The 72,089-nt window shown below is 35.2% G+C and overlaps 2 protein-coding genes across 3 annotated transcripts; one reads left to right on the top strand and one right to left on the bottom strand.

Annotated features, from left to right (window-relative positions):
• Nucleotides 1-355: 355 nt before the first annotated feature.
• Nucleotides 356-3,276, bottom strand: LOC136230397 (protein SOSEKI 2). The gene is made up of 4 exons (XM_066019464.1): nucleotides 2,924-3,276; nucleotides 2,765-2,834; nucleotides 1,847-2,686; nucleotides 356-677 (listed from the first exon to the last, which is right to left on the bottom strand). Exons 1-4 carry the CDS (start codon nucleotides 3,132-3,134, stop codon nucleotides 566-568), a joined length of 1,233 nt encoding a protein of 410 aa, XP_065875536.1. The 5' UTR covers nucleotides 3,135-3,276; the 3' UTR covers nucleotides 356-565.
• A 36,005-nt stretch (nucleotides 3,277-39,281) lies between these two features.
• LOC136230220 (uncharacterized) lies at nucleotides 39,282-47,423 on the top strand. 2 transcript variants are annotated; one of them, XM_066019219.1, is made up of 12 exons: nucleotides 39,282-39,529; nucleotides 40,062-40,117; nucleotides 40,202-40,295; nucleotides 40,413-40,462; nucleotides 40,554-40,603; nucleotides 41,300-41,417; nucleotides 44,021-44,081; nucleotides 44,202-44,254; nucleotides 45,692-45,784; nucleotides 46,259-46,322; nucleotides 46,656-46,763; nucleotides 46,955-47,423. In XM_066019219.1, exons 2-12 carry the CDS (start codon nucleotides 40,091-40,093, stop codon nucleotides 47,173-47,175), a joined length of 939 nt encoding a protein of 312 aa, XP_065875291.1. In that variant the 5' UTR covers nucleotides 39,282-39,529; nucleotides 40,062-40,090; the 3' UTR covers nucleotides 47,176-47,423. The 2 variants fall into 2 exon arrangements, with proteins under 2 accessions (XP_065875291.1, XP_065875292.1); XM_066019220.1 differs by lacking the exon at nucleotides 39,282-39,529 and adding an exon at nucleotides 39,629-39,873.
• Nucleotides 47,424-72,089: the final 24,666 nt, after the last annotated feature.

The raw sequence follows: 72,089 nt of genomic DNA, 5'->3' as shown, positions 1-72,089 counted from the left end.
CTCAATAAAATCATTTAACTTTGAATTTTGTCTCAATTAGATCACTCTGATAATTTCAGTGATTAAAAAACATCAGAATGATGATGTAAGTGACACGTCAATATGAGACAACTCATATTTCTAACTGAAATGACACGTGACATCCACATATGCTCCATCTGGCTATCTCATATCGATTATTTTTATGAAAAATTTAGTTTTTTTCATAAAAATAACCGACATGTGGTTGTCACATTTCGTTTCGATCGGAAATTTGGATTAACTTATGTTGACGTATCACCATGTAATAATTTTTCCATCAAAGTCGAACTAAACACAATTTAAGATCATTAAAGCACAGCAAGATAAAAGCATTAACTTTGTCACGTGCATATTGATTTCTTTTTTTTTTTTACTTTTAAAAGAAAGATGCATAGTAAATCCTGGTACAAGCATTCCAAATTACAAACAGAAGATTTACCAGTTCCATATCCATCAGTTTTAATAATGAGAAGTGATAACAGTAAAAAAAAGCTACTAATAATAACCACTAATAATTACTACTTACTGTCTACCACTCATAAATTCAATTACAAACAGAAGAAGATAACACTTTGCGAGGTATGCATTTCCCTCTTACACTCACTCCCTTCTCTTTCTTTTCTTCCTTCCCTCCTTCCATTGCCTCCTTTTGGTTCCTGCCCAATCATAACTCTATCTCATTACCTCTTTTTTAATAATTTACTTCTTTTACATTCTTCAAAATATCTTTTTTTTTTTTTTTTCCTTTCTCATTTCATAAGTCAATACTTAAAAGGGAAATTTATTACACAAATATTTATAAATCATATTTATTGAACTTTTTATCAATAAAAAATAAATCATATTTATTCTGTGATTTTTTTATTACGCTGAACTGAGTCAACTCACGTTACATCAATTAACTACTACCTCTATTTTCTTATATAAGTCGTTCTAGAAAAAAAATGTTCCAAAATATAAGTCATTTAGTTGTTCCAAAATGACTTATATAAAGGAATGGATGGATGTGTGAAGTTTTATTTCTTACCTTTTCAAAACTTTACAAAATTTGTGTTATTAAAATGTCGAGTTTCCTAATTAAAGCTTTCTATATACATTAGGTTTCAAACTCGATGCCTAAATTAAGCAATTTAAAATCTTTAACTACTCAAACTAATTTTAATTGGATATTATACATTACTTCTATTATTATTAAAATTTTAAACTGAAATTTGAAGTTAAAAATTTATAAGTCAATTTTTTTATGGAAACAATAATTGTGATTGTAAAATGATAATATGTAAAATCAATTTTTGAAAACTGCACAAACCTCGCACTAAACTTTTAAACTACGAGGATTATACTTGCAAATTAAAAAAAATATAAAATTTATTTTTATATTTTTCCCTTCAATTTATTTAAAATAATTTATTAAGCTTTTAAACTTAATTAAAGTGATCCATGTTTTTAGCTTGCACAAACCTACCTTATAAACATGTACAAATCTATCTTATCCAGGAATATTCACGTGTCATTATAATGTCTCATATCACATTAAACAAATTTAAGAGATTATGGATACATCCTTAAAGTTAAAAAAAAAAAAAAAAATCTGTTTTTTTAATTTCATTATGGTGCACAATTATGTTAAAAATAACTTTATAGTTTAAATTGGAAGAAATATATTTGTCTCCAATTCAATTTTTGACATGTGAAAGTTGTTAAAAATTTGAGTGAGACGGAGACAGCAGAAAGAACAAACTTAAAAAATGGAAAATGTGATTTTGCAAAAACAATAAAAAAAAAAAAAAAAAAAAAAAAAAAAAAAAAAACAGAATGTACTAACCTTTCTTCATTGTAGGAATTTGATCTCTTCAAGCCAACAGAGTCGTCAGCAACTCGGTTCTCACGCATGGATTCCACAATGCTGCCACTGAAATACTCCTTATCTTCAGCTTGTAAATTTCCAAACCTAGGATTCTCAGACATATATCGAATTATGACATCCTCTTCAGCAACCTTAATTGCCGTTTTGTACAAAACCCCTTTGTGTAGATTGCTCTCGCTCTTTTTCGGAGCTTCATTCTTTAAACTAGGTCCATTATTCTTAGGTCTAGCCCCAGCTAGGTTCCCACACGAAATTAGCTGGAGTAGGACCGAGTTACGTGTAGTTCCTGACTCGGTAACCACTGGGTCCCCATCTTCATATCTTTTCGAGGTAACGTTTATGTTTGCATTCTTCTGCTCGTTCTTAATTGAGGGTGACAGGAACGAGTCACGTGGAATTGACTCAGCTGTCGGATGTTTGTTGAGTGGCTGAGTCTGGTCTTCGAGCTCGTCTGTAGATACTCCTCTTGAACAACGAGAGTGGGGAGTTGTGGAGGATGTGTAGCAGCTTGTTTTCTCTTCATCTTCGTATTCTTCTTGTGATTCTTCTTCGACGTCTTGTTCGATGTATTCTTCGAATTCGAACTTGGAAGATTGAGTTTCGTGGAGGTGTTTACGTCGACTCGGAATGAGTTGCTTTCCTTTTGCATGGAGACTCGGTTCTTGAATTATTTGTCTGTTACTAGTAGCATCTTGAATTATTATTTCAGAGCCTTTGAGAACGTACTCAGCTCCATCTGATGGATAAATTACATCATTATCTCCCAAATCATTCCATACATATCCATTTCTATAGCTCCTGCAAAATTAACACAAACAAATTAACCAAATGCAGAAGATAATTCCTTCATTAATTAATTCTAGATATGAATCATACCTCTTGCAGGACCATGAATATAGAGAAGGCATGCCTTTTCCTCTAAGAACTGTGAGCCTATCCATAACATCTTAAGCAAAGAAAAACAAATTATAAGAAAAACAAAACATAAATTTAATTATAGAAAATGAGAATTTAGAAACATTGTGATGATCTCACCTCTCAAACGAAGACGATGATTGGGCAAATGGGTAACTTCCATATAATGAGGATGTTCAAGATGGCCATTTCTAGAGAGATAATAAACAACTTGAACCTTTTTTATGGGTTTGGGGGTTGGTTGGGGAATTTGCATTTGCAGTTGCATACAAACTTTGGCTCTGTCGGGACTGCTTTCTTCTCTACTTCTTCTAGATCGAGCAGTATCCATATCTTCAGAAATTCCCTGGGCAGTTGGGAGTGAAGTGGGTCAGCTTTATAGACGAGGAAGCTTTAAGGGGTAAAAGTGAAAAGGAAAGGAGAGGCATCAAAGACATATCCAAAATTTCAACTTTGGATTCTTTTGAACATGTGATCAGTAGTCATTACTAGTAGAGAGAGAAGAAGAAGAAGAGAATGTCAAGTTTGTAGGGTCGTGGTCGAAACCGTTCATGACATTTATTTTGACTTCGTGTTTCCTCTCTCATCAAATGGATAAATTTCACACGTGATCACTCAAGTTTAAGTTTTGTTTTACAAAAGTTACTCAATTTAATTTAATTTGCTTAATTATATAGTTAACCTTTTATTTTAATAAAGTTAGTTGTTCAAATATAAGTATTTCATGAAGGTTGGGGTTATAGAAGCAAATGTAGGATTTCGTCCTAGCCCAGTCTTTTAAAGGCTAGACAAGTTATTATTGATGTAAGCTATTAAAGAGAAAAGAACTTTTAATTTTATTGAATTCAATATGAATTCATGATGTTCCATGTAATCGCCATCTATATTCGTTAAATCCAACTCCCTCATAAAGTAGTTCATATTTAATTGATTTTGACTTCTTTCGTTAGAAATTGGATTTGATTAATTTGTATTTTTCATCAGACGTAGCATCAACTAATTTAAAGATTCCGCTAAGCAGAAGGATTATTTCTAATTCTCTGTTTTGGTCACATTCTAAAACTAAGGAATATTTGGTGAAATCTGAGTAAAAAGCTGTTCTTGTTTCCTTGCATGTTAATTCTAATTAGTATCTTATTCCTTGGGTGCTCATCATTTCTGGTATTCTCTTTTGGAAGGTTAAAGCACTAGCAAAATGCATTCACACAGTTTGGAATGCTACTAAGAATGTTGTGCCTTGTAATGATAATCTTTTGGGGAAGGTTGTAATGATAATCTTTTGAGGAAGGAATATCCTGCTTCTATGGCTTTCACTCTGAAACTTTAATTCACCTTTTAAAAGAATGCTCGGGTACGAGATCTTACTGGAGACAGACAAATTTGTTGTACTTCCTGTATATAAAATTGTATGTTTTGATTGTTTGGAATGGTTTACTATTGTGTTGAAAGTTTAATCAAAGATTGAGCTTGCTTTTTTTTTTACTGATTAATTTCATTTGGTTTGAAACGAATCAGATTATTCATGAAAAAAAAGCGAATCGAATAGCTTAAATCAGTGGCTACGGTTTGGGATTATGTAGTTGGTTTTGTTGAAGGTTCAAGGGGCGGGTTTCTTTGGGTGTGACGGCTGGATTATCTGGGTTCTACAGTCGAGAGGAATATGTTGTTCGAATAGTAGCATCTGCTATTGCGGGTAGGCGGGTTGGATTTTCTGGTTCGGTGGAGAATTCATGTACTGGCAGAAATGGCAGGTTCAGGGATGATAATAGTGGCAGTTCTTGGGATTTGTCAGGTAAAGGTAAATCCATTCTTCAATGTTTAGTGCAGACTATATGGTGTACGATTGGTGCTGCTAGTTCGTGTCTTACCCGGGGAGCAGCTTATTCGTTGGGGATAACTGGTATTTCGAGTTCCGATTTGGTTAGGTTGGCTACAAATAGATGTATTTGGCTGCCTCCTACTTCCTATTCTTATAAACTCAACTGTGACGCGACTTTCTCGATTCAGTCATTTGAAGCTTTTTTCGGTATAGTGGTTCAAGATTGCAATGGTTTAGTCTCTATGAATTGGTTCTAATTTGTCGGTATTGCATTCGAAATTATTAACAATTCTTTTTTCGTTACACGTGGTCTGTGATTTTGGATATTAAGAGATTTTGGTATTGCATTCGAAATTATTAACAATTCTTTTTTCACAAGTTTGTCTTTTTCGCTTTTTTAATGTTTTCGTGTTTTTCACATTTTCATGTTTTTAACATTTTCTTTAACGTTTTTGTATTTTTTGTATTTTTTTACATTTTTTCACCTTTTGTGTTTTTCACGTTTTCATGTTTTTAACAATTCTTCACGTTTTTTTTTGTGTGTTTTCCCGTTTTCATGGTTTCCATATTTTTAAAGTTTTTGTGTTTTTATATTTTTTCACGTGTATTTCGTGTTTTCACGTTTTTTTCGCGCGTTTCGTGTTTTTCACATTTTTCGTGATTTCATGAGTTTTTTTCGTTTTTATAGTTTTTTTTTATCTTTATCAAGTTTTTACTATTTTAACAAGAAATTAAACTTGAAAGTAAAGATATCTTTTGAGTTATAAACTAGTTATTCGAATATATTTCATTGTTCTAATAAAAAAAATAGAAATAAATATTTTTAAGGAATAGCTATTGTATTCTCTCATATTCTATTTCTAAGGAATAACTATTCTATTCTATTATGTGAACCAAGCGGCACTTAAGAGTTCAGAAAAAATCAACTTTTTGAATAAGTTTAGAAGGAGATGATGTAGTAAGTCTTTTTAAATAATTATTCGCATTTAAGGAAAAAAAATGATGTTTTTATCATATTTATAGTTGAATTCACAAATTTATTTGAGAGTCATTTGGTTCATGTAAATAGTTTATATTTTTGGACCAATTGAAAGTAATGATAATCAGCATGGGCAGGAGATGCGTCTGCTCAAGGCCCAAGGATGAGAAATGCCCTAATTATAGTAATGCATTAGTACCTATTAAATTATACTTGATTAAATTCAAACAAATTTTTATAGTTGATTAAAAACGTTGACTTTAGATTCTTTCCAAATTAGTTTTACCAAATAAAAAACGTTGGCATCGGTTATTAAATAGTCTTTCTAAATTTCCTAATTTATCTCGGATTCTTTTCAAATTTCCTAATAAAAACTCTGGGCATCAATTCCTTAATTTATCTCAAAGTATTTCTATAATTATCTTTCCCACCTATCAATCCCAACAAAAATTTATAATTTATTTCTCCCTTTTTTAATCACACTCCAATCCCAAAGAATATTAAACAGTAATATTATCCTACATCCACAGTTCATCTTCTCAATTCATCAGCTATATAATCAATTTTGTTTTCTAATCACCTCACTGTGAAACTTCCAATTACTAATAGCCTTTTTTGTTGTTTTTGAGAAACTCTATCAGATTCTGATTGACTCGGTCTTCAAAAGAAGTTTCAGAAAAACGTATCAAAATCTTCCAATTTCAAGAACTTAGGTGCTAAACCTCGTTAAATAATGTGATTTTCAAATTTGGTTTTCACTTTTCCGTTATCATGCTTTGTATCGTAAAGAGCATAAAATCTATTAGAACTATTTCATAATTTATTAAATTTAAGAAATTTACTTCTAAAAATCCCCATAGACATCATTTTGTATGAGAAATTGGGTACTTAAAGAAATATAAAATGTTTTTATTAGATATTTTATTAAATGTAACAAGAAAAGTGTAATTTTTAAATAATATTTTTTTATACAATTTACTTTAATACTTATTTTTTTTATTTCCGCTTATTTATTAGGATCCCATTTGGTAATTCGCTTCCGGACCTCTAAAATTTCAGGATCGGCCCTGATGATAATATGGTGTTGTAAAATAAGTTAATAGGCAAATTGAAGTGTAAAATTAAAAGTGATTTCCCGAAAAAAGGAAAAAGTGAGAATGAGAAAAACTAAGCTAAAGGAAAAAGGGAAAAGGCATTAAATAAAAGTAGAGGGTAGGGTATTATAGATATGTAGGACGTTTACTTGTCATCCATTATATTATTATTATGACAGAAGAGAACAGTAGTCTGCGAATATGAAAGATCAACTACCATGGCAGTGGGGCACAGTGTAGAGTGGTAGTAGAACGAACAATAGGGGTTTTATTTTATGCCTTCTTTTTTGTTTCTGCAAATTGCCTTTTCATTCTTGGAAGTTTAACCATGTAATCAATTTATGTTTCACCTTTAATCATCATCTACTCATCCATCCCCACTTTAAACCAAACAACTCTCAATTTCTCAAAATAAAAGTAAAAAACAAACACTTTTTATTTTACTTACCAACCATTCATCTAAATATCTGCGGATAGTGTCAATTTTAAACTCTTACCTGTTTATTTTTTAATTATCTGTACCGTCTCATTATTCTAACGAATATACTTTTTGCATCCCATATCCGTCATATTTAATTCATGGGTATCCTTACCTATTTAGAATCAATATATAAAACAAAAAATATTACAAATTTAACAAAATATAAATTTAATAAATTATCCATCTAAAAATTAAACAGACTGAACCTTAATCAACAAGAATAAAGTGTTGAATATAAAGAATTGAGAATATGAAGAATTGAGTTTTAAGAATATTGATTTGTATTATCTGATATATCGATATACAGTAGTGATGAGTATATATGTAGAGTTCGTAACAGTACCTAGAATATGTAATTTGAAGTTTGAAGTCCCTAATAATCTGATTAGTTATTTGACTTGGTAAAGGGAGTTTGAATGGGTAATTTAATAATATTAATTATGTTGATAGATAATTAGATATTATTAACACCCCAACTCAAGCTAATGCCGAGAAGAGAGATTGAGACATTGACAAAGTCGTTGAAAGTGAGGTGTCAGAAGCGGCTTGGTTAGTATATGAGCTACTTGATCATCAGTCAAAATGAAGCGGGTTTCAATGGTGCTTGATTGGACTTGTCCACGAACGAAATAATAGTCAAGTTCAACGTGTTTTGTTCAAGCATGGGACACCAGATTAATAGTGAGATAGATAGCGCCTACATTGTCACACCAAAGAGTAACATGACACTGTAGTGGGTACCCGAGTTCGTGTAGTAGGGATCGCAACCAAAGTAGTTCGGCAGTTGCATTTGCAACTACTTTATATTTGCTCTTTGCAGAGGATCAAGCAATGGTTGGTTGCTTCTTAGTGTGCCAGGAAAATAGAATGCGACCGAGATAAATACAGAAATAACCAGTGGACCTGCGATCATCTAGACATCCACCCCAATTATTGTGAGTATAACAATGAATTTGATCAATCAGGGACTGAGAGAATAGATGCCCAGTGTAGGAATTCCCTTGAATGTAACGAAGCAGTCGTTTGACAACCTTCCAGTGTTCTATAGTTGGTCCATGAAAAAAAATTAGCAAAGCTTATTGACTGAAAAGGATAGATCATGATGAGTAATTGTTAGATACTGAAGGGCACCGACCACACTTTTATATTCGGATGCAGAGGGAAGTGGTGTGCCTTAATCACGAAAGAGAGGTGGAGTTGTTGCCATTAGAGTGAGACATGGTTTGTTGCCGATGATCCGCACCCGCTCAAGAATGTCAATAACATATCTGGCCTAACAGATGTGAATGCGTTTTTGAAAACAACATCTTTCAATGTCGAGAAAGTATGATGCATGCCCGAGATTGCGTATAGGAAGTTCAGATTCAATTTGTAAGATAGTGGATTGAATTCCATAGGGTCAGAGCTAGTTATGAGAATATCATCCACATAGTAGAGTATGAATAACATATAAAGCCCGAGAGTTTTGACAAACAAGGAGTTATCTGCAAAAGATATGACAAAGCCAATCGTAACCAGAAATCTTTTTAGGCGTGAAAACCATTACTGAGGCGTTTGTTTTAACCCACATAAGGATTTCTTTAGTCGACAAACAAATGATGATTTGTTAGGATCAGTGAAACCCTGTGGTTGTTCCATAAAGATGGTTTCTGTGAGGTTTCCATGTAAAAAGGCATTGTAAACATCAAGTTGATTGATAAACCAGCCTTTTGAAGCAGCAAGTGCAAGAATGGTTATGATAGTTGTTGCTTTCACTACTGGACTGAAAATTCTCGTTGTAGTCAAGACCCGATTGCTGAGTGAAGCCACGAGCAACCACACATGCTTTATAATGCTCAATTGTTTTGTCAGACCGTTGTTTTGTGCGAAAGAGCCATCGACAGGTGACAATGTTGCAGTTTGCAGGTCAAGGAACAAGTTCCCATGTGTCATTATCAAGTAGAGCCTTGATTTCTTCGCTCATCGTATTTCGTCAGGTTAAGATCTTATTTGCCTTCGTGAAATAGGTGGGATAAATTAATCCATCCTCGTGAGTGTCTGTGAGGGCAGCAAATCAGCCAAGAGATTGGTGAGTGATTGACGAAGGCACATTTTGTGTGTGCTTGGGGCTGCTATAATAGGTGGTTGTGCTGATATGGATAGTGTGTTGGTTGTTTGTAATATTGCTGATTCATTATTGATGTCATTTATTGATCAGTTCTCCAAGGCAACACACATTGAGTGAGCAGGAGAGAGTAGAGTCGATACTGGCAAAGTTGATGAAGCACACGGGAGAGTAGGAGCCTCAAAAGAAGTTGAGGAAGAACATGGGGCAGCCGGTTCTACTGGGATGATCAGAGAGAAACTCGGTGCAGCAGGTGCTGCAATATAGTTTGCAGAAGAACTTGAGGCATCAGGTTCTGTGGGCTCGGTTGATGCAGCAGGTGCTACTGTATCCGAACATACAGGTGTAGTTGTTAGGGCGAGAATTGCAGTAGTAGCTCCTATTCCATTAGTGTCGACATGGGCTGCAGAATTGGATATGGCTGTGGGATTTTCTGAGCAAAAAAAGTTTAGTAGTAGCAGGCTCATTCAATTCATTATGTGTTACTGATGTAATGAATTCGGAATGAGGGACAGTAGGAGCTGATGTAGCAGAAGTTGAAATAGGTCCAATAGTAGTACAACATACAATATTAGGTAAATTGAGATGGTTAGACATAGTTTGTGAGGAAGACGTTACCCGAGCAAGTGGTGATGGAGCCATTGTAGAACCAAAAGGCGAGAATCCATATTGTGTCGGCGAGTAAGTTGCAAGTGGGAGAGTAATGGTTGATGGCGTAGGGTCAGGAACTTGGGATGATTTTTTATTGATTTCTTGACCATGAAATAATAACTCACGAAATTCAACGTGTTTACATGTGTAAATCCGTTCAGATTGAAAGTCCAAACAAAGATCACAAGAATGATTATTTGAAGGGCCGAGATAAATGCACATTTTTTAGAGATAATCAAATTTGTGTTTACTATAAGGTGGTAAGAATGGGTAAATGGCAAAACCAAAAGTGCATAATTTTGAATAATTGGGATGAACCAAAAAAAGATGAAAAGATGGAGACTCATTTCGTAAGGTTGGTGTTGGAAGAATATTAATTAATCTTATGATGTGTAGTATTGCATAATTCCAAAACTTAAAAGGTAAAAAGACATTGGCAAGTAAGGTGAGTGTTGTGTCAACTATGTGTAAGAGTGTTTATTATATTTTACATTTGTCTCATTTCTCATGGTATCAGAGCAAATTATTTTACACTCTCAACTCTACTAAAAATTTATTATCTCTATTGGACTTATTCTGTAATTTTACATTTCTATCTTTAAATTGAATAGAATACGATGGCAGCTACTTTTCCCTAAATCATGCTCTGTGTATCGTATTTTGGGAAGAGCCACTATATCTTGTGCGTGGTTTCGAGAATGAAATCCTCTTTTCCTGCTCAACTTTATTACTTTTCGCTCCATCCCAAGGTTCGCTGATTTTCGAAGGCTCCATATATTCTTCTTCCTTGAGAATTCAACCTTTCATCTTCTATTCGGACTTCTCTCTTCAAAATGCACATATGGTTTTCTCTCATCTACTCTCTGGTTTTTTACGATTTTGTCTCTGAATTTTTTCATATGTTGCATTCTTCATCTATTTTTTTTCTACTGTTGCATCTTCATTTGCGGAATGTTTCATGGTTCTTCATCTACTGCGTTTTTTTCATCTGTTGTGTGTTTTATCTTCTACGATTTTCATCCGTGTTTTTCATCTGTGTGTTTCTTTCTCCTATCATTTCTTCATCGGTGTTGGATATTCTATCTGAAGTTTTGATTCGGCTGTCCTGGTTCTTCACTAGGATTTTTACTCGGTGTTCTTCATCTATTGGTCGATCATCTCTTATTACTGGTCTGACTGAAATGGCTAAACCATGATTCATTGATTTTGAAGTTGATTCTCTTTCATCTGACTCTTTTCCACCTCCATCCATGCTTGCTGAATCACCGGTGAATCCACCAGAGTTATTTCTACCAGAGTTAGTCTCTACTGCTCCTATTAATACGAAATCAAAACGACATGTCACATTTGGTCAACCACAAGTGCTTGATTCCAAATCCAAAATGCCTCATCTAACTCCACCATTCGGCACATCATCGGCGTCTCCATCATATTCCCAGGCACAACGTTCTAATTCACATGACCATTTTCCGTCTCCTACACCAATCCATAACATGAATACTGAGCGTTTTCGCACCATTAATACTCATAAACATCGTTCTTCGTATGTTCAAGATGATTATACCTTATCTCTTCAGCTTACTACAACTGATAACCATGGTACTGTTCTTGTTGCCATGCCTTTAAATGGAAATAACTATGTTACCTGAAGAAGAGTTATGTTGTTAGCTCTATCCACTAAGGAAAAACTGAAATTTGTGTTATGTGATGAATTTACCCCTGCCAAAACTTCACCTGATTATGATCAGTGGCAGAGGGCTGATTGTATGGTTATGTCTTGAATTCTGAATTCCATTACTAAGGAACTAGCGGATGCTTTTGTCTTTTCTTTTTCTGCTAGAGCATTGTGGAAAAAACTAGAACAGAGGTTTGGAGGCTCCAATGGTCCTCTTATTAACCAGTTAAAACGTGAGATTAATGACTTCCACCAGGGCACTTTGTCAATCGCCCTCTATTTCACTAAGCTCAAAAGACTCTAGGATGAGTTAGCTTACTTATGCTATGTATTTGTATGTTCTTATGAAGCCTCACGTATGTGTACTTGCTTTGCTACACAAAAGGCACATAAATCTCACAATATTGACAAGCTTTTGCAATTCCTTATGGGCTTACATTCTGAATATTCTCATATCAAGCATCAAATGTTGTTTATGGATCCTTTACCAAATTTGCATAAAGCATACTCCATGTTACATGGAAAAACAAAAGAGGTAACTTCTGAACATGCCTCATTGAAGATTGCAGCTCTTGCCTCTAATCCATCTATTCCAACTACTTCTCCTGATACTCATGATCAGAAATAGGATTCTAGTAACAAAGCAGATCGGTTTTGTACCCATTGTAATAAATTTGGGCATGAAAATGAATCTTGTTTTAAATTACATGGGTATCCTGAGTGGTTTCAGGAATTAAAAAAGAAGAAGAAGAAGAATCCTAAACCTCGTGCTCATTGTGCTTCGGTTGATATACCTCTTAAAGGGTCTAATTTTTAGAACAAAGAAAATGGTGCTTCCAACTTTCCCATGCCTCATGGCTTTGCCCAAATGGTGCAATCTGAAGTTCAACGAGTGATGAAGAACAATAGTTCCATACAATTCGGAGATGACCGGCAATCCACTTCTCACATGCTTTTGGAAAATTTTTATGGCTTTGCAGGTACATCTTCTAACTCACATCTTAACTCTCCTAGTGTTTACTCTACATACTCTTCTAACACTACTTCATCATCCGTTTGGATAATTGATACTGGTGCTACATCTCATATGAGTAATAAGCTTAGTCTTTTTACTCATATTAACTCTATTAATGCAAATAATTGGGTTCATTTACCAGATGGATCTAAAAATAAAATTACACATATTGGTTCTATTACCATTCGTCCTGAATTCATACACATACCTACTTTTACTCACAAATTGTTGTCTGTTGGACGCCTAACATATGATTCTAATATTGTTCTTCATTTTCCCCCAATTTTTGCTTATTTCAGGCCCATCATTCTGATATTGTTATTTCCGTTGGCTTTTTTCAAGGAGGCCTATATTACGTTACATCCCAATCTTTTGATCCTACCATAACAACTAGCTATTTTTGTAATAAAGAGTACATTGTTCCATCTTTTTCCTCGACATTACCACTTACTATAATGCTGTTATTAACAATGATTCTATATTTCTATGGCATCATCGCTTAGGTCATGCTTCGGCATCAAAATTAGCACACATTTCTGTTATTTCTTCTGTTTCCAGCACTATACGATGTAATGTTTGTCCCATGGCTAAACAACATTGTCTTTCATTTTCTCGCAATGATATATCTACTACTTTGCCTTTTCAATTGCTACATATGGACCTTTGGGGACCTTATAAACTTGCTACTCTTACGGGAGCTAAATATTTTTTTATCCATTGTGGATAACTATACACGTGCTACTTGGACCATACTTATATGTGATAAAACCCAAGATTTTTCTGCCATTGAATCATTCGTTTTAGTAATTGAAAATCAATTTAACACAAAAATTAAACAAATTCGAACTGATCATGGCACTGAATTTCTTAATCACACTTGCTAAGTTTTTTTTTTCCAAAATAGGGGCATTTTTCATCAAAAATCATTCATCTATACACTCCAACAAAATAGAATTGTTGAATATAGACATAAACATTTGCTAGAAATCACGCATGCATTACTATTTCATGCGTCGCTTCCTAGTTATTTTTGGGGCGAAGCACTCCTAACCGCAACATATATCATTAATATGCTTCCAACTGCTTTATTAGATTGGAAATCACCTTATGAAAAATTACATAGCAAATCTCCCAATTACTTATTTCTTACAGTTTTTGGTTGCCACTGTTTTTTTTTCAATCTTTAACCTTCCCGTGATAAATTGGATCCTCGGGCGTTTCCCGTTATTTTTGTTGGTTATGCTTCTGACCATAAAGCATATAAAATTTACAATCTTAACACACATAATATCATACTTTATCGTGATGTGGTGTTTAATGAAAACCATTTTCCATATGCTTCTTATGCTTCCAATTCTAAATCTACGGATTTTCCAATCGCTTCCATCTTTCCCATACCAAATATACTCCATACCACCACACCTACTGTTCATTCTTCCCCAACAGTCCATATGCCAACTAACTCATCACCTCTTCTTTCTCTTGATGCCTCTACTTCTACCCCACTTAACCATAATCAATCTAATCCATCTCCTCATTCGCCTAATTCCAGCACATCTCATACCACCTAAACTCTTAGGAATTCCCTCTTACCTATTCAAACAGACACTTCCATTACCCCTATTTTACAATTTATCACTTTAACTGATCAAATTTCAGTCCCTACAAATCCTCTTTCTACTACACCCATTATTTCTATTCTTCCTACTTCTATTCCAAATATGCTTCTACCTCCTCAATGTAATTCTCATTTTGGAAGACCCATCAAGACTCCATCTTGGCTTCAAGACTTCTCTATACATTCTCCTACTTCTTCTTGTCATGTCTCTTCTTCTCATATTCCTATTTTACCCTCATTCAGCCCTTCACATTCCGCTTTTATTTCTACTATTAATACATGCATTGAACCTACCAATTACAAATAGGCCGCTTTTTCCCCTCAATGGCTCTAAGCCATGGATGTAGAATTAAAAGCTTTAGAAGAAAATAATACTCGGGATATTACTTCTTTACCCTATGGAAAGAAGGCCATTTCTACTCAATGGATTTTTCGTATTAAACATAAACTTGACGGTTCAGTTGACCGATACAAAGCCCGTTTAGTGGCTCATGGCTATAATCAAATTCAAAGTATCGATTATTTTGAGAGTTTTTCTCCGGTTGCTAAGGTCGTAGCCGCCAAAGCTTGGCCCATCCTCCAAATTGACATAAATAATGCTTATCTTCACTGTTTCATGGATGAGGACATTTATCTTCACCCTCTGGAGGGTTATCAAAAGGCTAAACCTGTCCAGGTTTGTAAACTTCGTAAGTCTCTCTACGGTCTTAAACAAGCGAGTCGATAATGGAATAAAGAATTCACATCTCAAATTCATGCATTCGGTTTTACTCAAGCATCTTGTGATTGCTTATTTACTTATACCAAAACTGACATTTTTATCATCCTTATTGTTTACGTTGATGATATACTCATCACCGGTAATTCCGAGAATGGTATATTCTCTTTTCATTATTAAGGATCTAGGTCCTACTAAATACTTCTTGGGCATTGAACTTGCTCGAAATAAAACAGAAATTTTTCTTTCCCAACAAAAATACATTTCTGATCTACTTTCTGATACGGGGTTAGCTTCCGCCATTCATCACCTTGTCCCCATGCAATCTTGCATTATTTGGACATGTCCCTTGGAACTCCCATTCCCGCTCCGGATCAGTATAGAATGCTTATTGGACGCCTACTTTATTTAAATTTCACCTGCCCCGATATTGGTTTTGCTGTTCAATAACTTAGCCAATTTATGCAACAACCTTATTCTCATCATCTTGAGACCTTATTTTATCTTCTATGATATCTCAAAGGCACTCTTCATTATAGTTTATTTTATGGTGCTACTAATGATTTACACCTCACTACTTATTGTGACGCGGATTGGGGCAGTTGCAAAGAAACACATCGATCCATTGGTGGTTATTGTATTTTTTTCCTCAGAAATGCTCTTATACCTTGGAAAGCAAAAAAGCAAGTAAACCACTGAAACCGAATATCAAAGTATGGCGACCATCAGCTGTGAGCTAAAATGGATCTTCTATTTATTTTTCATGCTTTTCAAATCACACTTCCATTACCCCATCCCTTTACATTGTGACAGTCAAGCTGCTATTCACATTGCTTCTAATCCAGTTTTTCATGAACACACTAAACACTTGGACATCGACTGTCATACTGTTCATGATCATATCATTTCCGGATTTTTATCCACACCTCATATTTCTACCAAACTTCAACTAGCAAATCTTCTTACCAAACCCTTATCCGGGGCGGTACTTCATTGTTTTCTTCCTAAATTGGGTCTTGTTTCATCACAACCTCCAGTTTGAGGAGGGGGGTATTAATGTATATAAACAAAGGGTAGAATAGTAATTAGATATTGTAATTATTAGTATAAATACATTGTAATATCACTATGATAAATAAGAGTGTTTATTATATTTTACATTTGTCTCATTCCTCAATGTGTCAGATTTTTCTTCCTGCAATTCCATTTTGGACATGTGTGTGGACATGCAATTTTATGAATGATGCCCTTTGATTTAAAGAATGGTTGGAGTTTTTGAAACTCTACACCAAAATCTAGCACCAACATTTCCTACATTCAAAATCTTGGTGGGAAAATAGGTTTATTGATTTATGAAGAATTTGATCAATGGGTTGGATTAACATCAACATTTTCTGCAATCAAACTTTAGAATTTTGGGTATCACAAACACGGTCTCAGGTATGGTGTGATGTGATTTATGAGTTGGATTATTCAGAGAGAAAGTTTGCCTTTAGAGATGAAGAATAGAAAGGTTGTAATTTAATAGAGTTTCATTTTCTTTGATTTTCAGTGGGTTGTTAATAAAGAAAAAAAATTGGATCTGGGTAAGAATTCTATAAATGGATAACATAAATTGGGATCAGATCTACGATGCTTGTTCTGTAACACCCGTATCAAAAACCGTTTTATTTAATTAACATTTAGCTATAATAACAATTAAAACATCATTAAAACAAGCAGTTGTTTTAAACACACCGATTTATTAATTGATCAAAGCTTTACACCTTAAAACTTACAATAAGTCTAGACTTTTAACTATAGACTGTAACGTAGTTTAACATACTAATCATTCTGACAGTTGCCTCTAGTCAATTATCACCTTTAGTCTGAAAAGAAAACTGGTGGAGAGTGGGGTGAGCTTGGGGGCTCAGTAAGATAGCTAACTATATACACAGTACAACCACACATGCATACAATTCCATCAACATACATTTAATAATTAACAGGTGACCAAATATCAAAACACGACTTTTATTATTTATTTATTAACATTTGTTTAAGGGCCCTGCTTGTCAAGAAGAGATATACCCAACGGTTCATCAGTCAATTCAAAATATCATAATCTCAATCACAATCTCATCATAATCAACAACACAGGATACCGCTCTCCGCCAAGTATCCCCGCACCACCCCGGTGCGTAGCAAAAATAGCACAAAGTATCCCCTGCATCCCGAGATACTCCGACACTGGCCTCAAGGACAAGTGCCTAGCAAATCATATCTCAACTCAACCATATATACCATCAACACGTACGCGAATAAACCATTGAGTATATTTCATCAAGACAAGCTATTAATTATCCTCAATTTCTTTCTTTATCAAACACATCCAACATTCGTTTTCCTCAATAATAATTATTTCATGATATTTAATATCACCCTAATAATGCAGGCCACTAGGCACATTCATTAAGAAAGTAACAACAGTCATATAGTTTCAACCATCATCAATATTATCATCGATAACAAAAAGGCACAGACGTCATCGATTGGTTCACATTCACAAACTTAACACCTCAATCAACGAACCACATCAACTACCAATTTAACAATCAAGTACAAAAAACATCCAAACAAATATAACTAGACATATAATTAACCACTTACCTCTATTCCGAGAAGAACACTAAATTACGAAGCGACGATGACCCATCTTCAAACCGTACATGTGCAATATCTAAGTTCTTTTTTTCCTTCACAATATCAAATTGGGGTTTGCGGCCTCCCTGCCCCAAAAAAAAAAATAAGCTTTCATATATATTATATATATAGGGATTAGAGTTGTACCCTAAATGAAACATTTTGTTTTGTTTTTTTTAATTATTCTAATAATGATAAATATATATTTTGTTAAGCACTATAAACTTGTTCAAATAAAATAGTACAAAAACGTACTTAAATTCCTCTTAATATTAATTATTTACCATTACTAGTTTTTAACCCGTGCGATGCACGGATTCATCTTAATATATAAATATTAATAAAAATATAAATTAATAATTATAATTTAAATTCTGTAGAACTCTTAGATATAGTACGAATAAAATAATCTTTTTATAAATAAATATAATAATATAACTAAAGTTAATATATTATATTTTTTATCAGTAAAAAATGAGGAAGTGACACCTTAGCTCCATCGTTACTGTTTTATATTATATATAGATTTAACATATAAGAATATTATTTTCAAATATAATTATATAATATTAATATTTGGTTTTATTAAAATAATAAACCTTAATTAATTAATTTAAAATCTCAATTTCAAAAATTTAAATGCATGAATATAATATTGATCTTTTTTTTTCCGGGCGTTACATGTTACTTATTTAAAGAGATGTGAGGAGGTGTGGGAGGATTGAGTGAAGAGAGAGATGATGAGGCATGATGTGTAAATTTGTGATTGGAAAGGAGAAAAAATAAAAATGATTTTTTCAAACAATTAATAAAATGACAAAAATGCCCCTGCGATTTTTTGAGTAAATTTTTCACATCAACATTTTGTAACCATGTTGACAGTTTTCGCTAACATCTGAATCTTAGGATACCGTTTGTCAATTTTTAAACCACGTGGATTTTATTTGAAAATGATTAAACTATATGGTTTGTTTTTGTACTTTTTCTTTAATAAAATTATTATTTTAATTATTATTTAGTTATTTAAATTATTTTTAATTTGGCCTGTATTTTTTTATTGGGTAAATTTCTAATATAACATATGATTTCACCTATTTAGAAATGAGTGCTTAAGTTTTTTTTTTTTTTTTTTTTGCTATGAGAGGACTAAGGTCCTCTTTGTTAGCAAAACTAAGAGCTTTTAGATTGACAATGACATTGTCAGTTTTGACCGTTGATGGCCTTAAATTAGAAAATTCCAATAATTAAATTTATTTAATACTACATTTACCGTGAAATTACGTTTTCGATTTTTCAAAAATTATAATTTTTTGGAGTTTTCTCTCTCTAAACGTGCATTTTCTATCTCTTAATAAAAATACGTAAGTGACCTCAAAAGTTCATCAACAGTTAAAACTGAGAAGTTCAACCTAAAAATCCCTAATTTTGCTAACGACGAGGATCTCAACCCTCTTTTTGCAACAAAAAAAACTATTGCACCAATTTGTAAATCGGCGAAACCACATGAGTTATTTTTGAAATTTACCTTTTTTTATAATTTATTTATTGACTAATTTAAAATATGTCCATATTAGATATTTTATACTAACAACAACAATCATCACAATTTTATTAAATACTAATAATTAATCACCTAATAATTAAACAACTAACAACAACAACAAACATCTAATTACAACCGTTACAACAGATGAACCAAACAATTACATATTACTATTTATTTTTACAATATAACTATTAAATATTTAATAACTATATTCAAAATATAAATAGTAATAGTATAAGAAGAGAGTTAAAGAATCGGATTTTCCTTTTTTCTCTCTGTTAGGGTTTCATGGTGAAGAGGGTGAGAGATAGATCTAGGAAAAGGGGGGCGACGGTTTGTGGTGAGGGGGATGCGGCGGCTAGGGCGGAACAGGATGGGGGTTTCGGCGTGGAAGGGGTGTGCGGCTCGGAGGGGGAAGGCGATAGGGGAGGAGGGAGATCGGAGGCCGTGGGGCGTGGTGGTACGCTGGCGGGTAGGGGGGCGCTGGGCAACCGATCGATGTGGCAAGGGGAGGAGGGGCGTGCGATGGGGGCGGGGCTATCGAGGTATGAGGGAGGCAAGGGGCCGCCGCAGGCGGGAGGCGCGACAGAGGCTTATGAGGGTGTGGGGATGGGTTTGGGCGCCGGTGAGATCCAGGAGGGTGGGGATTTTGCGGGTAGGGCTGATTTGGCACGGGCTGAGGCTGCCGCGGTGGGGAAGTCGGTCGTGGGTCGGATCCAGGCGGGTGAAGGGGATTCGGGTAGGTTAGGAGATGTTAGTGGTGGTCAGGCTCAGGGGAACGCGGTTTCCTCCAAATCTTGGGTTGGTGTGAATGGATCTCTCAAACCTATTGGAGAGTTGGCAAATAAATTCAATTCTAATCTTGGAATAGGGAAAACTTCATGGAAAGATACGGTGATGGGTGTGGTCGAGGAGGAGCCTTGTATGGATGAAGTTTTGATGGAGGGGGACTCAGAAGAAGTTTATTCTGAGTCAGACGAAGAGGATGGTGATCAAGATGATCTGCTTTGTCTTGTGATCCGGCTTTCCTCAGCTGATAAGCGGGCGCTTAGGGATAAGTGGAGGATTTCATTAATAGTAACGGTGCTTGGGAAAAGAATTAGTTTTAACTATTTCGCTCAGAGGATCCAAGCCCAGTGGGCAAAGAAAGGAAAAGTTAGTATTACTGATTTAGAAAATGACTACTATGTCATTAAATTTACTCGGGTTGAGGATTATAACGCTGTGATCAATGGGGGGTCCGTACATTATTTCTAATCATGTTATGGCCTTAAGGCCTTGGGTTCCTAATTTTAATCCTCATAACTGCTCGGTAAACAGGATTTTGACATGGGTACAGGCCTACCTATCGAATATTATAGTGAACGTTTTCTTAATAAGATAGGTGGTTTTGTTGGGAAGGTTCACCATGTGGATAAAACTACAATTGGGGCTATTAGAGGTAAGTTTGCAAGAGTATGTATTGATATTGATCTTGCCAAACCTCTTTTGTCAAAATTCTGTGTTCATAATAAGGTATACTTTATTAAGTATGAAGGTTTACATAATATTTGTTTTGAATGTGGTATGTATGGTCATACTCATGAGGGTGGAGAAGGTGTTAGAGGAGGTAATTGAGGGTGTTAATGGAAGAGCTGAAGGGATCCAAGGAGATGGGGGGAATTTTGGCCCCTGGATGGTGGCTAAGAGGTCGGCTAGATGAAGGACACGTCCATTTGTTGTACAAAATCGTCCCCCTGACATTAATATCGAGTCTACTCTGACCCATCCTATTGCTAATCCTGTTGTCAAGGAGAAGCCTAGCCCAAAAATTAGGGTGGATTCTGGGGTTGCTTTGGGCATCACTTCAGGGTCCAGATTTGGGGCTCTGACTATTGAGGAGGTCCAAGAATCTGACCAGGCTGACGAACACATTGAGCAAAGCATGCCAGGCTTAGAATCTGCTGAACCATCAAATAATATGGTTGAGACTGTTAATCCCCTTGTTGTTTCTAAAGGTGAAGCCCAGTTTAGTTCCCAAGCTCAGGCTTCTCAAGGGAAGGAGAAGTTAAATGAGGTTAGTATTCCTAATTACTGTGGTGAACCTAGTATTGGGAAGGCTATGGGTGTTAATAAAACTAGTTTGAAAAAGCCTAAGGGTAAGCAAAAAAGTGTCCATAATTCTATGGTTCTGTCGGATAAGAGGGGACCTGCTGGTACCTCGGCGAGGCTCTCAGGAGCCCTTAATAAATACCTGGTTTAGGGTTGTGGGTGCGGTCAGTTTATCCTCCCTTCTATGGATTTGTTGGTTTGGAATGTTAGAGGAGCGGCTAGCAAGGCTACCCGTATCCATGTTAAAGATTTAATTAAACAATTTAATCCTTCTTGTTTTGTTTTAATGAAAACTAAGATTAGTGGAGTTAAAGCAGATGAGGTGGTTAAAAAGTTTAGGAACTGGAATTGTGTTAGATCGGAGGCTACTGGCCGGGCTGGTGGGATTTGGCTTTTCTAGAAGCCAGATCGAGTTCATTTCGATAGTGTTAGTATGGATAAACAGTTTATTCATAGTAAAGTGAGCTTTTCTGGTAATAAACCTTTCTTTATTACCCTGGTGTATGCTGATCCTGTCCTGGCTAATCGGAAATGGCTTTGGGAGGTTCTTTACTCTATGAGTGTTAGTATGACTGAAGCTTGGTTTGTGGCTGGTGACTTTAATGATATTGCCCTTATGAGTGATCAGAGAGGGGGTGCGTATCACTATGTTAATCGTTGCCTCAATCATAAGAATAGTATGGATTTATGTGGGCTTTCTGATCTGGGTGCCGCTGGTCATAAGTTCACTTGGAAGCTGATAGGGGTATTTTACCCCTATCTTTTAGCGTGATTTACGGGTTGATTTTGGATAAAATAAATAAGTTTAATTACAAAAACAAAGTGTTTTGATAAAATAAAGAAATAAAAATAAAACTCGTACTTTCAGTTGATTTTCCGTGCTTTTGATTAGTTTAGGAAATAAAAACGTCAAGCTAACTCGGCTCGCAAGATTTGTATTTCAGGTACAAGCTAGAGGCAAAAATCTACTCAAATACGCGGGGCGTATCATCCTTTACGCGGGGCGTGAAACATGTTGTCAGCAATAATTGCCTTATCCGCAGGCGCCATGTGGAATTGACTCAGCATACGCGGGGCGTATGCCACCCTACGCAGGGCGTATGACACATGTCAGAAATGATTGGCCTAATCCTGAAAGTCAGACTGCATTGTCTCCCTGAGTCAACTCTTCGTACGCGGGGCGTATAACCATACACACGAGGCGTACCAGGCAATTCCTCAATAATAATAACTCAGAGACTCTTGTACGCGGGGCGTACTTCAGCTACGCACGGCGTAAAAGTTCCAATTCAAGCAATAAAACTCCAGAGGCTCAAACACGCGGGGCGTACCTTAGCTACGCGGGGCGTGCTTGAGACAACAAGACACAGAATTGGTCCACATGCAGGAGATTTCTGACGGAATGGGCATTTACGCGGGGCGTAGACCACCTTACGCGGGGCGTATCATGGGATTTCTGCACCAAATAATGTTGCTCCATACTTGTACTTTGTGAAATTACAACATTGCCCTTGCTTGATGTCTATAAATAGGAAGCTCTTGAACTTCATTGATACCAAACCAAGAAATAATTACACACTAGAGAGCAAACTATACTTGTTTTGATTTTTGTTGTAGTATAGATTCAATTTTTGTAGCTAAACTCTCCACCTCGAGAGCTTGTTCGGTTGTTTCGGCATTCCATCGAAGTTCCGCTCCACCATTCGTCACCAAGCTCGAGAGTTCCACCTCCACGACCTAGGAGACGGCTTTGAGTCCGGTTAGCTAGTTTCAAGGGCGGATTCTCCCCTTTTACGTGCTAATTAGCTTGTACTCTTCCTATGTACTAGGCTTGGTTGTATTCCATTTATATACATTTCATATTTATAATTTCATGATTTATAATCTCTATTTCTCTTTACGTGTTAGTGTTTGCTACTTGTTTTGATATTGATAATTGATTATTGTGTAGGAGAACGCGATTTCCGACGCCATTCGGGCTATCCTTAGGGAGTTATATAGGTGTTGCCCTACCGAAAGTGACAAACCGGAAACCGTAGGAATTGACAAGCCACGGAACTTACGGGCCCTAGTTTCTAATTCCCCCGCATTAGACACGCCTTGACTAGGAATCACGTAGTCTAAGTGCTTCACGGGTCGGTCCTACTACACTTAGTCATCTTTGTAAGAGTAAATTATTATCCGTATACATTTAGAGTCGTTATTTATCGTGGTTATAACTTATCATAATTCATCCCACGTCATAGGGTTTTAGCTACATAAATCTGTGTCGCCAATAGTTAGGAATAGTGTGTAGTTGTGTCTTACTTTACCCAAAAGTAATCGTCTCTTAAATAACATACGAAACCGAGTCGTCTAATACTTGTAATTATAAATCCCGTGGATTCGATACACGGTCTTAACCGGATTATTACTTGATACGACGGGGTACACTTGTCCCTAAGTAGTCGTAGCGTCTAGTAGAGTTAAGAGTAATTTATAAAGATCACATCCATAGATTTAGAATCCCTCACTCACAATATATACATTTCGTCGTGAAAACTCTACCACTAGGCGCCGCGCTATCAGAAGCGCAACAGTACCTTTGTTCGTTTGGATAAAGTTTATGCTAATGTTTCAGCTCAAACTAGATTTCCTGAAGTATCTGTGTTAAATCTTCCCTTCCGGCATTCGGATCACTGTCCTATCTTAGTCAGGCTGGTGAGAGGCAATTGGCCTAGGGGGGAGAGACCGTTTAGGTATCAGGTGGCTTGGAAATCTCATCCTGAGTTTAAAGACTTCGTTCAAGACAATTAGAAGCCTCACTCTAATTTCCTACAAGCTGCTGAGGGCTTCAGAAAGAATGTTCTGGGGTGGAATAAAAACGTCTTTGGTCATATTATTAGAAGAAAGGATAAATTATTGAGTAGAATTGAGGGCATTCATCGTAGTTTGGAGGTTAGTTTCGATCACAGTTTGGATGGTCTCCTCAGAACCCTTCAGAAGGAGTTGGAAGCTGTGCTTAGACAGGAAGAGCTTCTTTGGTTTCAGAAATCTAGGAAAGCCTGGATCAAATATGGGGATCGGAATACCAGGTATTTTCATCTCTCTACTGTTATTAGAAGACAGAACAATAGGATTGATGCTATTAAAGACTCTAATGGAGATTGGGTCTATGAGGATGAAGATATTCATCACTTGGCCCTTAACTTCTATAAAGACCCTTTTAAAGAGGACCCTGTTAATCTGGATAAGGCTCAGACTGTTGCTACCTTTCCCATGGTGGGAGAGGATAGAATTCTGGAAGCCTTCCACCCTATTTCCCAGAAAGAAATTGATCAAGCCATTTTTAGTATTGGGGCTACTAAAGCTCCTGGGGTTGATGGTCTGCCTGCTGGTTTTTATCATAAACACTGGGAGGTTGTGAAGGAAGGCATTTACAGCTTTATTAAAGGTGTTTTTAATGGCTCTCAGGATATTGGGCTTGTGAACAGAACTCTTCTAGTTCTGATTCCTAAAGTTGAGAAGCCTTCTTCTTTCTTACAAATGAGGCCTATTGGTCTTTCTAATGTTCTCTATAAAGCTACTACTAAAATTGTGGCCAATAGACTCCGTTGTATTCTTCTTGATATCATTAGCCAGAATCAGGGAAGCTTTGTTCCTGGTAGACAAATGATGGATAATGTGGTCATTGCCTAAGAGATGGTCCACTCTATGATGATCAAAAAGGGGAAGAGAGGTATTGTGGCCCTTAAGTTGGATCTGGAGAAAGCCTATGATCGCATAAACTGGAGTTTCCTTCTTGAGAGTCCGGAGAGAGCAAGGATCCCGGACAATTGGAGGAGTTTAATTAAGGTTTGTATCTCTTTTCCTGTTTTTCAAGTTTTGATCAATGGGGATATGTCAGAGGAATTTTCTCCTTACCGGGGTATCCGTCAAGGGGACCCAATGAGCCCTTTCTTATTTGTTATTGCAATGGAAAGATTGACTCACCTAATCCATGATGCTGTTGACAATGGGAAATTCCACCCGGTGGCCATCAATAAATTTTGTCACCAGGTTACTCACTTGTTCTTTGCAGATGATGTTTTGATCTTTATGGAAGGTAATGAGGAGCAGTTAAGTGTGATTATGGATATTCTTGATTGTTTCTGTACTGCTTCTGGTCAGAAGCTTAATATCCAGAAGTCCAGGATGATGTGTTCTAAGAATATGAACCAGAGAGTTTGCAAAAGGTTGAGTGATTTGTCTGGAATTCCTCTGACTAATTCTCTGGGGAAGTATATGGGAATTCCCCTCCATAGTGAAAGAGTTTCGAAAGCGTCTTTTAAGGATACTTTGGATAAAACCAATAAGAAGTGTGCCATTTGGAAAGCTAAGACTCTCTCTCTCGCAGGCCGCCTTACTTTGGTTCAGTCTGTCAATTGTGCGACTCCTAATCACATTATGCAGGCTTGTCATCTTCCTGAGCCTGTTCTCAAGGATCTTGATAAAATTAATCGTCGGTTCCTGTGGGGAGAAGCTGAGGAGGGGAGGAAGATTCACCTAGTTCCTTGGAATGAGGTTTATCAACCTAAGGATATGGGAGGTCTGGGCATTAGAAAAGCCAGAGATAATAATAAAGTTTTATTAATGAAACTTATGTGGCGAATGTGGCAACTTCCTTCAGCTCTTTGGGTTCAATTATTATGCGGTAAATATAGAAAGGATAAGGTTTTTGGGGGTCCTAAGGATAGAGTGGTTAATTGTTCCTTTCTTTGGAAAGGCCTTAGTGCGGTTTTTGCTGAATTTTGCTCAGGGATTGGGTGGAATGTGGGGAATGGTAGATCCATCAGCTTCCGGAATGATATTTGGATTGGTAAAAAGCCTTTATTGGAGGTTTGTGAGTCTTTACCGCGTTTAGAAATTCAGAACTAGAGGATTGCAGATATGGTGGATTCTGAGGGTGATTGGATTTGGTCTAAGTTTGATTCTTACCTCAGTCTGGAATCGCTCCTGAGAATTAGAGGAGTTCAGATTAGTAGTAAGGAGGAAGACATGGATAGTTACTGTTGGTCTTTGACGAACAACGGGGATTTTTCTTGTAAATCGGCTTTTCAGGCGTTCTATCAGGAGTTGGATACTTCGCACCCAGAGGTGTGGAAGACGATTTGGGCCTTAAAAGTGCCTTACCGTATTAGAAGCTTCTTGTGGCTAGGGGTTAAAAATAGGTTGCTTATTAATTCTGATAGGAAAAGGAGGCATTCGGTAGAGTCTGGAGCTTGTGGCAGATGCAGAGGTCATGAAGAAACTTTGTGCCATGCTCTCAGAGATTGTGCGAAAAGTAAAGAGGTTTGGAGGAAAGTTCTCCCTATAAAGGTGCTGTCTATGTTTTTAGCCCACTCTGAGCTTGATTGGTTTGTGGATGGGATTAATGGGAAACTTTTGGCGGATTTGAAGCATGAAGTTCTCTTATTCGTGGTGGTTTGCCATCAGATTTGGAAATGGATAAATGAGGAGATTTTTGGAGGAGAAACGGTTGTTTTGCCTAATGTTGTTGATTTCTTTTCCAAAAAGATTTGCACCTTGGTTGATAGCTTCGTTGAGGATCCATTGGCTAGGGCTATTCAGAGGAAAGAGGCCCATCTCTTAGGCTGGTGTAGGCCTAGTGAAGGTGTGGTTAAGCTAAACACTAATGGCTCTTGTCTAAAGGATGGGAGAATTGCCGCGGGAGGGGTTCTGAGAGATGATGGTGGTGGTTGGGTTTCTGGTTTCTCTCAGAATCTAGGCATGGGATCGTCCTTTTCTGCAGAGCTTTGGGGGATTTTTTCTGGCCTTAGGCTAGCGAAAAATCTAGGAGTGAAGAAGCTTCTGGTGGAGTCTGATAACCTTGAAGCGGTCAAAATGATATCGGAGAATAATGCTATTTGCTTGAATAGCCAAAATTTAATCAAAGGTATTAGAAGGATTGGCTCTTCCTTTGATTTTATTAGTTTCGGCCATATTTATAGGGAGCAAAATCGAGTAGCGGACCGTCTTGCGGCTGAAGGTCATTCAAGGATGTTGGGTCTCTCAACCTTTTCTTCTCCTCCGTTGTTCATTTCGTCCCTGATCTTGGATGATTTGGTGGGGGTCAGCTTTCCCAGGCTGATCCCGGGTTAAGCGGCTTTGTTTTTTTTCTCTTTCCTTTCCTACCAAATAAATAAATAAGAAGAGAGTTAAAAAAAAGGCTTAAATGCTCCTCCAGTCCATTTAACTTGTCTAAATTGGTCATTTTATCCATTATACTCATCAAATGTCTTATTTACCCCTTAACTCCATAAAAATGGTATTTCTCACCCCCCTAACTTGTCCAAATTGGACATTTTACCCATTCCCAACTCATCGAATGCCCTATTTACCCCATTAACTCAATAAAAGTGGTATTTTTCACCCATCCTATTATTCCATTAACTCCATAAAAGTGGTATGTCTTACCCCTTTATAGTGCAAAATTAATAGGACTTATCAAATGAGTTTGAAAATATATTATTTTAATAGCAACTTTTTTATTTTATTTTAATTTGATAATTATATTGATCCTTCATATTGTATTACAATAATTGGATAATCAAAATTTAACTAGCCAAAAAATTGAAAAGAGAATGAATGAATAAAAGATACAAATAACAAGAACATAAATATAAACAAGTTAAAGACATTATATGTAGGGATAAGGTATCAAAATAGGCATATGGTTTTTGGAGAAGTATTAATTTAGGTTTCATGTACAAAATAGCACCAATATAGGTTTAACGTTTAAAAAAAAGTATCAATTTAGGCCTCGATAACGGATTGTAAGTGGAGCTAAAGGGGTAAATAGGATATTCTATGAATTGGGGGCGGGTAAATGGACAAGTTGAGGGTGTGAGGAATACTATTTTTATGGAGTTAATGTGATAAATAGGATATTTGATGAAATGATAAATTTGGACAAGTTAAGGGGGCTGAGAGAGCATTAGGAAAAAAAAAAAAAAAAAAAAAACCTTAGAAGATAGAATTTAATGTTATTAAGATATTGTGTTATTGGAACAGAAGAAACAGTAAGAAGAGAGAGACAGGTTAAAGTTATTATATGTATGTTTTGTCAACCTATGCATGCATGCAACAAATAGTGCTGCTTTTTGCAGCAGGCAGAAGTTAAATGTTTGATATGAATCATAAAAACTCTGAATTACCCGTCTACTAATTAATAACCCCTGCACTGCACCTCGTTGCTTGAGCTAATCGATCCTCGTCAACTCCTCTCTGTGTCTCTCTTAATTGATTTGGTACTTCCCCTTCCATTTATTCATGAATTCAAAATAACTACTAGTAAACTATTTCTCATTAATAAATACTATATGAAGTAGAAGAAACAAGTTATACTTATCCTAACTAATCATGTTGGGTTGTGTACATTTCCAAGTCCAAAGTTTTTTTTTAAACTAATCATGTTGGATTGGATTGGATTGTAATGTATATTATGTTATATTAACTTTGAATAGTTTGCAATATTTATGGTAGAACCATTGTGACAATTGGTTAATTTTGCAGCTTGAGGATGAGAAAAACAAAGATATTCCAAAATGTATAAATAAGAAGCACTGCAATTTACAGTCTAGTAATGCTACTGCTCTATAGCTTCTTGCTTTCCCAGGAGATAAAAAGAATTAATGATAGCTTGTATCTGGACAGACTGAATCACTCTATGCTTTTAACCTAAATTGTACAACAGAAAATGAATAGAGAAGTCCCTGAGCTGAACTAGCTGGACATGATTTAATGTACCTAAGTATTCTGTTATTAGATATTTGTAATGGAAGGTCCGGTTCTAACATTTTATGAGCTCTAGTCGAAATAAAAGATAAGGGGTCTTTAATAAAAAAAATATACTTACAAGTTTAAAATAGAAATTTTGGTCCATTTTGAGTCTAAATATCATATTATTTGATCATCTTTTAAATCCGAATGGGTAACTATATTTATAATAAAAAATTACTACATATATATAACAAAAAACCTTTTGAGCCTTTTGACTCTGGATGACCGCATTCCTGACCTATGTCCATGGCCGGCTCTGTGTAAATGTATATTAGTAGGACACTTCTAAAAAATTGATTAATTGATTAACTGAGAAGCTAGTGTCATGCCTTTGAGTAGTTAAATGTACAAACTTACCAAATAATTTCTTTTTATGTTGTGTATGGATCGCCTCAGTCACTCGATCAACGAAGAGCTAGACATGGTCCAACTCTACATAGATAGACTTGGTCAAACTCTCTCAAACATTTTTTCACCGATGACATCATCTTCCTGTCTGAGGCTTTCTATTTCGCCAGCCCGAGTTATCAGTGATCTTCTGGATCATTTTTGCACTAGTTCGGGGCAAAGAGCGAGTCTCCCAAAGTCGAAGATCTTCTTCTCTTCAAATACAACTGAGCATTTGCAGGACATTAGTTGCTTTATTTTGGGGATTGTGAGGACATCAAATCCGGGGAAGTATCTAGGTGTCCATGTTCTCCGCATACAGTTTACTAAGGAAACCCATCAACCCATTGTTGACCACATCAATGCTCGGTTGAGTGGCTATAAGGCAAAGATGTTGTCAACTACTGGTAGAGCGACCCTTGTCAGACCGGTTTCCAATTCGTTCCCTATTTACTCCATGTAGTCTGTCATCCTTCCCATAAGCATCTACCAAACTTTGGATATGTATAATCGCAGGTTTCTTTAGCGGGGCTCAAATATTAATCGACGAATTCATCTTGTTAATTGGGAAGTGGTTTGCTAGCCTCGGTAGATAAGTGGTTTGGGTCTGCCGAAAACGCACAAAAGTAATCTGGCACTACTTTCCAAGCTCGGGTGGCAGTCTTTAACTAAGCCGAATGCGCTATGGGTACAGATCCTGCAGGGTAAGTATGCTTGGGGAGGGAAGGGCCTCGATATGTTCCGTAGTCGGCCTTGCTAGAGCCATACATGGCCCAGTCTAGTAAAAGGTACGTCTCTACTTCGAAAGGGCTTTCGAAATGGTCATACAACTGATTTCTAGCATGATTGTGGATTGAGAAAATTCCCTTGGTGACTATAACTGCCAACAGCGCTCGCCCTAGGATGACCTGTCACTGTTAGTGGCTGACTACTAGAAGACCTCTAGTGGGTGGAACTGGTCCTTTCTCTCAAAATGTCTCCCAACGAGCTATCTGTTTAAGCTTGTGTCTTTTGTGATCTTTTCGACAAATGCAACCAGCGACTCTTGGACTTGTCTTCCTTCCAATAAAGGCAAATTTGGTGTGGCTTTTGCCTACAATTTAACTCGTCGAGAATGAGATGCATATTTGGAAGAGTGTGTGGGAGATCCAAGTGCCCGAACGGATCTAATGTTTTTGCTAGACTGCTTTTCACAACCGAATTTTTCCAAATGTGAATAGGGTTAACAAATGATTCACATCAGATGGGAGTTGCCAGGTCTACAGACTGCCCGAAACTTGTCTTCATCTGCTTCAAGATTGCATGGCGGTCCGGAGAATATGGGAACAGTTAGCTCTGCCTCTTCATTGTTAGGTACTTTTCTCTACCACGTAATATAATTGGATCGTGTTGAATCTGGGATGCCAGGTGCAAAATAAAAACAATGTGAAATGGTCGACGTGGTTCGCTAAGACAATTTGGTGGCTTTGGTGGTGGAGAAATGAGATTGTGTTTGTGAAAGAGCCATCAAATGGAAATAAAAAGTTTCATTATGAGTTCATTGCAACTAAAGTGGAGGAGTACATCTCAATTTTTGTAGCTTTTGAGAATAAATAAGTGGTGTCAAGAAGGGAGGTGTTAGTGGCCTGGAAGCTGCCGGAGCTGGGTTGGTCAAAGTGTAATTGTGATGGAGCTAGCAAGGGTAACTCAGGGTTTGTAGCGACTGGGGGCTATGATTAGAAATGAGAAGGACAGGTGGATTCAGGGCTTTACCGTGAATTTGGGAATCCGTACTGTAGTCTTGGCTGAAATTTTGGAATTATTTTTTTGGCTTGAAACTGGCCTAAAAGTGTAATTGGATCAAGAGGTAAGATTTGATTTCTTCCATCTTTAATATGATATCCCCGTGAAAAATGCATTTCTACATGAATAAAAAAAGTACCCATGCTAATTTTTATGAGTGTAAATTCTAAAAGAACTTGTGGTTATATTGTTTTGTAGATGGAGAACTGTGATGTTTTTTTTTTGTCAAAACGATGACTGTACTTGTCAACATTTGTAAATCGAGAAATTTTGGGTTAACATTGTCAAATTTGACAATTAACAACCTTAAAATGAAAATTTTCAAATTGATTTTTTTTATTTTGAGGTTGTTAGTCGTCAAATTTGACAATGTCAATCTAAAAGTCAACAATTTGCAAATATCGACAAGTGCAGTCATTTTTTTAATAAAAAATAGTAGAGTCCTCTATCTATAAAACAATAAAGTTTCTTTTGAATTAACCATTTTTATTATTATTAATGACTATAGAAAAGTTACTGTCCATGAGATATTATTTATTATCCGTAACAAATATGGTAATTATTATTAAATGACTCTCATAATAAATTTTCAGAATTCGAAATTAAATTCTTCTAATATTTTTTTTTAGAGAAAAGTATAAAAATAAACTTTGTAGTTTTGCGGATTTATAAATACAGTTGCCTTTGTTTAAAAGTTTGCGAACATGGATATGTATTTTGTGAATGGGAAAAGTACAAAAATAAACCTTGTGGTTACACCTGTTTTCGATTGCAGGCTTGTGGTTTAAAAATTTATAAAATGGTACATTGAGGTTCATTCCGTTAGCAAACACATATCAAATTAACTAACGGTGTTAAAAGTCAAAGGAAAAAGAGTTAATTTGGTCCTTATATTTATTTATTTTATAAATCAACTCCCATTATTATCTAATTATCACAAACAAACCCCAAAGTTAAAATTAAAAACCAAATACACATTCTTTTCCATCTCTCTCTAATTTCTTATTTTTTTTCATCTCTCTCTAAAAATACAAAATCAAAGACATTTAAATTAATTTACTCCCCTCATCCATTATCACACCTCCTAAAATATTCCAACTTTCAAATAATTTAGGGTTAATTTCAAATATAACCCCTGTGGTTTCAAGTTTTAGCAAATAAATACCTGTGGTTTGATTTTGAGCAAATAAATACATGTGGTATGCTCCGTTTTTCAAAAACGCGGAAACGGATGATGACGCCATCTATATGTTGACGTGGCCGAGGGTAATTTAGTCAATAAGAGTTAATTTCAAATAAATTATTGTGGTTTGCGTGTTTTTTACAAATAGGTACTTGTGGTTTGGATATTTTTGCAAATAGGTATCCGTGGTTTGGATGTTTTTGCAAATAGGTACCCGTGGTATAACAAACCATAAACAAAAGCTTAATTTAGACAAATACCCGTGATATAACAAACCATAAACAAATGCTTAATTTAGGCAAATAGGTACCCGTGGTATAACAAACCACAATATTTGCCTAAATTAAGCATTTGTTTATGGTTTGTTAGACCACGGATACCTATTTGTAAAAACATCCAAACCACAGGTATCTATTTGTAAAAATATACAAACCATAGGTACCTATTTGATAAAAACAGGCAAACCACAACAATTTATTTGAAATTAATTTTCATTGACTAAATTACACTTGGCCACGTCAGCATATAGACGGTGTCTTTACCGTTTCCGCGTTTTTTAAAAACGGAGCATACCACATGTATTTATACATTTGCTCGAAATCAAACCACATGTATTTATTTACCAAAACTTAAAACACAAGGATTATATTTGAAATTAACCCAATAATTTACTCCACTCCTTACAAACAATTTCATTTTACACGGTAAGAATCTCGGTTCTATTTTCCTTCCCAACTTTCGTCTCTTCTCTTTTACCTTTTCGTTTTCTTTTTGCTTGCAGGTCTCTGATTTTTATTTTTTCGTGTAGGTCTGGTCGGAGCAACTGACGACCAGGACAGTGGCTTCTCCCTCCTCCGTGCGAATCACGATTCGTCATCTTGATTGAGTAAGCAGGATTGGGCAGAAACGATCTCTGGCAGTCAGATTGGTTTGTGTGTTTACAGATCCCTTTGTGCCTAACCCCTCTGATTTTGAGAATGAAATCTCTATCCCTCTTGTTCTACTCCCTGTTTTACTTGCCTGCGATTGATTTTTGTTTGAAGAGGGTCATTTGAGACCCTCAAATATGTTCTTGAGTGCAACCAGAGCCATTACAGGCTCTAGAGTGTGCTTTGGAATACAGTCTGTTTCGTCTCGGGGGAGAAAATTAAGTCTCTATTCTTGATTCGCGATGCTTTTGTGTGATGAAAAGAAGAAAAAACAGAAAAGAGACAGTTTATATATGTATATGTAGGAACAAATTTGAAATATGCTTAACCTTTTTTGATTGATCTCTAGGTTTTTTTTTTACAATACTGTTGTTGATTACTTCATTTGTACTGTTAAATCATATTGCATCTGAAGATGAAATTGTTTGAAAGGAGGGGAGTAAATTAATTGAAAGTTGGAATATTTTAGGAAGTGTGATAATGGCTTAGGGGAATAAATTAATTTAAATGTTTTGATTTTGTATTTTTAGAGAGAGAAGAAAAAAAAGAAATAAGAGAAAGACGGGGAAGAAGGTGTATTTGATTTTTAATTTTAATTTTGGAGTTTGTTTGTGATTATTAGATAATAAGGGGATTAATTTATAAAATAAATAAATATAAGGATCAAATTAACTCTTTTTTCTTTTGACTTTTAACACCATTAGTCAATTTGGTATGTGTTTGCTAATGGAATGAACCTCAAAGTACCATTTTGTAAATTTTTAAACCACAAGCGTGCAATCGAAAACAGGTGTAACCACAAGGTTTATTTTTGTACTTTTTCCTTTGTGAATTTTGCAATTAAAGGTTATATGAGTCAATTTTTTAGCTAAACAATACTTGTGGTTTAGTTAATTTGCAAAGTTAGTCTTTTTGATCACTTTTTTGGGATAAATAGTGACAACAACAAGTTTTGAAAGAATGACTAAGTTTGTCTACAAAAAGCACAGAACCTATTTCTTAAACCACGTTATATATACAAAAAGCACAGAACCTATTTCTCGTCATTACTCTAAAAGAAATTTAGATCTATGATTTTCCATCAAAGATTTGGAACATCTTTTCCTTTCGCCCTTTGATTTGGCCCTTTTAAAGTCGTAAAATTCATCATTCACTTACATCCTTCTCAAGAAGACGAGACTTCTCATAGACGCATCGACCAACCATAATCCCATGATATTCAGGGACAGGATGAAGTCGGTGGAACAACTTGAACTTACTGCTTTTGGTCTTTGATGATGCAAGTCAAAGCCATCGAAGGAGCTTCCAAGTGTATAGTCTCCTTGCTTTTGGGCTGTGATCTCATTTGTAATTGTAACTTCTTAGTTACACATTTCAGAATTTAGCCTTTGATTGAGAGTTGGGAGGTTAATGGAGGTGAGAGTTAGTGGAGGTGATGAAAAGGAAGGAAAAGTGATGGAAATGAAGGTTAAAATTTAACTTTGTTTGAGAGTTGATGGAATGTAAATGAGAGTTAAAAAGCTATTTTACATTAAAAAGTTTACATTACCCCCATTAACCCCATTTTAAAGGTTAAAGAAAGATACGGAGGTAATGAGAGTAAATTGTTAACTCCTATTAACCTTCATTTACTCTTAACAAGAAGCTTCCCAAATAAGGTTAATTTAAAATTTTATATTTCGTCACTTCCATTAACTTCCATTAACCCCCATCTCAAACAAGGACTTAGTTTTCGCTTTCTTCCATCAAGTATAATAATAAATCTCATTCATAATTTTTCTTATGATATGTGATTTCTAGTGGAAAGTCATAATAATTGAATCTTCAAGTAATTTCATATGCAAATCTTCAGCTGACTAACACAACCTTTTTTTTTTTTTTTTGAAACCAACTAACACAACTTTTTATTGAGTCTAAAAGTATTTGTGTTTGAAAAAAAGAAGATTTTGGCTTATGGCGCTTGATTTGTAGATTGTTAGGCTAGTGTGTGAATTTTAATTGAGAAATATTCTTTTAGATTTCTTTGAGTCTCTTGAAGGGATATAGATAATGTTATTGTTCTATATTGAAAAATTGTCACTTGTAAGTGCGATTTATAAAAAAAGATCCTCGCACTTTTGGGTGTGTCCCAAAGGAACCCCACTTTTGTGAATGGGTTAGGACCCCCATGATACTTGAGACCGATCTTAGCCAGGTTGATGTGGACACTATATTTTTTAGGGGTATTTTATTAAGCTGAATTAGTCTCAAGACTTGGTCTCAATTGACTATCACATTCCTGATTTTGCTTCCTTATTCTCCTCTATTTGATCAGTATTATAAAAGCCTTAGCCCCACTTTAACTCGCCACTTGCTTTCCCTTATCTAAAAGCCTCGCTGGTTCTAGACTCATTGATGAACCTCCATCCCCTATTCTCTGATGGCTCTCTCGGTTTCATAAACTCAAGTGAATCCACCTTCAGTGCTAAATTCCTAGCATCTTGCACCCAAATTACCATTTGAGTCCTAGTATTGTATGTTATGTCTCAACCCCTCTAGGTACCTCCAAGTCTTTTGACTCCCGATTTCCAACAATTGAGCCTTTATCGTAAGCCTCAAGAACTCTGATATGTATTCATGCACACTCCGACTTCATTGTGCACAATGTTGGTATGAACTAGAAATGTATTGCATAATCCGATGGTAAGAATCTCTCCCTCAAAATTGATTTCATCCGTAAATAAGACCGAATCGGTTCCCGACCTCCTTTTCTCAGTTCTTCCCTAATATGATCCACTATACGGATGCTCCTCCCTTCAATCTATATGCAACCAACTTCACTTTTCATTGGTCTGTAATTCTTGCATACACTTAAAGAACCGCTGAACCTCTGACAATCAATCAAGGAAACCCTCTATATCCAACTCGCCCCCAAAGGCGGGAAAATCCACTTTCAATTTGAATGCATCATGTCTATCAAAATTACCCCTATGTGCATTCCTAACATACTCATTACCACGAATTGGATTTCTCCTAACAAACCCTACATTTTTATCATCATTGTGCCCATAATGTTCATCATCAAATTCAAAATCATCACTATCATTAGCATGCTCATCAACTAGCAAATAAGTAGGCCGTCTTACCTCTTGTGGCCTCGAGCCCTTCGGAAATGAGTTTGGTGGATTCAGATTCCTCCTAGGTGGAGGTGAATGTGGTGGTGGATTGGGAACTTCCTTCTGCCTCTTTGATGCCTTCCCAAGGTGTGTTGAAGTAAGGTTTGAACATCAATTCTCATTTACTCAATGGTGTCTCTCATTTGTGCTTCCGAGTTTCTCCTTTGCTTGTTTGAAATCCTTAGTTGCTCTCTAACTTCAAGCCTCAACTCATCAATATTCTTACCATAAGCCTCCATAGTTTCTTGTGAGATTCTTGGTTGAACAATACCAAAAAAAGTCTTGGGTTAGGAAACGATTGACTCTGTTACCAACTACGGATCGAACATGGAATGATAGTTTTGATTAGGGTTGGCAATGGGGTGGGGGAAAACCAAAAACCATGGGGATCTAAACTGACGGGATCAGGGAAAGTCGAAATTTTCGGATGGAAGCTAGGGGCAGGGGTAATTTTAGCCCCGAATATTAAATTTGGACGATGGTGGGTGTAACTATCCCCGAACCGCGGGGATCCCCACCTCACCCCCGAAAAACCACCTATAAAAATAACCGAAAAATAGTATAATATATTATATATATATGTATAGGAAAATATATATACTTTAATTAGAAATAATTTTTAATTAAAAATAAAAATTCTTAATAAAGTTTTTTTTAAAAAAAAAGTTAATTAACATTTAGATTTGCTTTAAAAAAAATATACAATACAATATAGACTATATTTACATAATTTACTTAGGGTTTCTGTTTTAAATAAAAAATTAAAAACATAAAATTAAAACACAATAAATTACAAATCACTTTTTAAAATTTTAAAATTTTATTTGGGTTTGGGGATTCCCCGTCATCCATGGACAATTGTACGAGCGGGTGCTAAAAAATTTCCGAACACTTTTTTGAAATTCTCCGAAACCGCCTCCAAAAATATTGGGGGCGGCATGAGGGATGCAAAACCTCCCCCGCCCCGTCCCGTTGCTGCCCCTAATTTTGATCTTAAAGTAATAAAAAAGTAACTATTTTCTAGCTAAAACTAGAAGGAAATAATCGCAAATGTTTGAAAGATTAGCTTATAATGGAGATAAAATGTATTTGATTCATGAATAGAGGCATCTTTTACAAAAAAAAAAAAAAAAGTGGGGCTTTTATACCTCTACAACCCTAGGATATAAATGACATGATACCCTTAAATGCACCGGTAACATAACTTAAGGCATTAGGAGTAGGATGATTACAAATAATTAGAGGTGGCAAAAGTACACTAATTCGGTTACACGACATGAAATCGACACGCAATTTTAATGTTTGGGTTTAACTTAGTAGGTAATGTGTTATTTTTGGGTTGACATGTATATTTTTGGATTGGGTTAAAGTTGATATGCTAACTCGAAAACGACACGATTATTTAAAGTTATTGGTATATTCTCTCGTGTTTTTATATTTCACTTTATTAATAAAGATAATAAAATTATAATTATTACTTACAAATAAGATTTGAATCTCCTAAATTATTATAAATACGTTACATGACCTCCTAACGTAATATTAGCAGACTTTTCGATAATTAGTGTTAACATACTAATCTAAAAATGATATGTAACCCGAGAATACGACACAAAATCGACACTAACCCGAACAGGTTAACACAATTGTGACACATAAGTTTTTGGGTTGCGTTTAAACTTACTCTTTTTAACACGAACCCAAAAATAGCACGACACGAACACAATAATTGCCAGGTCTACAAATAATCCAATGGCAAGCTAGTAATGGGTTAAATGACAAAACAATAATTATGTAGTGGCAATAAAGCAATTAGGACATATGCTGAAATGAAACAACTTGGTGGTTAAGTTTGTGCCACATGCCGTGTAGATTGAAATTCTGATAATCCACGCTATGTCGCAAGATCCACATGCCGCGTGAATTAAAGAGAATAAACATAATCTTAAGTTTCTCGCCACATGTCGTGTAAAATTGTGCCATGTGAATGCCTTGGTTGAACTTCCTCGCTGATGCTCATGGTTAGTGGCGAATACAGGATTACTCGGTTGGGAGGCCGATTTTACACGTGTGTTCGCAATTTTTTTTTTTTGCTAAATCGAACTTGCTCATTTTTTTTTGTATATATTCATGTTATAATTTGAGTGGTCAACAACTAATTTTTAAGTATTAATGTACAATTTTCCAAAATTAAGCTAAATTTCGTTTAAGACTCCTAACATATAAAAAAAATTGGATTTAGGGAGGGCCGAAAAAGTAAAAAAATTTAAAATTTTGATTTGAGAGGATCTACCAGGCAAAAAAATTTAATAATTTGGATTTAAGGAGGGCCTAACGGGCAAAAAAAAAATAAAAAATTTGGTTTTAGAGAGGACAACAGGCAAAAAAAATAAATTAAAAATTTGGATTTAGAGATACCTAATAAGCCTAAAAAAAATTAGAAAGTTAGATTTAGGCAGTATCTAATAGACCCGAAATATTAAAATTTTGAATTTTGGACAAACCTAACACTTAATGGGCTATCTTGAGGGGGCTAATTCAACATCCCGATAATTTTTTTTAAGGTATAGGCTGAAACTACACAGAGTCAAAGTGGTTCAGACGGTCGGAGGGGACCCGAAACCCTCTGTCTAGGCCCTTGCTCATTGCTCACACAACTTGTAGCTGTTCTCAGACACTGTCCTCGTTCCCTTTAACACACTCACGAATGAAATATCACATATGTATATACTTACTCCTTACTAGTACTTGAACTTTACCTACCCGAGCTATAATACAACCAGATAGCCTAGGACCAAACTAAGCCATTATGAAAACCCAACCGAATTAAAAAGCAAAATAATTGAACTAAACTAAAATTTTAGTTCGACTGTTACTAGATATTTTGCTTGGCCATATTTCGGAGTTCTTTGGGTTTTACAATCACTGAAAGCCCTTATAAATTCGGTTCTGGTTCGTTATAACTTGTAACAACAAGAGTTTCGCTGTCTCCACCAAGCCTTATTCCTTAACAAGAGGTGCATGCATCAAACTCATTCTCTATGTTTTTCTTTCCTATTTCCTTCCCATCAATTTCAGAGTTTAAATTGTTATTTGTTTGATAATGAATATGATTACTTTAAACTAAACAAGCACGCCTTTTTCGGGTTTTACTCCTACCAACTAGGTTTTGCTTTTAAGATGCTCGAAGAAATGCTTAACTGAATTTGTTTAGGGCCTTTCTTAAGCTGTCAAAAGAGAAAAGAAACCTAAATGTTATACTGCTGTAGTTACTATTAGTTCTTCAAAACTTGACTTTGCTAATGTATTAGAAAAAGAAAAAGATTGTGTTTTCAGAGGGTCGATTTTTGCCCATCCCAAGGTCAGCTTAGATATGTTATATAGATTTATTCGGTTACCAGGATAATTTATTGTGATTGTGGTTTACTGTTGGCTATGCTATATATAAACAACATATATGTAATAGCAAAGGGTAGATATGTTACTTACTCTCATTATGAAATAAGTTTTTCTATAACTAACCAGTTGCCCTGCTTTATCTTTGCATAGTTTCTCCAGAAGTATCAAATAGATAAACCATGGGAAAAGCTTCAAGGGATAAGAGAGTAAGATATGATAATAGCGAAATGTTTGTGTTCTTTAGTTCATTTATATTGTATGTTATAAAAGTTAGGTGTTGGTTTTTGTAGGATATATACTACAGAAAAGCAAAAGAAGAAGGTTGGCGCGCTCGAAGTGCCTTTAAGCTACTCCAGATAGATGAAGAATTCAACATATTTGAAGGTGCATTCTTTGCCTGAAACTCAATTCGTTTTTGTTTAACATGGTGATGATTTGAAAATGTTAGTTCATATAGTGCTTTTCTTCACCTTTGTTGTTTGATCATGACTTGATTTTTAGGGGCAAAGCATGTTGTGGATTTATGTGCTGCTCCTGGTAGCTGGAGTCAGGTATACTTGATTTCGATGGTGTTCTTGTATTGAATTTTATAGCACCTGGCTATTTGAAAAGGGAAACGCTTATAGACCTGTGCATTTACAGGTTCTGAGCCGTAAATTATATCTACCAGCTAAACTTTCACAAGATTCAAGGTTGGTTATTTTGTCTGTAATTCTGAAATGTATGCTTGAATCGAAATTTATCCTACACCATATATTTTCTCTTCAAATTCAGTGTCCTGATACTGCCTTAAGTTACAATTGCTGAATCTGGTCACTAGAACTAAATTAAAACCAGGGCTTGTTTTAAACTTCAATTTTGTCAGCTGTCTTGAAAATGTGGTTTTCATGACAGAAGCTTAGCAATAGATAATCTCTGTTGAAAAATGTATATAGGTTTTGTACTTGTCTCTATTCTCTTTTACATTTTTAACTGAGTCAAGCTTACTAGTTTCAGTTTATTGACATCTCATTAACACGCCACACATAAATGGATGTGTAAACAAACCAGTATTTTCATTAACTAACTTGTTCGTTGATAATTTGTGTATGTTTGATATACAATTAAAGGAATGAAATATAAGAAGAATGATCTGTTTGATTAATGAAGAAACATGAACACAATTAAACTAGCCTCAATAATATTTTGTCTACGGGCTTTTTTTAGGCTCAGTCATGTTTTCTTAACAGCTTGTGTAAAGCTTCATTGGATAAGATACGTAATCAACCGTGGCTGCTATCAAGATTTGGCCTTCCAATAATAAATTATAATTTGTGGTTAGATCTTTTTGACAGAAGTTGATATGACTAAAAGAAATCACACGAAAAAAGATATTTGCTTATATGCAGGGCTGAGCAAGTTGATGGTCTTCCTCTTATTGTGGCCATTGATTTACAACCCATGGCTCCTATTGAAGGTATTATCCAAGTACAAGGTGACATCACAAATGCTCGGACAGCTGAAGTAGTGAGTTAATTAAGTATAGTTACTTCATGCTTGTGATTTCTAATTAACTGCACATGGAATGTTTATATTCTTATGTCTGTGAGATTAAATTGGTTTGTTCGGTTGTAATTAGAATTAGGCTGTAATCAATGTAATTGTTCATTCTCTAGCACAAACTGTTGCTTTCAGTCTCATCAAGGGGGGTCATTGTTTTGAAATGATGCTTTGAACTTCTTTAGAGAGGCATTTAGCTCTGTCATAACATTCCTATCTCTGGTTACTACTTAAGGAAGCGGAGGAATGGGGTCTTCCAGCTCAACTTTATTACATGAGTAGCATGTGTTGAATTGATTACATAAAAGGATTAGCTAAAGGAAGTTTGTTATGATAGCAGTATGCTCAAGAATTTAGCAAAAAGTGTAGGTTAATGAGTTTTAAAGTAGTTGAATAAGTTGAATGTCTAGCTGAATGTTGTTTATTTGCTGAGCCTGATGTAAGTCACAGTTATAACCAGGCAGTTACTGATTTGTTATATGAACAGAGCTGTCTACAAGATGCTAGCTGATGTGAACACTGGTTAAGCAGAATAATAAAGAGAATTTACTTCTCTTTCTTAATTTTTTGCTATTCTCTCCTTCTCGTTATTTTATTTACCTCCCAAATCTCTCATCTTTTTCTCCTGTACGAATCTTTCTTTTGCTCTTTAGTTTTTTTTGTTTTTTTTTTTGGTATTCTGCACGTACCTCTCATGTATCATTTGACTGATGATTAGACATGACTTCATGAAAGTTATCATAACAAGTGGTATCAAAGTTGTTTTGAATTGAAGGAATTTTGTGGAAAGCGTCATTGATTTTTAACTTGGAAACCAGGGTTGGATTCTGACTCAGACTTTATGACTTGATGCCACCAAATTCACGGGGTCTGCGACCATGGGACAACCACCAACCCTGTTGGCAATGGGGAGGAATTTGATGTCAATTTATTGGACTGCAATGAGCTTATCAAGAAGAGATGAGGAAGGAGATGAACAGTTCCTTGGAAGTGGTGAGGCAACCTCAATTGTGGATTTGGATTCTGGAAACTGTTCTAACAATGACTTGAAGTCATACAATGGAATTGATTCTCCCCAAAAGAATATGGCCATGAAAGTACATCGAGTGTGTAACAGAGTCCTGGCACTAGCTATGATAATGAGTGCTGCTAAGCTGAATTATTGCGATCTTTGTTATCTTAGCACTAACAAAGTCATGCAAATTGGCAGAGAAAATATGCTGTTTGGTGGAAAAACAAGTCAATGATCCTAACATGGTTGAACAAACAACACGAGGTTGAAGATTAGGAGCTTTTGCAATTAGGATAATTGAATGTGCATGATTATATATATAGGATAGAAGTGAGCTGGAAATGGTAGATGAATTTCTGAATTGGGGAATATTTGAATTGATATTGTTCGATTGCGACATAAAACAGGATGAATTTGGAAGGAGGTGAAGGCAGAGCAAGAAAACCGATGTTTCCTACAGATACAAAATTTTGCTAATATTATTTGTTTGTGAGAATGAAAAAGATATAACATATTCCTTGACAGTCAGGACTTTTATTGATGCAAGTTTCAATTCAAGAAATAACTGTTTCGGACTTGGGGTTTCTCATGGACGTATGGGCATCCAACCAATTGAGACTTGGCTGTGTTCACAAGCTTCAACTGCTTGAATGGCTAATTGGTTAGAGAAAGTAAGATCATGGGTTTGATGCCTTGAGGACAAGGCTTTGGGTGCAAGGGAATTATGATTGCAGTGCAAGCACTTGCTTAAGAATAAAGGGCGGCCCGGTCGCATTACGCGTCCCCGCTGAGCGAGGGTCCGGGGAGGGGTCCCACCACAAGGGTGTATTGGGGGCAAGCCTTCCCTTGCCAATTTAATTGGCAAGAGGCCGCTCCTAAGACTCGAACCCGTGACCTCTGGTCACACGGCAACAACGTTTTACCGTTGCGCCAAGGCTCGCCCTCTCACTTGCTTAAGAATGAAGAGAGATAATTGCACTTGTCTGAGGTTAATGAGAACTGATGATAGTTGAATAAGTGTTATTTCAAGTAAATTTTGAATGTTTGTTGAGCTGACATGACTAATTGGTAGACAATTGTAACTAAGTAAGCAGTTATTAGTTAGATGGCGGTGTTGTATGAAAAATGCTGGCTGATGTGTACTTTGATTAAGCAGAAGAGTAAAAGTGAACTTCCCTTGTGATCCTATGTTCTTTTCTGTTGCCTCTTCTCTTGTCCTCTATGTTCTCTTCCTCTCTTTCCTATTTCCCTTTTATGCCTCTGAATCCCGATTGTCTGTTCATTTTTCCTTTAATCTCTCACCAGGTGTTCATGATGTTGGGCCTTAAAAAGAAGCAGTTGGATATGTGGGCATCTAAATGTAGAGAATAGTAGCATTAATTTGTGTTCATGATACGGTCAGACTGGTCGGATTTGTTGCTGACTGTCAGTCTATTGCTTTATCACTTTGGTTTTTGAATGAGAATACTTAAATACTTTAATATGTGAATAGATCACATGCATGATTCTTGTTGCATAGTAAATGGTGCTTAGCAGCTTATCATTGTCTCTTTTACAGGTCATTAGACATTTTGATGGCTGCAAGGCTGACCTGGTTGTATGTGACGGGGCACCTGATGGTAAAATAACATTTATGATTGCTTCTTCATATTTGATTGTTGATCTTATTCCTTAGCATAATGGGCAGTAAGCTGATATCTGATGCTTTCTAAGCTTCACTTATTTCATACTGTTTGCAGTTACTGGTCTTCATGATATGGATGAATTTGTTCAGTCCCAGCTTATACTAGCGGTAAGAGTTCAAATTCCCCATTTAAGAGAGTACTCCTGCATGCATGAAGGAATGTAAATACAAGTGTGTGCATTAAATTTTTTGTACCAAATTACTTGTACTATCTTACTAGTACTGCTTGATGTTATGCCAAAATATTAGTAATTGACAACGATGAGATATGTGGTATAGACCTTTCTAGGTCTTCCATATTCTTTTATTTAAACTCATCACTTGCATTAGAATGTTATTCTTTAACAATCTTATGAACCATGGACTTTTCTCATGAGTTGTGAATCTTGTTAATGGGACATAGATGAAATTTGCCCATCCTTTGTTTAGTTAGATTCATGAAATGTGTTAGAGACAATCTACTCAAGTGGATTTCAAAAGGCATGATCCTTGGCTGATTTATGGTATGCTTTTATCAGCTGATTATATAAAGCGAAAGCATGTAATATTATTATTATATCTCACGCACGGCTAATGACCTTTGGTTACTCATACCACAAGGTAATCCTACTAGGCTAAACAAGATTAGAAAATGGTGGCTGTCTCAGTTGTACCGAGATTTATCTTGAAAGCACTGATAATAATTTTTACCAAAACCAGTAAGCTTAATTTAAGCATGGGATTCTATTTTAGCTTATCCAAATTATAAAGGAAAGAATTGTTAGAACCCTACAGATAATGTTCTTAGTACACCTGCTTAATTTTTAAATATCATACATTAAAAGAGAGGAGACAATTACTAAATCTGTTGGGCTGTAGTAGTATTCCGTAAGAATACTTTTCTCCATGACATAGCCTGACAATCTTAGTATAAAATTCTGGATTAACATCATGCAAGTTTATGGCTTAAGTTGGAAGATGGTTAATAATGCCTATAGTAAAAGCTATTATTGGGCCTTAACTATCAGCTTTAAGCTTTAGGTTGAATTGAAATAGTTCCTTGACAACACCAAAACCTGGTTTTCCTTTGTGCTAATTTCAACAGGAAAAAATTTTGGTCAACGAACCATTACAAGTAAAACAAGAGCAAAGTTGATGATTTGGTTCCAGTTGAACCATAATTGGTTACTGTTGCCTACAGTTGTTAAGAAAGGTTTGAGTGGTAATTATTTTCATAGCCAGCCTGATTTAAACTAAGTTGCAATCAATTGAGTTGTAGGTATTCAATTGAAGTTCTTCGTAATTACTTTTAATTAAAAGTTTCAGAGAACAGGAATTGTTTCATGACTTGTTTTTTCAGTTTCCTATATCTTCCCAACAATTTGTTGCTTTTTCCCTGTTCAGTTTTGCACAAATTGTTCCATTTGGATAGCCATTTCTTCCTGCTTTTAATTTAGCAAACTATGTCTCTCTGTCCTTTTGCTACTTTTCAGTCGAGATATCTTTGAAGCTTGTTATGTTTTCTAATAGTCTGATAGTAGTTATGTTTTGTCATGTTTATTGCAGGGTTTGACTATTGTCACACATATACTTAGAGAAGGTGGGAAATTTATTGCAAAGATATTTCGTGGAAAAGATACTAGTCTCCTCTACTGCCAGGTGCGTTAGAATACTTGCTAGAGTCTCATGTTAGTATTTTGTTGCGAGTTTTAGCCCGAGGCACTCCAGTGCAAAGTTTGCTTAGTTGTAATTCTATGTTGCATGTTTAGAAATTTTAGACTTGAGGCTAATCTTTGTGCTCCTGGTGTAATGCTGGTTAAATCAATGTTCAAAGTTATCCTGGACAGGACTGGTAGACATGTAAGCACGGAATTCAAGCATTCTGATTGCAGCCAAGGTTCAGGATTTTATATGAATGACTAGCAAGCTCTTACATAAGATATATAAGATGCTAGTTGTCAAAAATATAGCTGCATGAAGTTCCGTTATCTCTGGTTTTGTGCACATTTTTAGAAATATTAGCATCTCTGCATACAACATTGATTTGATTCATCAGTGAATTTAAAGACCATGATCAGATGAAACGTTCTTATCTCAGATGGACTAAGTATGTTGTCTGCTTATCTGTTACAGCTGAAACTATTTTTCCCTGTTGTCACTTTTGCAAAACCAAAAAGTAGCCGCAACTCCAGCATAGGTAATAATGATCATTTCTTTATCTTCTTTCTCTGTGTTTCTGTCCACCTGCTTACTTCTCTTGTATCCTGAACCTAAACTGGTCTTAGCTGACCAGATTGATGTACCTGAGGGTTATTTTGTGGAAAATCATGTGACGCAGTACTATGAAATAGAATTCAATTTATGAGCATTAGCATATGAACATCATCCAACTGAAACAACCCACAAAATCGACTACTAGACTAGGAAGCATGACCACTAATGATATTTGAGGAGGAAGCAATCTATGGTCTTACATGTTATGCACAATAGTAAAATGCAAGAAACTTATATTCTATCATTTTTAATACAGAGGCATTCGCTGTTTGTGAGAATTATTCTCCTCCCGAGGGATTTAATCCAAAAGACCTGCATCGCCTCCTGGAAAAGGTGGGAAGCCCGTCAGGCATTGATGACCTAGGTAATGTGACATTCTAGTATCTGTCTAGTTTAACTTGATGCATTTAGTTCATGTGAACTTAAAAAGTACAACAGGGTCTTAGTTTAATTCTGTTTTGTATCAATACTTGCGGTTTGATCAAGTGAAAAGAAGTAGACAGAGTTCATAATGATTCTACTTTGCTAAAAGATTTCTGGGGGGCATTACTACAGATTGCAGCAGTGGGTGGTTAGAAGGAGCGAATAAGGTGTATATCCCATTTCTGGCTTGTGGGGACCTTAGTGGGTACGACTCAGACCGATCATATCCCCTACCGAAAGTTGCAGAGGGAAGTTATCAAAGCTTGGATCCTGTACAACCTCCTATTGCTCCTCCATATAAGAGAGCTCTTGAGATGAAGAAAGCATCTAATCATGGTATCTTGGATTCTTGAGCTTTGGATTTTAGTCAATCTTTGAAATTGTTGTGAGAATTTTGTTTTATTTGTATTAATTAATTTGTCTAGTCCGGGTCATAATTATAATAGAAAGATATGAAATGTCAGGCATGCCTTTGGCCTCAGGGTGTTGTTCATTGATACTGGAGATTTTTTTTTTTTTTAACCCTTTCCTGTTTTCCTTCTACTACTACTACTTCTACTGGGATGTTATTTCAAGTAGTTGATACATATGTTCTGTACCAGAGGAGACTTAAATTACTTTCATCTGGATTTCTCCTTCAAATTTAGGCCTTTCAGCCTTTTTTTCTGTCTTTCACGTAAATACCAACAAAATAGAAATTCTTCCAAAAACCAAACACATTCTTTCCAAAATTACAATGAGCTAAACCCATTCCTAAAATATTAGATTTCATACATTTCAAAAACGCCAGATTTCTATATAATAGTCAATACATACAAAAATAAGATAAAATCATATTCTATAAATATCAACAATTTTTCTATGGAAACAAATGTCAACAAACTAAAAGCACGGATAGCCACCTCCAACAACAACAACAAAGCCTTAGTCCTGAAATGATTCGGGGTCGGCTAACATGAACCATCATATAAAACCGTGAAATCAAGTCGTGTCAGAGACACAAATTCTTTTCATCCACTCTATCATATCCATGACTATATTTTCCTCAATTCCCAATAAACTCATCCAGAGTAATTTTATTTCTAATGTTATAAATGGTGAAATTATATCATTAATATTTGCAAGTTGGATCAAATTTAAGTCTAATTATAATCAATGTTATCAGAACCGGACCGGACATCAAACCGGATTGATGACTGGGTCATAGGTCACTTGGTCGGACCGGATGGCTCGGATTGATTGAACCGAATGACGTAATAAATAAATAAATAATATTTATATACATTAAATATATATATATATAATTAATTTAAAATTATTTTATACATTATATATATCCAAAATAAATTATAAACAATTTTGGTTTTTTTTTTTTTTTTTTTTTTGTTAATTTGAGTCTTAAATATATAACGAATAAATTAAATTCAGAATAAATTGAAATATATCAACGTATTCTATGCCATAAGATTTTTTTTTTTAAAATATATTATAAACTCAAAACGGACAAATGATGAATGAGAAATTGATGCTCAAAGTGAACCATTTGAAATTGTTTGGAAGAAGATAAAATGAAATTAAACATTTACATCCCACATAGGAAAGAAATGAGAAACTTTACTAGTTTATAAGTAAATGAGCTTTACAAGCCTTTAACCAATTATTAGGAAAAAGGATCTCTCACGCGCAAGGGGGTGCAATCGATTAACCATCGGGTTAGGGGCGCACTCGCACAACGTGAGCGACGCGAATGCCGCACCAAAATTAGGTCCCATGACTTGACAACACACCTTTTATTTTTAATTTCATTGTGTTATGTTGAAATTAAATTAATTCTAGCCATATTTTATTTTTAATTTCATTGTGTTAAAAATTAATTAAATGAGATCCCGCCCTAATTATTGTAAGCCAGCCCGCCTTTTCAAAATTCTAATTCCAAAAATATATACCCGCCCGTCTAAAAAATTAATTTCAGCACTCAGTTTTTTTTCCTAGAGACTCGGGGTCACACCGGGTCCCGGACGGTCCGCCGGGTTCCGGTCCAACCCCGGGTCTCTCTGGTTATTTCAACATTGAAATAACCGGACAGGCTCGGACCAGTTTCCTCGCCGGTTCCCGGTCGGACCGGTCGGTCCGATCCGAACCTGATAACATTGATTATAATTATACTTTATCCAATTATGAATCTTATCATGCCCACTCCATTTGTATGTATGTTATCATTCATTAGCAACATATCCAAGATGTGTACTCAGATGAACTTTTTTTAAAAATGTTATGCGTTTTTGATCTGGTGCAAAACACAAGATAATTTTTTTTTTAAAGTTTTCACGTGTGCAGGCGTGTCTTTGGTCAGTTACTGATGCATGATAACATAATATACAAGTTGAGTGCAAATCACGAGATTCATGATTGCATAAAATGCTCTCTTAATAATGACTGAAGATTAATCCGATTTTCAAACGCTAAGGGTGGCTCAACTTACAAATGTAGGGATAAAATTTCACAATTTTAAATTTTAGGAGTAAAATTTCTCTTAATTGCTAACTTTAGGTATTTTTTAACTTTATGGGAAAAAATCATCAAAAGTGAAGTACTTGATTTTAAAATTGAATAGAATAAAATTTTGAACAAAATCTAGCATCGATACAAAGAATAAACTTTGATGTGATATCGAGATAATCAGAATAAATGTCACCAAACTCCTGGTCCTGCATTGGGACTGGTCCGTTGTGTACACTCCAAAAATCAAGTTAGTGACAACTGTAAAAGAATGTAAAGAAGGAGAGAGAGAGTGTGTGTGTCTAACCTCTTTCCTTGGAAGCCTATGGCGTTCTTATATAGAATTTGGGACAACCAGAAATGACCTTGATGTTCTCCTAGATGGGACTCGAACTCCTCTGAGCGGGTCAAGGTCTAATGATGACTATGACATGCTTCCGATGGTAAGTTATTGCCCACGAAGCAAAAGTTGATTTGTTTAATTGCTATTCCTTTTTATTAGGCGTGATAGTTCGTAAGTCCATTTTCCACATCATGAAGTCCCTCCTAAAATAAATGGTTGGAAAGCGCGATATTTGATGTGAGTCCGTCGGAAAGGTTCTCGTATCTTTTGGCCTCGTCTTCGACTGTACTCAATGAAAAGAATTCTCCAAGGATTCTTTATATCCACCTCGAGGTGAACTCTTAAAATCCTTTTAACTGGTGAGATCCTCGACTAGTCTTTCCTCCCTCTCGTCTTGGATCTCCGTCAATCGTGTTCGTCTCTAAAATGGATGCAATCATGATTAATCTCTCAATTCTACGCTCACGACACCAAAATGGCATCTCAATTAAATTGACGATTGAGATGAATTTCAAGCTTCTTGTAAGACCGATTCCTGTAAAATAGAGGAGGTGTCGGCTTCTTGGTATAAGCACTATGGTGTCTAAGTCTCAGATGAAGAGAAAGAAAAGAAGAATGGAGACTAGGATTTTTTAGCATACTTTGAAAATTTTCTAAAACCTTGTGTTTATAGGTTATCTATACTATATATATAATAGCGGAAGCAGAGAGAAATGAGGAGAAGTGTTTTAGAAGCATTTTTTATGAGTTGTCAACGTAGTATAAAATCAAAATAAAAAAGATTTAATTAATTAAAAATAACAAAATTATATTTATAATATATTAAACAATTATTGCCCTATTAATTAAAATAATAAAAGACAGTAAGAGTTACAGGAAGATGAAAAAACACAAAACAAAGGAAATCCAAAAGTCACAAATAAACTTCTATATAAAGCATGATAGATAGTATTCTTCAATTATATCCATTGGCTATGATAGACAGTATTATATTTCTGAAGGTAATTATTCGATTTTTTCATATGTTGTAGTTATTTTGTTCTCAATTGTGTTGTTGTTTTATTTTTATTAAACAATAGTTGTTATAGTTTCATCTTTCAGATCCATTTCTACTGTTACCTAGGTTCTATACATCTTGCTGCCTTATCCATGTTTTCTTTTTTATTTGTCTTTTTTTTCCAAACCGATATCTCCAATTGAAGAAATACGATAGAAATAGAAGATGCATGGACAACTAAAATCGGAAAACACAAAGGTGTCAAAAATTACAAGAAATTATTATGTTTCTCAAGGTAATTATTCGATTTTTTTTTTCATATGTTGTAGTTATTTTTGTTCTCAATTGTGTTGTTTTATTTTTATTAAACAATAGATGTTATAGTTTCATCTTTCAGAGATGAAATTCCATTTCTGTCGTTACCCAGGTTCCATACCTCTCGCTACCTTATCCATATTTTCTTTTTTTATTTGTCTTTTTTTTTTCAAAATGACTAAAATAAATATTTTGTATATTTGCATTCTTTTTTAGTATATGTTGCTAGGTGTTATCGTTTCGATTGTTAACTCTAACTAAAATTTAGATTTTCGGCTTTATATGAACTCAATTGTTAACTTTAATTGAAATTAGATTAATTTTTCTAATTCGGAACCTATTGAAATCCACTCATTTTTTTAGTTTGAGTTTATCCAATTGATATGGATTATATTTTTTATTTTTATGTATTTTGGTACAAATAGATATAAAGTTTCACACAATAGTTGTTCATTGAAGTTAGAGACATATTGAAGAAAATATTAAAGAGAAATTGAAATGTTATACTTCATTTATTTCAATTATAAATTATGTTATATTATTATTATTGTTATCAACAACGTATTTTTTCTCAGTTCTCTAGACAAAGAGATTGTAAGCGTCTAATACACTTGATAAGATGTTTATTCTTGAAGAATTTGGATTATGCTAGATACTTATGCCAGAACCTTATCAAAGCAATAAGAAGTCTTGGCTCCTCCTTTGAGTCCTTAGAGTTCAGCCACATCTACAGAGAACAAAATCGAATTGCGGATCGCTTGGCGGCGGCTGGGCACGAGGGGATGTTAGGTGTTTCCACCCTTTCTGATCCTCCTATCTATCTTTCTTCTTTCCTTTTAGAGGACAGAGTTGGGGTTAGCTTTCCTAGGCTGATCCCAGGTTAGCTTTTGTCTCGGTGTTGGTTTGTTTTCTTTCCTGTTTCTACCAAAAAAAAAGATACGAATTCAAAATGAAGGTAAATAAAAATAAATTTTGATGCTTAAAATCCTAAAAATGTACATTAATTATGAGATATTGAGATAATTGCTTGCAACATTGGCTTATATAGTTTTTAACTATTATATTGTAGTTTGTACAAAATTGTTAGTATTTCAAGAGTTTTTAACAGATGAAAATGAAACATGATCATAGGACAAGTTGTTGGAAAATATTAATTAAAAAATATTATTATTTGAATCTCTTCAAATTCTCAAATGTTGAGCATAATCTAATTAATAGAATTAATTTCACATATTAATTGTAAAACGTTTTTTTGTACTGAGTGGTTACAATTGTGATTTAATTCTATTTAACTAAAATTAATTTATAGACTTGATACTTAATTAAGAAAAAATAAAAAAATTTAATTAATGTGAAAAAAGTATTTTCACTCTCATCTTTATATGTTTATATCTTGACATTTCTCTCTTATTTTCGAAAAAAAAACGAGAGGAAGATAGTTCTCTCCTAATTATCTTTTTTGTCCCTTCATTTTTGTTTTCTATTCTTTTGTTTGTTTTTCTTGCTTATGAAATTTAAGAATATATAATTATTAGAAAATATTAATGAAGTCAAATAAGTGATATCTGCAAGCGTGACTGATATTCTATACAATGAAAAAATGAATAACAAATTGATTGAATGTCTTGATGAGATATTACGAGATGAAAATAGGAGAAATTATCACTTTAAACCAATTCAATTGGATATATTGGGTTATTGTAGCATAATGAATAATTAAATTCGAATACTTGGTTATCATGAAATTCCATCAAGCAAAATGATTATTATCAGGACGAATTTGTGACTAATTCTTATAAATTTTATTTTTTTTATATGTAACATATTAAATTGATAAAGTTTCTTCATGTGCAACATTAGAAAAGTATTGATTGTAATAGTTTATAGCATAATATAGTGATGTTGCTTCCATTTTAACATAGATTGTAATTTTTTTGTATTGTAGATATAATATTTAATTTTAATTGTAGTTTAATTTAATTTTTGTTTAATATAGATTGTAATTCTTTTGTATCCTAGATATAATATTTAATTTTAATTGTAGTTTAATTCAATTTTTAGTTTTTCGTTATATTCTAATATATTTTTTAATTAATATCTTATTTTATTATCATAGTTTCACAGAATTCCAATTATATAAAAATATAAAAATATATTAAAATTATTAAAAAGTACAAATCATTGAATTTTGTAAAAATAAATAAATCATTCACCTTTATTTAAAATTCTATAAAAAAATTAATCAATTATTTTGAAAATTAAATTAATTTAATTTAAATTATCAATAAAAAATATATATTAATTTGAAATATACATAATATAATTTTTTTTATAGGATGATATAAAATTACGTAAAAATAAATATGTAAATTTATTTATTTATCTAAATTATATAAAATTTTCATATCCCATGCATCGCACGGGTTTTCGACTAGTTCTGTTAAAATTTTACAATCTTTTTAGGTATCATATTTCCATTGAGATAATCCAACCATCCAATGAGAATCGTTGATGTGTAAAGTTTCTCCATAATTATATTCACACTTGACACTCGATTTTATGATGAAGGAACTAAGGGGGCATTTGTTTTGGGGGGTTTCAGGAAAGGGTAAAGGAAATAGGAGGTTCCATTCTTTTTGTTGGTGTTTGTTTTATTAATTCAATCATTCCTTTTACCATCTTTTAGTCTTGAGTTTACTCATAACTCCTCTAATCGCATCCCCCAAACCCTTCTAAGGTTTTCCATTCACTTTCATTCCTCTCACTAGTTTGAACATCTACACTCCTTATAAAATTTTATTTTAGTCTCTATTTTTTTATTTTGGTCCATAAATTTATTTATTTTTACTTTTTTAATCCTTGCATTAATTTCACTTTTGATCCTCATACTTATATTTTATTTATTTATTTATTCTCAAAAAATATTTTTAACTAATTTTTACTTTTTGATTTTTATTTTGATCCTTGTATTTATTTATTTATTTATATTTTTTTATCACTATACTAATCTCACTTTTGATCCTTATACTTATTTGTTTTTACTTTTTATCCTAAAAATAATTTTGATAAACATTTTTATTTTATCATATTATTCAGTTTTGGTATTTATTATTTTCAAATAATTATTTTCTTTTGAAAATAAAATATTTATGCATTTTCTTTGATTTATTTTATTTCAGTTTCATCGTCTTTCGATTTTAATGGTTGAAGAAATTGATTTTCATTCTGATATTTACATGTGATTAATTTATTAATATAGACACATGTCTGTATAGAAATTATTGTTAAAAACACAACTCTAGTTTATTACATCGTTTAAACCAAACAGATATAAAGGGAATCATGGGTGTATAATTCCCTTTGCAGAACTGAAACAAACAGACAAATGAATTTAGGATCATTCCATTCATTTCTCATTGTTTCCTTTTCTTGATTCCATTCTGTTACACTTATGTGAACCAAACGCCCCCTAATGTATTTCATAGCTGTGAGAGATGAGCTCTTCATTATTTTGCAAGAACCAAGAACCGTGCATCTAGGTCTTTAAGAATCGGCCTTGGGCATATGGCGCACAATTAAAAGCCCAAAATTGAACTCGTCCCAAAAAAATATTTATCAAGTTGTTATCGGCATATGCGTTTTGCAAATTAAATTAGCTTAGCCAAGAGGGTGTATACATAAATTAGGGTGTATGTTCTTCACTCTCCATTTGTTAGAGGTTAGCAGTATTGTAGAAATTGATATTTAATTTATGCAAGTTTTCCTTTCAATTGTTATAAAGAAATTATAATGGCAATATGTTCCAAAAAGTCTAAACATGTCATATTAGGATAACATAAAAGTAGCGATGCATAATGATAAAAGAATAAAAAATATTAGTAATAAAAGAAAAGTGTCTGGGCATTTTGTGACATTACTCGATGAGAAATTCTACTATGGTCCCGGTCCATTGGACCTTTTTTCATTGGTTGGGTCCATTGCACCTGGTCCATCGTAGAAGTTCTCATTACTCGATTCATTTTTTAGATTAATTAAATTTCAGTAAGCAAAAAGATTATTTAAATTTTTACAAGTTTTATCAATTTATTGTTCTTCTTTTTACCCTTGAAAAATTTAAAGGTAAAAGAGATATCTCTAGACTAGACATGAAAGACCGGTGTTTAATATAAGAACTCTTAGTCTATGGTTAGAAACACATATATCATTTCATTGGTGAGGAGTCCAACAAATAGAATCCAAATAAAATATTATAAGGAGGAGTGTTAATCAACCATGATAGTTCACAAATTATTCGAGCTCGGTTCGGTTAAATCTTAGCTTTAGTTTGGGATCGGTTCAAGACATTAACAAGCAAAGCTTGAGCGTTTTTAAGTTTGGCTCGAAAGTTTATGATGATTATTTTTAAATATTGTATATATTTAATTATCTTTTAATTCAAAATAAAACAATTAATGACCATGGGCAAAAAACAAATAAAAATAATAATTAGTCTATTGTAACTCTCAATAAGTCACTACTCACAAACCCATAAAAAAACACTTATCGACTTCTTTAGGACTATGGCTAGTTCTAAAATTAGAATTTTGAGTTAAACTCATATGAAGTATGCTACATGGCTATTTTCCTCTTCTATACTACTTATGTATGTATGATGAATCTAGTTAAAACTCGTAAAAACTCGATCAAAGCTTCGCTTGAACAAAGCTCGATTCGAAAAGGATTTGGCTTGAGACATTAACAAGCCAATATCGAGCTTATTCAGCTATGGTCTCAGTTCGACGCATTAATACCCATAATCATTAGAGTTGCTTCTTTATTAATAAGCTTCACTCGGTATGCTATAAATTTTATTACTAGTATATAGAAATAAGGGTTATATATATATTTTTTTTGAAAAGAATAGGAGTTGTATTTATTATTCTATAAATTTGTACATATATTATATTAGTAAGTTCATTAAATGCATTATACATACTTCTTTCAGAAAGGAACTATTGAATAATAATACAGAGGATTAGAACATTTTCAATAAGTTCTTTATCTCTAGCATTCTGAAAGCTCTTCATCGGGTCATTTATGTCCTACGGAAGCCACTTTCGGTGCACTAGACAAAGTTTAGCCAAAATTAAAGTTGGCGGTTCTACTTCATTCATCCATTTGCTTGTTGGGATGGATGAGGTCTTCAGAATTTTTAGAGTCTTCCCTCGCACTTGCTTTGTCATCCCTTTGAATTCAAGAGAAGTTTTATGCGCCGAAGTAAAAGCAATTATTTTAGAAATTAAAGCGGCTTATGACCATGATTGGTTCCCCTTTGGATTAGTGTAATTCTAGCTATGCGGTGGACTTGTTGCAACGACACTCCATTAATGTTCATTAGGAGCTTCTTATTGATTGAGTTTAATGTCTCAAAATAATTGCTAACAAAGTGCTCCGTACGTTTTAGCCATATTTTTCTTGAAATAAATTCCTCTGTTGAATGTCTTACTACGTTTGGAGTTTTTGTGGCTCACGATCATTGTGTTAGAGATAATTACAACCTAATCAAGAGAATTATTTCTATCTCTAAATACCACTTCCTAACCAAGAGAATTATTTCTACCTCTAAACTGATAACTATAAGGAATTAACAAAGAGATTTTACAGAATAAATGAGTGAATAATCAAGAGATAATTAATTAGGTTGTCATTATCTCTAAGACATTGGTAGTCTTTGTACCCGATTTTTTTGGCTCACTTTTTTTAGTAATTGTAATAGGACTCCAACTTTTCATGGTGTTTAGACTTTCAGTCTCATTTTATTCTTGAACTTTTTCTTTTTTCTCTTTAATATATTTGGTTCTAGACTTTTGGATGGATTCCTTCTGATGCCAACCTAGTTAGAATCAAAGTATAATTTTTTTAGCTCGGAAACCCGCTTTAACTTAAAAACATTATATGTAGAGTACTTAAGTTTTCTTAAAATCAACTAGTTAGTCCTTCTTGTTGAAACCCGATTTTGATGAAGTTTTGATTATGACAAAAATTACATTAAGGAATTAGATCCCTCAAGTATATAAAAATTCAGAATTAATTATACCTTTATAAACTAACAATTTTTATTTAAGTGTTGAAAATTGTTTAAGAATAAAAAGCAAAAGGCCTTGTTATCAATTAAAGGCCCAAAATAGAAGCAAGCCGAGAACTAGAAGAAAGAAGTCCATATCTAATATAGAAGAAGACAACATCATCGTCTTCCCTAAAGCTTGCCCATTCTGGATAATTGCAGAAGACATTCATCTCTGTGAAAACAACATATCTCTCTCTACATACACCAAAACGGCAACGCTCCAACCTGCAAGATCAGAAGAACCAGAGAAGTTCATTGGATGAAGCTTCTCAACGATCAACGATTTTTTGAGTCAGAAACAACTAGTTTCCCAAATTAGCAATACGTCAAATGAACCAGAAATCCTAGAAAAGAACAGAGGATGTTTATTCTCAACGGGCACCTTCTGGATTCAAATGGCTAGTTTGAATTTCTGGCTATTTAAGCAAAGCTCAACAAATTCAAAGATACCAATTCAAGCATATAAAGCTATATACGAGATATATTGTAAAAAGTGACAAGCAGAGCATAGAGCTAAACATAAATCAAAGTTCATATTTGTGTAATTATTACAAAAGAGATTAGTTCAATACACTTTCTATCCGAAGAAATTGTAATCTTTCGATTGTATTCAGTAGTCATTTCTTACTTCAGTCATAAATAGCAAAGAGTGAATTAGTGTGAGTGTTGAGTGAAGGAATGTACTTCATTCAAACTTAGGCTGTTCGTAAAAGATTGGTTCTCTACCTCTGAAAGAGATCGTTAGTGGATTAAAGGACTAGAAGTCCATCGTACTGAAAGTAGACTCAACAAACGATGAAGAAATGGCATTCTTCACTCAGAAGATGAAAGAATGTTCAAGAAGAGTGACAGATACAATAAAAAGACAATCAGAAGGCCTGACTGACCCAAGAAGGAATACAATGATAATAAGTTCAACAAGGAACCAAACAGACATATCACTTGCTTCAAATTTCATCAACCTCTGCATTTAAAGTTAAAGTGTCGAAACTCGAAGGAAGAGAAGAGGCATACAAGAAAACCATAGTGGTCACATAGAGTGATAGTGAGGAATCCTTATCCTCTGAAAATGAAGCCTCTGATGTTGCAAACATATGCTTAATGGCTATAGAGACAGATGAACCTATAACCTTTGAGAAAGTTGGGTCATCCAATGTTGCTGAAGACAAGGAGTCCGATTAGAGTATTGAGGTAAGTCTCTCTTCTGGCCATAAAGAGGAAATGATAAATGCTCTTTTGTGATCTTTATACTTTAATTAAAAAATATAATAAAAAGATCAAGATGTTAAATATAAGTTGTGATGAAATTAAGAATGATAAACTAAATGATATACGATATCTTCTAGAAGACAGCTCTCGTTTAGATGAGAATGTCAAAATCCTAACGAAGAAAGTCAATCATCTTAATGAGGAAAATAAATCCCCCCAGAAAAGACATCACATCACTTCAGATTCACCAAGTGACTCAGAAGGCTAATGACCACCATTAGTACTCTAGAAGGAAAATTTCCAATAAGAAATGATGGAAACCTAAACCAGAGGTTGCTTGCAACTTCTGTGGAAAGAGAGACCACACTATTGAAACATGTTGGCATAAGAATGACTATTATGATCAAAGTGATACAGATCGGTTTCGGGACGAGTTAGTTTTAATCATAAACTAACAAAGATATTCTTCTCTAGCTAAACTAGAAAGAGTGAATCCCGGGTTTTATGGACTAAATCCATAGGACATAAGAATTCCCCATTGTTGAAGGTAAAACCTTAACCAGCTTATTGAAGAAGATGATAAATTGTATTTATAAAAAGTTAAGGAATTACAAAGAAAGAGATGAATTTATATCATCTAAAACCTGATTGCCAAATTACAATAAAGGGTAAAGAACATAACTAATTAAAATAACAAGATAAGGGTAAATTGAGTTAAATATAAAGGGGTGACATAGGTGTAAATATAGGAGTGATAGAGTTGTAATTAGGGAGTGGCAAAGGTTGTAAATAAGGAGTGGTAGGATTGTAATTAAGGAGGAAGCTGGAGTAAGGAGCAAGTTCATTAAAATGAATCCACGCGGAGCGTGGATTGGTTTCTGGACTTTTCTCTGGATCATTCCTTCTTTCATGCGGAGCGTGCCCAATCCAAGCCCTGCGTAGGTGACCTCCTGGACTTTTCTCTGGATCAATCCTCATTCACGCGGAGCGTGCCTTTCCTCAAGCGGATCGTGCCTTTCCTCAAGCAGAGCGTGGATTTGCTGCTGAACTCTTCTCCGGATCAAACCTTCCTTCACGCGGAGCGTGCTTTAATCCACGCGAAGCGTGCCTGAGCTGCTGAGCAGTTGTGTGGCACTGTTTTGGCCTCTTTACTCGCTTATTGCTCATGCTTGATTCTTCCTCCGACTTCCCTCATCCGGACCCGATCCTCTAAGGAGATGCCCTGCATCACAAAGAGTTGCTAAGACTAACCCAAAAGGATCCAAAAGGATTTGGGTACCTAAGAAAGATTAATTATTTTGTAGGTTGGCTTGAGATGTGTATAAGAGTAAAAAATATGGTATATTGACAGCACATGCTCAAGATATATGACTGGTGATGAAACTCAATTAATCATACAGAAACATAAAAGAGAAGGAAACGTAATTTTTGGAGGCAACAAGAAAGGAAAGATAGTAAGATCTGGATCTATCGGAACTAATCTAATTATTGACAACGTCTCCCTAATTAGAGGACTGAAGTATAACGATTTATTAGTTGAAACTTCACGCCTAATGAATGTGAAATGATTTTTTATATATAATTTCAGGCTTTATTTACCCTCAAACTTTAATATTTATTAAAAAAAACTAATATTTGTTTTTGTTCATTAGACTTGAATTTGAGGAAATTAGTAAATATTAATATTACATTATTTTCTAAATCTACTCTCTTTATTTATTTTTTTGGTAGAAACAGGAAAAGAAAAGGACAAAAAACCAAAACAAAAAAACATAACCTGGGATAAGCCTAAGGAAGCTAACCCCAATCCTATCTTCTAAAAGAAGAGAAGAGAGAAAAATAGGAGGATCAGAAAGGGTTGTGACGCCCAACATCCCCTCATGACCAGCCGCTGCCAAGTGATCAGCAACCCGGTTCTGCTCTCTAAAGATATGGCTGAACTTTATGTACTCAAAGGAAGAACAGAGCCTTTTAATAGCTTTGATAAGGTTTCGGCTATTTAAACAAATAGCATGATTATCAGAAATCATTTTAATGGCCTCCAGGTTGTCAGATTCAACAGATAACATCTTCAAACCCAGACTCTTGGCAAGCTTTATACCAGAGAGAATCCCCCAAAGCTCTGCTGAAAAGGATGAACCCAACCCTAAGTTCTGGGTGAACCCAGACAGTCAGGCTCCCCCAGCATCTCTAAGAACACCTCCAGCAGCAATCTTCCCATCATTGAGGCAAGAGCCATCTGTATTTAATTTCACCACCCCTTCTCTCGGCCTGATCCAACCAAGGAGGTGGACATCTTTCTTCTGGGTAGACCTAGCAAGGGAGTCCCCTTTGAAACTCTCAGTGATATTTGAAAGTTTTTCCGAGAAGAACTCAACTAAGTTAGGAATATAAACAGTTTTATCTCCAAAAATCTCCTCGTTCCTCCACTTCCAAATCTGGTGACAGATGATAGCAAAGAAAATATCACCATGCTCCAGGTTAGCCAGTAACTTCCCACTAACTCCATCAGAAAACCAGTGTAGCTCAGAGTGGGCCAGGAAAGAAGAAAGAAGGTGGTGGGGAAGAGTTTTCCTCCACACCTCTTTACTCTTAGGGCAGTCCCTAAGAGCATGGCACAAAGTTTCAACATGGCCTCTGCATCTACTACAAGCTCCTGACTCCACCAGATGCCGTCTATACCTATCCGAATTAGTAAGCAGTCTGTCCTTAACCCCCAGCCACAGGAAGCTCCTAATGCGGTAAGGGATTTTTAAGGCCCAAATGATTTTCCAAGTTTCAGAGAGAGGAGCGGACCTATTATGGTTAAAAGCTTCAAAGGTAGATTTACAAGAATATGCTCCATTATTAGTCAAGGCCCAACAATGACTATCCTTATCTTCCTCCTTATTACTTATCTTCACTCCTCTAATTCTAAGGAGGGTATCTAGGCTAAAAAAAGTGTCAAACTTAGACCAAATCCAGTCCCCCTCAGAGTCAACCACATCGGCGATCCTCCAATTATGGATATTACTAGGCGGAGGGGAGCTACACACTTCGAATAACGGTTTGTCTCCAATCCAGATATCATTCCAGAAGCTGATGGATTTGCCATTACCCACCTCCAAGCCAACCCTCGAGCAGAACTCTGCAAACACAGCGCTAAGCCCTTCCCAGAGAAAAGAACAATTGACAACTCTCTCATTGGGGCCCCCAAAATTTTTGTCTTTACGATACTTCCCACAAAGAAGACGAACCCAAAGAGAGGAAGGCCATTGCCACATTCTCCACAGAAGCTTCATTAATAAGACTTTGTTATTATCCTTAGCTTGTCTTATCCCAAGGCCTCCCATACTTTTCGGCTGGCAAACCTCCTTCCAAGGGACAAGGTGGATCTTTTTCCCCTCTCCAGAATCTCCCCAAAGGAAACGCCGGTTAGTTTTGTCAAGTTCATTAAGAACAGGCTCAAGCAGCTTACAAGCTTGCATGATATGATTAGGAGCCACGCAATTGACAGACTGAATTAACGTAAGACAGCCCGCTAGGGAAAGAGATTTAGCTTTCCAACTGGCACACATCCCATTAGTTTTGTCCAGAGTCTTTTTAAAAGAGGCTTTGGAAACTCTGTCACTGTGGAGAGGGACCCCCAGATACTTACCCACGGACTGAGTTAGAGGAATACCAGATAAATCACTTAGCCTTTTACAAACGCCTTTATCCATGTTTTTAAAGCATAACATCCGAGATTTTTGGATGTTGATCTTCTGGCCAGAAGCAGCGCAGAAATAATTAAGGATATCCATAACCACACCAACTTGCTCCTCATTCCCTTCCACAAAGATCATCACATCGTCAGTGAAGAACAAATGGGTAATAGGAGGGTAGAATTTGTTGATGAACACAGGATGGAAATTCCCATTGCTCACAGCCTCTTGGATTAGGTGCGATAACCTCTCCATTGCAATAACAAAAAGGAAAGGACTCATAGGGTCCCCTTGACGGATCCCCCTGGAAGGAGAGAACTCATCTGACATATCTCCATTGATCAAAACCTGAAAAACTGGAGAAGAAATGCAATCCTCAATCAATCTCCTCCAGTTATCCGGGATACCAGCTCTCTTTAAACTATCCATAAGAAAACTCCAGTTTAATCGGTCATAAGCTTTCTCCAGATCCAGTTTGAGAGCCACAATACCTTTCTTACCCTTCTTCATCTTCATGGAGTGCACCGTCTCCTGGGCAATAACCACATTATCCATCATCTGTCTGCCAGGAACAAAACTGCCTTGATTCTGGCTAATAATCTTAGGAAGAATACACCGGAGTCTATTCGCCACAATTTTAGTAATAGCTTTGTACAAAACATTGCAAAGACTAATCGGCCTCATTTGTAAAAAGGAGGAAGGTTTCTCAACTTTAGGGATCAGAACCAGAAGGGTTTTATTCACCATCCTAATATCGTTGGATCCACCGAAAACACCTTTAACAAAATTATAAATGCCTTCCTTCACAGTTACCCAATGTTTGTGATAAAAGCTAGCAGGAATACCATCAATCCCAGGAGCCTTAGTAGCTCCAATACTAGAAAAAGCCAGATCAATCTCTTTCTGGTCAATAGGATGGAAAGCTTCCTTAATAGTTTCCTCCTCCAACCTAGGAAAAGAGATCCCAGAAAGGGCTTTGTCCAGATCCACATAATCCTCTTTAAATAAGTCTTTATAAAAGTCAAGGGCCAAGCGACGAATATCTTCCTCCTCATAGACCCAATTACCATTAGAAACTTTGATAGCATCGATCCGATTCCTCTGCCTTCTAATAATAGTAGACAGGTGGAAAAACCTGGTATTCCGGTCTCCATCCTTAATCCAAGCCTTTCTGGATTTTTGAAACCAAAGAAGCTCTTCCTGTCTTAGCACAGCTTCCAACTCGTTCTAGAGAGATCTAAGATGACAATTCAGACTGTGATTGAAACGGATCTCCAAACAGCGTTGAATGCCTTCAATTCTTCTTAAAAGTTTATTCTTTCTTCTGATAATATGGCCAAAGATGTTTTTATTCCATCCCACCACATTCCTTCTAAACCCCTCAGCGGCAAGGAGAACATTGGAATGAGGCTGCCAATTGTCCTGAACAAAGTTTTTAAACTCAGGATGGGACTCCCAGGCCACCTGGTACCTAAAAGGTCAATCCCCTTTAGGCCGATGGCATTTTACCAGCTTAACAAGGATAGGACAATGATCAGAGTGGCGGAAAGGAAGATTCAGCACATTCACTTCGGGAAATCTATAAATCGCAGCAACATTCGCATAAACTTTGTCCAAACGAACAAACAGGCTATTACGTTTCCAAGTAAACTTTTGACCAACGGCTCCCAGATCAGACAGCCCACATAAATCCATATTCTGCTTATGATTGAGACACCGGTTCACATAATGGTTTCCACCCCCTTTTTGATCATTCATAAGGGCAATATCATTAAAGTCTCCAGCCACCATCCAAGCATCCACCATGCTAGTACTCATAGAATACAGGATCTCCCACAACCTTTTACGGTTAGCCATAACAAGATCAGCATAAACAAAGGTGAAAAAGAAGGGTTTATTACCAGGGTAACAAACCTTACTATGAATAAATTGTTTATCCATATTGATAATATCAATTTTAACACGATTTGGCTTCCAAAAAAGCCAAATCCCCCCCGGCCCGACCAGTAGCCTCAGATCTGACACAACTCTAATTCTTAAACTTTCTAACCACCTCATCAGCTTTGCAACCACTAATCTTGGTTTCAAGCAAAGCAAAACAAGAAGGATTAAATTGTTTAATCAAATCTTTAACATGGATGCGGGTAGCCTTACTAGCCGCACCTCTAACATTCCAAACAAAAAGGTCCATCAGAAAGGAAGACTACTGACCACAGGGCCAAACCCTAGACTAGGTATTTATTAGGGGCTCCTGAGAGCCTTGAAGAGGTGCCAGCAGGCCCCCTTTTATCCCAAGAGTCCAAAGAACTATGGTTCTTTTTATGATTAACCTTAAGTGTCTTCATATTCAACTTATTGACTCCCATAGCCTTTCCATTTGAAACATCAACATGAGTTTTCGAATTACTAACCTCATTGTTCTTCACTTTTCCAGTTGGGTCAATATTCTGGGAGCTCCCCATGGCAACAGCTTTGGAGTCAAATAGAGGATTTACAGAGTCACCTAAGATGGCAGCTGGCTCAGCAGATTCTAACCCTGGCATGCTTAACTCCATATGCTCATTAGAGAAATCCGAATCCTGGCCATCCTCAATAGACAGGACCCCGAATCTTGAACCTGAACCGGGGACCGATTCAACACCAGAACCAGACTTGATGTCGGGGGGCCTGACCTTGATCTAAAGAGCAATTTGGAAAGAATTCGGTCATGTTCTTTATCACTTAATTTCAGTAACAATCAGTTCAGTTCAGTTCAGTTCAGTTCAATTCAGTTCAGTTCAGTTCAGTTCAGTTCAGCATTCAGTTTCAGCATCCAGTTTCAGCATCCAGTTTCAGTATTCAGTAATTTATCATTATTTATTATATTATCATTATTTATATATAATTTATTATAATAATTATTATTATTTATCTATAATTTATCATTATTTATTATTATTATTATTATTATTATTTATAGTTTATCATTATCTATAAATTAGATAAAAGTCAAGAAATGATAGTTTATTAAAGTATATATGGTTTAATAAAAAAAATAAAACTAAAGTATGCATCCATATTTAAAAATTAGGAATTGCATCCATATTATGAATTATTTCTCAAATTTATCCAATTTATCAATGTTAGGGATAAAATTCCACCATTTTAGACGTTAGAGGTAAAATTACTTCTGACCCAAAACGTTATTTTTGCACTTTAACCCTTAATTAAAATAAAAAGTTAAGAGTTTGTATTCATATGAAGATTTGTATTTAATTTCATAGGCTTTAAATTATATATAAATTTGTGTTTGTATGTAATTTGTATTTTTAATTTAAATTAGACTTATTTTTATTTAATTTCATAGGCTTTTATCGAGCCAAGATTTTATCATCCCGGGCTTTTATTTGATATTCAATTTAATTTTATCTTTAATAATATATTTATTTATTATTGATATTATTAAATTTATTAGAACCATTATTATTATTATAAGTTCATTAATGCCCAATATTATCATGAAAATTATTTTAAAGTCTAATATCATCATTATTGTTAAGTTCGGTTAAGTTCGGTAGCATTCAGTTAAGTTTAGTAGCATTCAGTTAAGTTCAGTATTCAGTAGTATTCAGTTAAATTCAGTTCAGTATTCAGCATTATTCAGTTCAGTTCAGTTCAGTTCAATTCAATTCAGTTCAGTTCAGTTCAGTTCAATTCAGTTCAGTTTTTTTCAGCGATAAAGAACAGAGCCTTCATCTCCTTACTGATATCAGGGGGTTGATTTCGAATAACATTTGTCCGCGGCTTCCTTCTAACCGACCTTTTAGCCAGCATCCAGGGGCCAAAATTCCTCCCTTCTCCGTGACTCTCCTCAACTCTAACTTCATTAGTCACCATCACCTCCTCAACCACCTTCTTTCTCTTAGGACAACCATCGTAAGTATGGCCAAACATACCACACTCATAGCAAATATTGTGAATACCTTTATATTCAATATGATAAACCGTATTCTGAACACAGAATTTAGACAGAAGAGGCTTAGCAAGATCAATGTCGATACAAACCCTGGCAAACTTGCCTCTTACTGCCCCAATGGTTGTTTTGTCCACATGGTGAACTTTCCCAACAAGACCACCAATTTTATTAAGAAAATTTTCATTATAGTATTCAATTGGTAAGCCCGAGAATCTTACCCATGTAAGAATCCTATTAACTGAACAGTCATGAGGATTAAAATTAGGGACCCATGGCCTTAAGGCCAGAACATGATTAGATATAATATAAGGGCCCCCATTGATAACCGCATTAAAGTCCTATGCCCTAGTAAATTTGATAACGTAATAGTCATTCTCTAAGTCAATAATGGTGACTTTCCCTTTTTTGCCCACTGTGCTTGGATCCTCTGAGCGAAATAGCTAAAACTAATTCTTTTATCAAGCACAGTAACAATTAAAGCTAGCTTCCATTTAGACCTCAGGGCACGTTTATCCGCTGAGGATAGCCGAATCACAGGACAAAGCGGATTGTCCTGTTCTCCATCCTCCTTATCAGAGTCCGAATAATCATCCTCAAAATCATCTTCAATTATCACTTCATCTAACCCGGGTTCCTCCTCGACCACCCCCATTACAGTATCTCTCCAAGAGATTTTCCTAACACCATGCTCGTTAACATTTTTATTATCCGTATTCTCATATGTTTTAGATCCCACATTTAAAGAGGACCTAGCCTCCTTGTTCATCTCCAACCCCTCCATTCGATTCCCCCCATTGTCCAAGGCCAAATCTCCAAAAATCCCAGCCCCCTGCACATTTTGCTCAACCCCTAGGTCAAGCGCAGAATTCGCTGCCCGGGGACCCGCCGTACCGCAAGCGGCGACACCTACTACCTTAAGGAAGGCGCCCCCTAAACCCCCTTCTACCACAACCGACCCAGCCCCCTATCCCTTAGGAAAATCGCCAACATCGCCCCCCCTATTCTCATCACGCGCTCACCCCTACCCTGTGTTGGGGTTTAGTGTCCTATAGACAATTGTTCTAGGATACAAACTCAATGTAAATGAATTGTTCTTTATATCATTTGTTTAATGAGATATATGTTTTGTAACTATATAAAGGCAATACCTTTTTAAGCACTAAATAAAGTCTAATAAAAGGAAATCCGTAAGTTTGTTTAAAGTGATTATAAAGTGTTCATACAAGCATGAAGTGAGACAAAACTTTATAGTAAACTGATAAACTTAAAACCACCCCAAGTCAGGTGATATGTTTGGGATTGACATATCACTGTTGAGACTTGTATGTAACAATGTCTTCTGTCCGACAGAAAGCTGATCTCACGAGCTTCATATATACAGATATCTGGACAGTTACATAGATCCGATGAAACGTTGTTCATTAGGATTGGGGATCCGATTTGAGATAACAGGATGGGTAGATTCATCCTTGTCACCTGTTCATCTCATTGGTATTAATAGGTATAACTAATCCTCAGACTCAAAGGAATGTTAATTGGTCATCCTGAATTACTGAATGTGAGACTTTGATCCTGCTGTCCCACGATCCTTAACAGAGATGACTCTGGGGTGTGAACGGCAAAGGTTGGGTGTCACAGGAGGTAATGTCAGGGTAGTTATACATTGGATTGAGCATTTATCACTCCCGATTAATGGGAGATACATCCAAGGATCGCTTGTGGAAGACTCGACTCTAAATCCTTGCAAGGTGATAGCTTAAGACTTGAAATACAAATTTCACTTAACCTATCTATTTGAGTTGACTCGGCCTGTACAAGTAAAACAAACGTCTCGCTATATGTGACTTGACATCATCCATAGTCATAAGATTCAGTTCAAGGATGTAGTTGATAAAGGATCGAATTATACTGTAACTAATACGGAAAGGTTAACGACGGAATCAACCTGTCTTCTTAACGGACTCTGGGGGAATGATTACAGACTTGCCAATAACATACTCAGTACATCATTCCGTTATGCAAAGATTAAATATAATTCTTGAAGAAATTAATTTAATAGTTGCATACGGCCAGAAGTAGTAAGAACCTAATGGATCACACATAAGACTTGGAACTAAAAGAGAGATGGATGTTATTAATTGATGGAAGCCCAATTGAGCCCAGTAAGGCCCATTTAATTAAAGGGGGCCAAAATTTATATATAATTAGTAATTAATTATTTTGATTTTATTAATCCTAATTTGATTAGGAATATGAATTAAATTAATTAAGAGATAATTAAGTTAGGAGTTTTAATTAGATTAATATACTCCTATTATTATCCAATAAGGTTGTTTATTATTATCCTAGATATATTAGATATATAGTGAGATAATAATTAGGAATTCTATTCCGAATGGAATTCCTATTAAGTAACCTATTCCTATCTAACTAGGGTTTAGATACAAGTGATTATATATACCCCCTACTACATAGAATTTCGACTAAGCCTATATACTCCCCTTTGTGAATTTCGATTTTTGCAAGAGAGAGAAAGAAAAGAATTCGACTCCCCTAGTTCGTGGATAAGAACTCATACGGCTTCCATCGATCGATTAATTTCATCTATCTCCCTTTTTCTTTGATCTTGTGTTGATTAATTAGAGGCAATCTATTTTGGTTGCATCTCATACGGTTGATTCTAACTTAATCTTCTTGTGTTTTACTTTGTGCTTGGGAACTCGGATTAGAGTTGTAGGCACTTCATTAACAACGGTAGATTGTTCATCGTAAGGTATTTCTTCTTAACCCTCTTTATATGAAATAACGATTAACGGATCCTATGGTTATATGGAAGTAGGCTAAAATTTTTATATTTTCGCTGCTATACCTTAGCCTTAATTTCCAACAGTGGTATCAGAGCCATCGTTAAATCCGTTATTTCATATATGAAAATTTAGAAGTTTTTCAATAGGATTGAATAAATATTTATGGTTAGGTTAATTGATAAATAAGTTTTGATTAATTAATCCTAAGGATAAATAAGTTTTGATTAATTGTTAATTAAAACTGATTATGCATATGTTCCTAATTATTTCGGTTGATAATCATTATAACATAATCTATTAGTTTTATAGTTAGGTTAATAAAATCAGTTTTATTAAATCTAAAGATAAAACGGAAACCTATTGTAGTTTTTCCTATTTCTAAAAATTGTTTTTTTCAAATCGTTTTAAAATCTGATATATATATATATATATATTTTTTAAATAATAAAAAAAAATATATAACGCGACAGCAGGCCGAGTCGCGCCTCGCGGCGCGACTGGCCGCTGTCGCGCGCGGCTGCGGCCTCGCGACAGCAGCTGCGTGCGGCGCTGGGGCGCCGCTGCCGCAAGGCAGCGGCGTCCCGCGCGCCCTAAGGGCCGCTGCCAATCGGCAGCGGCCCACTCTCGGGCCCGGCCCGATACCCACTTGATTTTAAATGGTTTAAAATCGTTTTATATTTGAATATATATATAGTTCAGAAATTGATAGTTTTCTGTTTTTTTTATTATCGAATGAAAATTTGTTTAAAAATTTGTTTTACCAATTTGTAAATCAAAATGTTAAATGAATTAAAATCTAAATAATTGGAACATGCATAATTAAAGTTTTGTATAGTTATATTAACCTAAAAGTTTAATATAAAAGGATACGAAACTATTAGAAGTAAAATTGGATGAAAGTTAATTTGATAAGTTAATGTGATTAATATAAATATTACATAAGATAGTTATGTAATCAACCAATTAAATTTATTTAATTGAGTCTATGCATGTTTGGAGTTATGGACATATTTGGACCCTCTCTTTAGTCTTTTGGTATTTTTGAAATAGGGCATGCGAGTCCTGCCTATCTACTATCTATTGTAATTTCTCCTCTCATCTAATTCCCTTCAATTCAGTTGAAGTTTTCTTTAGTAGTATAGAAATTAATATGTAATTTCAAGGCGCCATGGAGAAGACGGAGGACCTAAAGAGAAATATGTAATAGTTAGTATTTCCTTAGGTTTGCCCTTTTATTCCGTCTCTGGCTCGACGGAATAATTTAGATGATATGTCCATAATGCCAATGTATGTGAATGTATGTGTCTGATGTATGCTAAAGCAAATCAAGACTAAGTTAGATTATGAGACCTAAAATAAAATCCCTCATTAAAAAGTTAAGTAAATAAGTAAGTTATTAAAATCGGTTGCCCCTCCCTAATATTATAATTCAGCCGGCAGTACTGGGGGCCTTTGGGTTGTTGAGTAAACTCAAGCTCGGGGTCTTATGGTAACACCTGAATTATCGAAAATCGTTCTTTCATGAATATGGGGTAATACTTAAATTAGATTATGATAATTGGATGAGTAAACTCATGTTGTCATAAACTAATGGGCAAGATGGTTGGGATTAATATGGATAGCATATTAGTTACTAATGTGGTTAGTAACCCAATAACCTAGAAATCACATTAGAGATGTGATTGATCATATGAATCTACCTAATGAATGAGACTAGCTTGTTGAGTAAACTCAAGGCGAAATCTCAGGAGTTAGGATCCTAGCTCACTAAAGGATTTGTGAAATTCTTCGAATTAATATGGAGGGCTATTAATTTGTCAAAATAGTGGGAGCAATCTAAAATAAACTAAAAGTCCTATAATTTTAGATTGATATACTTTAAGCAAATGAATGACATACGTTTACTCTTTCTCACTCTCAGGTTTAATTAAACGCACACTCTTAAAATCATGACTAAAACCAATCTGCAAAACATTCTTACCGATAACAAGTTGAATGGTTCAAACTTCACCGACTGGTTACGTAACCTCAAAATTGTTTTGAAGTTTGATAAGATAGGGTATGTACTTGATACATCGATACCCCCTATCCCTGCTGATGATGCTCCCATTGAGGAAATTGATGCTTACCAGAAGCATAAGGCTGATGATGATCATGCCGGATGCATCATACTTGTATCGATGACACCGGAATTACAAAGGCAACATGAGGAAATGGATGCCTATTCCATCATCATACACCTAAAGGAATTGTTTGGGAAACAAACCAGGTGCGAACGCTACGAGATATCCAAGTTGTTATATCGTAGTAGGATGCAAGAGGGCACATCTGTCATGACACATTGTGTCAAGATGATTGGCTACATTACCAAACTTTTTAGTATTGGATTTGCGATGGATAACGAATTAAGTGTAGACTTAATTCTTCAATCCCTCCCAGAAAGTTATTCACAGTTCATTATGAACTATCAGATGAATGACTTGCAAACCTCTCTTGAAGAGCTTGCAAATATGCTCAAGTCGGTTGAGCCCAATATAAAGAAAGACAAAGCCATACCGGCTCTTGTCATTGAGGGATCAAAGAAGAGGAAAGGGAATTATCCCAATCCTAAATATCCCAAGAAAGGTAAGAAAGCCGTGCCCAACAAAGCAAAGGGAAAGGAAGTGAAGAAGCCCAAAGGAGAGTGCCACTTCTGTGGTAAAGATGGGCATTGGAAGAGGAACTGTAAGGAGTACCTAGCCTCCCTCAAGAAGGGAAACGGCGGTGCTTCAACATCTGGTATGTTTTATATTGAAATAAATACAGTTTCACTGTCTGAATCTTGGGTACTTGATACCGGATGTGGATCTCATATTTGTACAAATATGCAGGAGCTAAAACAGACTAAGGAACTAAAGAAATGAAGCATAAACTTGCGAATGGGAAATGGAGCAAGAGTTGCCGCCATCGCAATTAGAGATTATGTTTTATCTTTGCCCTCTGGGCTTGTAATAGAATTAAGGAATTGTTTATACGTTCCTGAAATGTCTCGCAACATTATTTCTATTAGCCGTCTTGTTGACGACGGTTTTCATATTTCAATAAAGAACAATAGTTGCAATTTTTATAAAGATTCGATCTTTTATTTTTCAGGAATATCACAAAATGGGATTTATGTGTTGGATGACAAAACTCCTGTTTTTGCAATTGATACCAAAAGACATAAGATAGATAATTCAACTTACTTGTGGCATTGTCGTTTAGGCCATATAAACAAGAGACGCATGCTAAAGCTACATTCAGATGGGCTTATAGATCCAATCGATCATGAATCATTGGAAACATGCAAATCATGTTTAAAAGGTAAAATGACA

The sequence above is a fragment of the Euphorbia lathyris genome, chromosome 5 (genome assembly GCF_963576675.1).
Source record: "Euphorbia lathyris chromosome 5, ddEupLath1.1, whole genome shotgun sequence".
NCBI classification, from domain to species: domain Eukaryota; kingdom Viridiplantae; phylum Streptophyta; class Magnoliopsida; order Malpighiales; family Euphorbiaceae; genus Euphorbia; species Euphorbia lathyris.
This window is presented reverse-complemented; position numbering and strand designations above follow the sequence as displayed.

What these genes read in the sequence shown, in the direction of transcription:
- LOC136230397 (XM_066019464.1), bottom strand. Translation starts at nt 3,134, where the DNA reads ATGGATACTGCTCGATCTAGAAGAAGTAGAGAAGAAAGCAGTCCCGAC. An exon ending in TATTCATGGTCCTGCAAGAG is followed by an intron (nt 2,687 to 2,764) that starts GTATGATTCATA and finishes TTAATTTTGCAG; the next exon opens with GAGCTATAGAAATGGATATG. An exon ending in AATTCCTACAATGAAGAAAG is followed by an intron (nt 678 to 1,846) that starts GTTAGTACATTC and finishes ATGATTGGGCAG; the next exon opens with GAACCAAAAGGAGGCAATGG.
- LOC136230220 (XM_066019219.1), top strand. Translation starts at nt 40,091, where the DNA reads ATGGGAAAAGCTTCAAGGGATAAGAGA. An exon ending in AAACTTTCACAAGATTCAAG is followed by an intron (nt 40,604 to 41,299) that starts GTTGGTTATTTT and finishes GCTTATATGCAG; the next exon opens with GGCTGAGCAAGTTGATGGTC. An exon ending in GTCAGGCATTGATGACCTAG is followed by an intron (nt 46,764 to 46,954) that starts GTAATGTGACAT and finishes GCATTACTACAG; the next exon opens with ATTGCAGCAGTGGGTGGTTA.